The following is a 72,089-nucleotide window of genomic DNA, read 5'->3' as shown; positions in this document are numbered from 1 at the left end:
CACCACTCAGCCCAACGAAGTGTATGCCTACACTAAGGGCCAGCCATTCCCTCCTTGGGTGTCCCCTGGAAATTCCCACTACAGGCCCGTAAGGGACACATCCAAGGGTGTTGATGGCAGGTTTTCTGGTGACAGGCTGTGGAGGCAATCTGATATCCTTCACTGGGATGGACGGGTAAAGGGCGAGGGTGAACACCCACCGAGGACTAAGCCACAGAAGAAGCAACACATTCAATTTTCATACAGGAGTACGAGTAGATCTTAAAATGATAGCACTGAGTGAAAAAAGTAAGAAACGGAATGAGATTTATATAAATAATTGTATTTATATAAATTAAAGATATAGTAAAACTATAAATTCTTAGAGGAAAACTCTTCATGACATTACATTTGGCAATAATTTCTTCAATATGACATCAAAAACACAGGCAATGAAATAAAAACATAGATAAATTGGACTTCATCAAAATTTAAAACTTTTGTGTATCAAAGGCAACCCATGGGATGGGAGAAAATATTTGCAAATCATATATCCCATAAGGGATTAATACACAGAATATAGGAAAAACTCTGCCAACTCAACAACAACAAACAACCTGATTAAAAAATGGGCAAAGGACTTGAATAGGTAGATTCAAGTTGAATAGATTTCTCCAAAGAAGTCATGCAAATGCCGAATAAGCATATGAAAAAGTGTTCAACATCACTAATTAGTGAAATGCATACGATCCCAGTTCACCCCCATTAGAATGGCTGTTATTAAAAGAAAAACAAAAACAAACCAGAAAACAACAAGTTTTGGTGAAGATATGGAGAACTGGAGCCCTGGGTATTGCTGGTGGGAATGTAAAATGGTGGAACCACTGTGGAAAACAATATAGTGGATCCTCAAAAAATTAAACATAGAATTACCATATGATCTGGCAATTCAACTTCTAAGTATATACACCAAAGAAGTGAAATCAGGAAGCTGAGCAGGTATTTGTACATCCATGTTCATAGCAGCACTATTCACAACAGCCAATCGGTGGAAACAACTAAGTGCCCATCAGCAGATGAATGGATAAACAAAATATGGTATATACATACAATGGAATATTATTCAGCCTTAAAAAGGGAGGAATTCTGACATATGCTACAACGTGGACAAACCTCAGAGATATTATGCGAAGTGAAATGTTAGTCACATAAGAACCAGCATTGTATGATTCCACTAACATGAGGTACCTATAGTAGTCAAATTCATAAAGATAGAAAATAGAATGGTGGCTCCCAGGGTTTGGAGGGAGAGGGGGTGGGGAGTCATTGTTTAGTGGGTACAGAATTCGAGTTTGAGATGAAGAAAAAGTTCTGGAGATGGATAGTGGTCATAGCTGCACAACAATGTGAAAGAACTTAAGGCAACTGAACTGTACGCTTAAAAGTGGTTAAAATGGTAAATTTTATGTTATGCATATTTCAACACAATTAAAAAAATAAAGAATAAATTTAAAAAAACAAAAAAATGTGGTTCTGACAGTTTTAGAGCAAGAATGCAATACTTTTTTAAAAAAGGAGAAGGGAGATTGTACTTATGTCTTATGTGAAACAGTCAAAGCAACATGTAATAAAGTGGTTAATATTAAGCAAATTTTAAAATTAATTAATTATTTCAAAAATATTTCTTGAGAAAAAATATATATATGCACAAAACAATAAATACACATTTCCAGATAGTTGTAAAACACACTAGAATGTTCTATGGGAGGAGGGGAAATGGGTTGGGTACAAGGATGAAAGGGGATTAACAAGAAACTGGAGCAGGAGAGGGGAAAAATACTTGTGCTCTCTCAACAATTTAGTTTAATAAACATTTATTAAGGCTCTACTTTTTTCCAGACACTTTATTTGTATTTGCTATTTCTGATGGTATCTGAGACTAAATATGATTTATAAACATGAGATGATGAGTCTCTTTATTAACTTTAGTTAGAGAATTGCATGTGCCACAAGAACAGAGAGAAAAATAAAAATTTATTACTGGAGAAAAAGTATCTTCTAAGGTATTTTATCTTTCTTATATGGGGCAATAAACTGGCATATAATAAATGAGATTCTATCTTCAAAGTAGCTTTTATCTCAAGCGATGCCATGAAACTATTAAAAGCCAAGAATTATAATTAAAAATAAGCTATAACATAAAATAATGTGATATATTTGGAGAAGATTAAATGTTACTTAGATTATTTGTATTTTTCATCTTTTATGAAAACTCAAGCCTTAGAGGTATACTTAGATATTTCTAAGTCCCAGGTTACCACAATCTCAACAAGCCCTAATAAAACTAGTCCTTAGTAACTCCAATCATTTATTAATTCAACGAATGTTCATTAAACTCCTACCATGTGCCAGACACTGGGGCTCAATTACCATTTTACGCTGTAATTTTCACATTGACTTCTCTACCCCAGACCTCTCTGAATGCCAAACCCATAGCATAGTCTTCTTTATATTCCTATTTGACTGTCTGAAAGCTACTTCAAACCCAATATGTTCAAAACCTTGTAACTCATCCCGAAGAACTGTTGTTTTTCTTTTAGTTTTTTTCTCTCAGAGAATGGCTCCCCCGTCCACCTAATTGGCATGAGCCAGAGACACAAAGTGATATCCTTGAACTCTCTCTGTCGCTTGTCTTATCCCGTCACAGCACCAAGTTCTGTTGACTTTATGTTTTAAATATTTCTCAGATCCATTCACTTTTCTCCATCTTCAGTCACTGCACTAGCCTTAGGGCAGTGGCCATTTTCTACTCCCATTTTATTCAATCAATAACTATTTACTAGATCAAGGATCTTCTCTGCACCTGGCATAGGCCCTAAGCGCTGTGATAGGCCCTGAGGACACTGTGAGGAGGAAAAACAGACGTGTCCCTGCCCCAAAGGATCCTTACAGACTAATGAGTGAGTCAGACGTTATTCAGATAAACCCTCAGATAAATGCATAATTACAAGCTGCCATAAGTACTAGGAAGGAGGCTGGTCCAGTGCAGAAGGCAGATGATGGAACAAAGGACACATCAGAGGAACAAGGCCAACTCTGAAGTATACACAAAAGCTAGAGGGACACACACATCTCTCATTTTATTATGTGTTTTTTAAAATGGAAAGACAAAGCACATTTATATGCTGAAGGTTAACAGCCAGTGAAGAGAGAAGAAAGATGCAAGAAGGAAAGGCACTGATAAAGGGCAACTTCCCTGAGAGAGGAGGGACCGAGGTCCCCAGCTCTGTGGAGGAACAGAGGATGTGCTGGTGAGGGCGGGTGGCTCTCTGTCTGATGGTTTCGATTTCTTTGTGAATCGTAGGCTGGGTCTGCCCAATCCGGTACAGTAGCCACTGGCCACACGTGACCACTGAGGCCTTTGCATGGGGCCAGTCTGAAGAATATGTGCTATAAGTGCAAATACACGTCAAATTTGAAGACTTAGTGTAGAAAATAATGGACTATATCTCATTAATAATTTCTATATTAATTCCCTGTTGAAATGATAATATAGTCATGTCTTGTTATTCACAGTTATGTTGTACAATGTCGCTGTGAACTCTGAGTTAGTGAATCAGGGGCCATTGCTCCTAGGAAAATACAGGGTTAGGGACCTGAGAGCCTCTGGTCACATTTTCACCATGGATCAACACGTAACCTTGTGTTATGTGTGTTTCTGTTGAAACGCACCTCATATAATATATATTGTCCCGTTAACATTAAACTCTTGGCCAACAGCGCTGTAACCCACACCTGAACAAAGCTTGTCTAACAGCATCTTTTCTCCATAAGGCCCATCACTGCCTTCTCGCTCTTAGGAACACTAGACAGCACTTCAGCGCTGTGGTTGGGAGCTATTTTAAACATAAAATCACCAACAAAATAGCACAAATATACAAAAAATGTGGAACTAAATAGACCATGAAAGGGACACTTGTTTATAGTATGAGAGCTGAAACAGGAAGGCAGAACGTGGCTTTGCTCGACCTCAGCTGGGCGCATCAGCAGACTCAAATTTTTCGTCCCTCTGTGCACGTCCAAAAATGGCCACAAAGTGCTCCAATATTGATTTTTGGGTTACGAATAAATTTTAGCGAATAGGTGAATTTGCAAATTTAGAATCAGTGGATAATGAGGATCCACTGTATCTTGGATACATTGGGTTAAATAAAAGATACTAAAATTAATTTCACCTGTTTCTTTTTACTTTTTTATACTATGACTAGGAAACTTAAAGTTACATTTGCGGCTCACATGACATTTCTGTTGGATGTGCTGGGCTAGATCATCTGCTAAGAGGAAGCTTCAGAAATGGGTCAGGGGAATGGTGAGGGGCCAGCCCTGTGGCCAAGTGGCTGAGTTGGTGCGCTCCGCTTTGGGGGCCCAGGGTTTCGTGGGTTTGGATCCTGGGCATTGACCTAGCACCGCTCCTCAGGCCACGCTGAAGTAGTGTCCCACACAGCAGAACTAGGACCTACAACTAGAATATACAACTATGTACTGGGGGGCTTTGGGGAGAAGAAGAAGGGGAAAAAGAGATTGGCAACAGATGTTAGCTCAGGGCCAATCTTAGGGATAAAAAAAGAATGAAAACACTTTAAATCTAAAGTGCTTTCCATGTAGGAAACACTTGAATTAGTCACCTAATGCAAAGCTCACTCCTAATCAGGCTCATCTTGCCCCAGAAGAACGGAGACGTTGCTGTCCTCAGCTCAGCTCTGCCACCACCTCCAGCCTCGGCCCAGCCTCCTCAATTTTCCCCGACGGGACGTTGGGCAATGGCTTCTCAACTTGATTTTAGCTGCAGAGAATTCCTTTCTGTAAAAGGAGTCTTATATGTCAATCACTTCCCAAACAACTGTGAACACACCTGAGAGGTGTGGGAGGACACAGAGCCCTGTCCCCAGCCCCTCTCACTGCCAGAGGTGGATCCACAAAAGAACTGCCATGCCAGCCAGCCACCTGAGGCTGCTGCCCTCCGCAGCACCCCGGGATGACCCCATGGGCTGCAGGCCCAGAACTCGTTGGTCATCTGGTCAATCCCAAGTGTGAGGAGGGGGTTGAGCTTTGGAGGGTACCCCAAAGGGGAGAACCAGGAACCAGGGCTCACGGGGTCCTGATAGGGATCAAGGACACCGCCCAGACAGCAGAGGGGCCTTAGAAAATTTCAAGGAAGCTGCTCCCAACTCATTGGGATGTTGCAGGGGCCCGTGTGGTGGGTCTCAGGGTGATATGGCCCTTGCCATTCTCCTTTATTTAAAGGAGAGGCTGGGGACAGGGCTCTGTGTCCTCCCACACCTCTCGGGTGTGTTCACAGTTGTTTGGGAAGTGATTGACATATAAGACTCCTTTTACAGAAAGGAATTCTCTGCAGCTAAAATCAAGTTGAGAAGCCATTGCCCAACGTCCCGTCGGGGAAAATTGAGGAGGCTGGGCCGAGGCTGGAGGTGGTGGCAGAGCTGAGCTGAGGACAGCAACGTCTCCGTTCTTCTGGGGCAAGATGAGCCTGATTAGGAGTGAGCTTTGCATTAGGTGACTAATTCAAGTGTTTCCTACATGGAAAGCACTTTAGATTTAAAGTGTTCCCGAAAATACCGTTTCGTTACCAGCCATTAGATACTCTAGAACAGATTAATGCAAGTTCCAAGCTAGATTCTCACTCACATCTAATTCTTGATTTCCTCTCAGTGTTGCCAGAAGCGTATTCTACAGACGTGAGATTACTGCGTACAGAATACGGTATTTATTTTGGGATGGATGAGCAGAAAGGGAAATTAAAGAATGTTTTCTTTAGATGGCTACTTTAAAACACGGGTCAATACACTCTTCCAATCTCCCCCCAGGTTATTCTCTCTTTTGAACGTGTCTGTCCTGCCTTACTTAATTCGTTTTGCTTTGCAATATGATAGATTTAAGGAAACGTACTCGGGATCTAAGTTGCTGAAAATTTTGGGTATACAGAGTAATAATCATTAGGATTTTTATTCTTCCTTGTATATTTGCAGAAAACTACTCTTATTAAAATGTTTTAAATTTCTTTATATTTTTATTTCTGTAAGTGGTTATAAGAATAACCCAAATAGTGAGTTTAGCAAATTGTAGACTGTAAAAAATAATTCATTTCTTATCAGGTTTAAAGAAATATCCTTCTTGTCTCACTAGGTGCTATTGTGTTCTTTCTCATATTACAGGAAAATTCTTTCTTCATTGCACATAATTGTATGTACATGCATCTTTACAAACTGCCATTCTATAACTTTTCTTCTTTTGAGGAAGATTAGCCCCGAGCTAACATCTGCCATCAATCCTCCTCTTTTTGCTGAGGAAGATTGGCCCTGAGCTAACATCCCTGCCCATCTTTCTCTATTTTATATGTGGGACGCCTGCCGCAGCATGGCTTGATAAGTGGTGCGTAGGTCCATACTTGGGATCTAAACCGGGGACCCCCAGACCGCCAAAGCAGACGTGCGAACCTAACTGCTGGTTAGCCCACCGGGCTGGCCCCTGTCATTCTATAACTTTTAAAGCAAACTCACCATATCCTTGCTGAATTATTATTTAATATATGCATCACAATCTTGATTTCTTGGTGCTTATCATCTAGGGAGACACAAAGCAAATGTGATCCATACTCTCCTTATTTGAACACATATACAGATCATCTTTAATTTAAAAGTAACCTTAAAGTTCATTTTGCCACTTTTTTCATGAACTCTATTATTACATTAAAAACTAATTGCTTACTTATACATTTGATGCTTCAGTCAGTCCCTGCTCATTAGTGCACACAGCCCTGTTAATTTTTCTGTAGCAATACTCTAGACTCCCTTTGTAATGCGGTCTGATGTCTTATTAAGTTTCTGGCCACTTTCTCTATTTGGCAGATGTCTTCCTTAGGCTGCCTGTGACAACTCCTATGGCTTTCCCTATGATACATTGGTTAATTCCAAAGCTATAGGGACACATGAGTGGCTTACAATTTTTTTCCCTAAAATGAACTTCCTTGCCTTTGTGAATCTTGAGTCTCATCAGGCAAATACGCCAACCAGGAGTCGGTTTTGCTGCATGCTCTTCACTCTTAATAAACGAAAATAGTGGTGGGATCCCAGCAGATTCTGGCACCTTCCAGAACAGATCGAGACGTCTGGCAGGATTTTACGCCGATCAACCCTACAAGTGTAACACCACCACATTCACCCCATGGTTTTCTTCTGCTCTCTGACTTCTGCTGGGGCTGTTCACAAAAGCAGCTCCCTAGCTGACTGGCAAACTTGATGCACATGCTTATAAGCAACATTTTTTTTTTTTTCTGATTATAAAACTAATAATCTAGAAAATTTGGAAAACATAAAAAGGACAGTGAAAAAAATAAAATTACTTATAATCTCACACAGAGGGAACTAGTGTTAATATTTTCCTGCTGGGCATTATTAGGCCTTCTTGTGGCTTCACTAGCAGTGGACAGCATCCGGGGAGCAGGAGCGGGAGAACATGCTAGATGCCAGGTAGTGACTGCACCTGAGAGTCAGATACGAGCACATGGCAGGGTTGCTTTTGGAGGGACTTTTCAAGGGGAGTCCCAGGTTCTGCCTGTGCATGTGGGAGCAAGAACAGAAACTTTGGCATATAGATACTAGAGTGACAGCATTTGCATTTGTAGGCTGGCGACATCTGAGACATTCCAATTACATATTTCTTCTTCTCTCTCATTTCTCTATTAAAATTGGGATATATTCTGTGTACACTATTCTGTTTGCTGCTGCTCTTTTTCACTTAATAGTGTAATTTTCCCACGCCACTAAATATTTTTTTAAAAAGGCTTAAGCTTATAAAGCAAATACCAGGAAAAAGGAGACCAGCCCTGCCAGCAACCTTATTCAGACATAAATACTCTGCATCACCACTATTTACTATATAGGGAAGGTAAAATAGTAATTGGCATTCATAATCAATGCATCTATCGTTACTGAGTTCTGACTCCACAGGTACCACTGTAAGGGAAGCAAAAAAGGGAAGGGCAGAGTTTGTCTTAAGAAATTTCAAACCTAGTTTGGGATCCAAGATTTGAACTGATGGAAAATTAAATAACACAGGAATTAAATAATATTTAACAGTTGCATGAAATATTTCACAGGAAAGTTCATGTCAATAAATGGTGCAGATAATAGTCAGTCATGAGATAATCATTGCTGGAAAGAACCTTTGGAATCCTGTCACCCAAACTCCTCATTTGTACCACTAAGCTGGCGCACACTACATATTTGGTAGTTGTTTGTCTGTCTCCTCCCCAATCCCTGACCGCCACCACCTCCCCTCCCAGCCAACTGAGGATAAGGGCGTGGCCTGGGCTATGACCAAAGGTAAGGGCTTCTTCACAGGAAAAGCTCTTTTTTTTTAAATTAAGACACAAAGTCCACTGAAAGCTGTGGTAGGGTAGACTGTGGGACCAGAACAAGATGGCCCTAGGGTGTGATGAAGTCAATCTGAAAACTGGATTTAGTTCCAAGTTAGAAGTTCTCTACCCACAGAAATTTCGTTTTACTTGGTCTGGTATGGGACTCAGCATCTCAAATTTTTTTTTTCTTTAAAAGATTGGCACCTGAGCTAACAACTGTTGCCAATCTTCTTCTTCTTCTTCTCCCCAAATCCACCCTAGTACATTGTGGTATATTGTAGTTGTGAGTGCCTCTGGTTGTGCTACATGGGATGCTGCCTCAGCATGGCCTGATGAGCGGTGTCATGTCCATGCCCAGGATCCGAACCTGTGAAGCCCTGGGCTGCCCCAGTGGAGTGCATGAACTTCACCACTCGGCCATGGGGTGGTTCCAGGAAAAGCTCATTTTAAGCACTCAAAAAATTTTGTGGAAATCAAATTGGATTGAACATGTCACATACTTCTTTGTACCCCATAGTGCTTTAAATAATATGTGATCAATGATTGAGGATGAAACAAATAAATAAACAATGACAGGTGCTGTGGGAAAGGGAGAAATAGGAGTTTTCATGCACACACAATCCATTACGTATTGATCGCACTCTCTCAGGAAAATGAGTGAATGATTCTGAGTCTTTCTAGTGTGTAAATCCAGCTGGTATCTATTTCTAACCTTATTATACGGTCTTTTATATGTATACTAGCCTTATTCCTAGACCCATTTTAAAACACTACTTTTTCTTTTATCTTTAGGTTCAATTTTATGATTTAATTATCTATTCAATTTATATCATCAGTAGAGTTCTATCATATTGTGAAGATGTTTTGAACTTGGGTGCCTGTGTGAATAGAGGTCACAGTGATGGAAACAGGGTAACAGGATAAACTGGTTTTGGAGGAAGCTCCTGACTTGCACCTGCGTTAGTCTGCTAGGGCTGCCGTCACAAAGGACTGGTTCTAACCAGGAAAGTGTCCTGGACAAACCCACCCCATTCTTTCATTGCCCCCTCATTCTTCATGCCTCCTCTCTCACAGCACATGTTTATTGGTACACACTTGCTTATGTTTCCTACACGTCCTGTTAGGGCATATCTTGCTTCCTCAAGCATATGATAAACTATCTGTGCTTTTTCTCATTTTTGAACTTCTTTTCTAGTCCTCAGAGGACACACTGGAGTGCTGTAAGGGACCCCCTTATATGCTACACGGAGAAGGGAAGTTGCCCCCAACTTGGCCCTCCCAGCAGTAGGCAAATGGCGAGAAAGAAGCAGCCCATTATGGCTCATTGGCCAAGCTTTCTGAGAGGAACTTTTGTAGCTAAAGTGAGTGGTCAGCTGATGAAAGAGGTTCCACTCCCTTATCTTGGACAATATGAGGAAAGGCTGTCACTGACAATAGGACAAAAACAATATGACCTAGTGATTGCTGTAGCTAAAGGAGCAGGGAGAGTCTGTGCAATGCAATGCTTTACCCTTAATTCCCCCCAACACCAAATTCCATTCAGAAGGAGAATACTACATTAAGTTTTTTGAATAATTCCTCATTTTTAGGATGTTCTGGAAAATAAATTCAAGAAGCCATTGGATCTCTTTTTTCCTGTTTTATTCTCTTTGAACAGAACTTTCGGGAAAGAAAGAATTTAGAATACCCTACCCTCCAGGATCCTCTCAGGGCTTCGGGTTGACTTTGGCCTGGAGTAGACTACCTCAGGCAGACGTGGTGGGTCCTGAACTTGCTCTAAAGTTCTGGAGGCTATTGAGGGGTCCCCAGCTGCCTAACTGTCTACACACCAACCCTGGTCCCCAGCATGAACACTGCTGACACCACTGGCCTGAGCTAGGTGGATGCTCAGTGTTCCATGCAGTGTCTTCAAACTCCTCTCCAATCACTGCCTTGACTTCTTAGGAGAAAGCCCTGAAGTTCTAGAGAGATGCAAGCTGGGTACGGAAGGAAAGGCCACTGTTCTATCAGCAGTTTCTAGTACTGCATTTTTAGCCTATTATGTGCTATCCTCTTAATTCCAGCAGGACTTTCTTTTATCTAATAATTTCATACACTCAATGACAATTATCTTCGTGTTGTGTGTACTTTCTTAAAAATCAGTATCTCACAAGAAGTGACTGTCTACTTGCAGAAATATGGTGAGACTTTTGGAGATATGGACCAGGGGTCTTTGATTGTGCTGACACAGAGATTCATTCTGCTTTCCCACATCATTCATTCCACAGATATTTAGGTGCCACTATGGGCCAAGCACCAGTGAGGGTCAAGGCATCAGTAATGAGTAGTTCAAGCCCCTGCTGTCATTTTTTGTCTTCTTTTCACTAGAATGTAAATGATAAAAGCGTTTACTTTGCTCACTGCTCTATGCCAAATGCACAGTACAATACCTGGCCCTTGGTAGGTGTAGATGTTTCCTGTCACTGCTGTAACAAATTACCCCAACTTAGTGGCTTAAAACAACACAAAATTATTATCTTACAGTTCTAAAATCAAAGTGTTGGAAGGGTTGTGTTCCCTCTGGAGGCTCTAGGGAAAAATCTCTTTATGTGCTTTCTCCTCTTCTAAAGGCTGCTCACATTCCTTGGCTCATGGTCCCGTGTCACCATGAGCTCTGCTTCCATCATCACGTCTGCTTCTCTGACTCTGGCTCTCTCGCCTCCCTATTTTTCTCGTAAGGACCCTTGTGATTACATTGGGCCCACCTGGTACGTTAGTTTGGGCTGCCATAACCAAACACCACAGACCTGGTGGCTTAAACAACAGAAATGACAGAAAGGAATTTTCTCATAGTTGTCAAGGCTGAAAGTCTAAGATTAGGGTGTCAGCATGGTTGGGTTCAGTTGGCTTCTAGCTCTGTCTTCACTGGGAGAGACAGAGAGTGAGAGAGTGAGAGGGAGAGGGAGTTGGAGAGAGAGAGAACGGGGAATGGGGAAGCTCTCTTGTGTCTCTTATAAAAGGACCAATTCCATTATAAGAGCTCCACCCTCATGACCTCATCTTGACCTAATTATCTCTCAAAGGCCTCACCTCCAAATATTATCATGTTAGGAATTAGGGCTTTAATGTATAAATTTTGTGGGGACACAATTCAGTTCATAGCACTGGATAATCCAAAATAACCACTCTCTCAAGATCCTTAATCACATCTGCAAAGTCCCTTTCACCATTGTCAATAGGTTTCAGGGATTAGAATGTGGACATCTTTGTAGGTGCCACATAACTGCCTATCACAGTAGGTGATCAGTAAATATTTGTTACATGAGGAATAAAGCCATTGAAATACTAAATAAATTTCAGGTTTTGGTCTGGTTGCTGTACATTTAATTCTAGCTCAGGCCAGACCGTCTTCACAACTGGCGTTCTAGCGGTTAATTGTTCTCAGAGGATCTTGATTGTCCAAGTCATGTCCCAACCCCCGTTCCTACCATCAACTGGTGACACAGCCCCAGGTCAGCTCCCCCAAGCCGCTCCTTGTCAGCTCTCGCTCCATGGAGCTTCAGTCGGCTCATTGTGTAGGGTGAGCTGGTAATAGCTCCCACTTCACTCCTTATATCTGCTTTTCAGCCCTTTCAGTTCTCAAAATATCTTCCAGTCTGTGCCACAATTTTGCCCTCTCAGCACTTACCGTTAATTTCCTCTAAGACCATCCCCAGGCCATGCTTCCAGAAAGGGTGCTGGGCAGGCCTCTCCCTTCCTCCCACTGTGGGGAGCAGGGCTGAGTGTTGGTATTCAGTGACCATAAGTTGGAGGCGGGGAATTGGAGGAATGGATTTTATAAGAACGATTGATCATAAGCTCAATCATATTGTAGTCACTACGGCACCTTAGTGGAGTTGTAAACTGCCATTCATTTGTTCATTCATTCCACCAATGTTTACCAAGCATTCTGCAAGGCATGAGGGCACCATGTTTACCCTTGAGAATCTCACTGTGGATAAAATGTCACATGAGCACAGATCAGAGTGAGAGAGTTACACGCACTTCCTCCAAACCACAAGGAATGCTCCTGGCTCCTGGGGACAGAACTAATACCCTTTGGTAAAAAGTACAACAAGGCAGATTCTGTGGAAGGAATAATACTTGGCTTGTTGTAAATGTCTTTACCAGGTAGCGATTTCCCTATCACAGGAGATGTTTAGGCAGAGGACTGAGAGGGTTAGAGAAGACTCCTACATGGGTGAGAGTTTAGATCCTATGACCCCTGAGGTTTCTCCCAAGTCTAAGATTCCGTTTTTGATTGGGGGGAACCCCAGGCTGCCTTAAGCCATGATTAGTACATTGGTCACTGTCAGCAACAAATGACGGAACCCCCTTCTGGCTGGCTCAAGCTGAAAAGCGATTTGTTTATTAAAGGATATTGTCACTCATACAACAGTTGGGATGCTTTTCAAAACTTAATAGAGGCTGAGCATCCAGGAACAGGAAACCACTCCCACTCTGGTGGCCACCAACTGCTGGGTGTTGGCCTCACCAAGAGGGACCAGATGCCCACCGGAAATGATCACTGAGACCTGGCTTCTTTCTCCCTTCCTTCCTTCCTTCCTTCCTTGGCTGCTCCTTCTCTGTCATTTGCATCCACTTCTCAACCCTCTGTTCTTTCTTTTTTGATGTTGTCTTCATAAGAACATGAGTTCTCATATTATCCTGTATCTTTTCTTTGTGAGATAAATAGAACTGGAAAGAAAAGAGGGAGAAGAGTGAGGGAGAACAGTGATTGCTTTCGTTCGTACAGCATCAGTCTTCGTTGACCACTGCGCCTGCTGGTACTGCAAAACAGAGTTAAGCCTAATGTGATTCTTTAGCCTCTGTTTTTCCTTTTTTTAAATCTCTTTGTTTTCTTTTTTTCTCCTCAGAGGTAAGGGATGGGAACAAAGTAATTATAAAGTAAAAAAAAACGGAAAAAGTTCCCTCTTCCAATTCCATGCCTCAGAGGTAAGCATTTGACATATCTTCAAATAGGAGATGTTTTTAAAACATCTAAATTTGTAAAATAATTTATGTAATTTCCCCCATTGATGGGCATTGGGGATTTCCCTGTTGTCTGCTATAACAGCGTCACCCTGGGCATTTGGGCATATATATTTTTATGCATTTGTTGCTACAATTGCTGTGGGGTAGAGTCCTTGAAGTGGAATTTCTGGAACATGTGTTTTTTATAGATAATTACCAATTTTCCACCTCCAAAGTTGTCAGATTTACATTTTCATCAGAATATAAATGCACACTTTCTTGTACTCTAACACTCAATGTTAATTTTTTCCCATTTTTAGGTGAAAAATGGTGCCTCTTTTAAAAATTTTCTTTGTCTGTTCGGTAGTTCTTGTTTGCTTACGTGTATCGGACATTTTGATTTTTTTCCTGCGTGACTTGTCTGCTCATATCCTTCGATGATTTTTACAATGAGTGGGTTGTCTTTATTTGTTTATTTACAGGAACTCTTTATAGATTGTAGCTGTTAACTCTTTGCAAATATTTTCTCCTAGATCTGTCACTTGTCTCTATTAATAGTGTCTTTAATCACACAGTTAATGTTGTCAGTTTTTTTCTTTGTTATCTGGGTTTTGCTTCATGCTGGGAAAGGCTTTCGTCACCACAAGATGATAAAAATAGTCTATATTTTTCTAATACTTTTGATAAGTTTTTCCCTTTGCTATTTAATCCATTAGGACTATTTTGTTAGTACAGTGTAAATTTGGAATCTAACTTTTTTTTCCAAATGAATGGACATTTTCCCCAGTCTTAAAAAAAAAAATCATTCTTTCCCCACATTTTAGCTTACATTAAATTTCTCTCTCTCTCTCCAGAGCTGTTTTATACATTCTAGTATGTTTTACTATTTTTTCACTGTTCCTATTTCAATAATATATTGCTTTGATTGTATTCGTGTAAATTCTTCCCTTATTCCTCCTTTCACAATTTTCTTGACTATTTTGCACAATTTACATTTCTATCACAAATGATGTTGAATATTTTTCATGCCTGTATTGTATCTGATTTGCTCTCATGTTAATTCCTTGTTTGTGTGCTTTGCCAATTGAAACACATTGAATTTGAGATGGAGGCTTGAAATTTCCTGGTTGACATGCTGGGCAGGCATGGAAGGTGTGAAGTGGAAGGACAGGTATGAGGTCAGGCAGCAAGATTTAAATTTGTGAATCGCTCTCACAATTAAAATGAGGGAGTAGTTGATCTCTCAGAAGAAGGGTGTCAGGAGAGAGATGAACAGAGGGCCAAGGACTAGGAGATGGGGATAGTAAACAAGAGGAAGAAGAGCCAAGTTAGAATCATGGTATTTATGCTGTAGAAAGCAAGCTAGAAAGATCAAAACACCAGGGCCAACAGGAGGCCCTGTTGAAAAGATAAGACTTTCAGGATTCCTGTTTAGAAAGAGATGGCCAAGACAGTGTGGGTACAACATCAATACCCTTGGGATGAGGATTTGTAGGCAATCTGCTGTCACTTGGTCAAGGGCTCAGACCCTCTACCCAAGTTTTATTAGTCCCACTGACAGAGTGATGCATTTTGTGTCATTCTTCTATGCTGGTGAAACTAATGAATTCACTTTCTACTTCAACCAACGCCCCTGATGACTCAGGACACCAATTTCAAGCCTGTGCCGAGGAGGAAGGTGGCAATCTGTGAGAGTGAGTTGGACAGACCAGAATTGGGCCATCCAAACTCTGAACTGTTGACCTTGGTCCTAATCAACCAAAGAGACAGGCCATATTCAAAGAAACAGCATGCTTGGTTTTGTATTATATGAGAAGCATAGCTGTCTTGTTATCTCAGTGAGAAATAGGTCACAAAATTGTATATTTTAAAGATAGGCAGATAGACAACCTGAAATACTTCATCAAGGATTTGAGATAAATGTGGTATATAGATAGTTACTTTTAAAATGCATGCTGTGTAACTTCAATCCTGCTGTTCAGTGATATTTCAATCATCTTTTGTTGACTACTCAGGAAATTCACGATAATGTCTCTTTTACTCTTTTTCATACTCACCCAGCTTGCTCACTCACAGCAGTTGACCTAACCTTCTATTCTACTAGAAAATACAAACCACTAGTTTTAAGTTTCTTGTCATTCCCCTGACTGTCTCCCCTATCAGCCTCTCACCTCAAAATATAGTTGTCTACACCTTCATCTCTGCCTCAGAATCTCTCTATAGCTTTACCTGCCTCTCTTCTTTCTCCTCTCAAGAAGATATAATCCTTCTTCACTTTGGACCAAAATTTATTGACATTAATTTGCACACAAGTTAAAAAGTCAAATAATGTTGAAAGGTTTTCTTCAAATATCATCAATCCCCTGGTTTTGCCCCTTTCAATTTTTTTTAGCTGTTTCTTCTTGGTATTTCACCTCCACTTTTTAAAATAATATGCATGTACCACTTTCTCTTGAGTCATTCATATAATCACCCAATATAGTTATAATCACGATTCTCTATTACATTCATATTAAGTGCAAATATATAAAGTTCATTCACAGCTGAGCCAAGTAGTGTACTATGATAACATTTCTTTTATCATACAACATTTTTTCCCCTGGAGAAACAAATTCCTCATTTTTTTCTTTCGTTGAGTTTAATTCTGTTGCTTGCTTTGTCTCTTTCAATGGTGTTTTTTTTTCCTTTTAGTACGCCTTGTAATTTTTGTTGAAAGCTGGACATGATGTATTGGGTAAAAAAAACTGAGGTAAATAGGCCTTTATTGTGAAGTTTTCTGTCTCTCTGGGCTAGGAGGCAGGCTGTGTTTACGGCTTGTTGTTGCTGTGGTATCAGAGGCTAAAATTTCCTCTAATGTCCTTGTTTTTTGTCTCTCCTATTGTCTTTGGGTTTCCCTGGAGACCTCTTCTTAAATAGGGTCTCCGGCTTGCAGTTCTTTTAGCTGTAATTCCCCATTATTATACAGGAGACCTATTGATGTGGTGGTAGGGCCTGGGTGAAGGGGGATCATTCTGTAGTGCTGTGATTGGGTCTCAGTCTACCAGTGAACCTGATGATGCATTTCTCTTTGTCCACGTCAAAGTCTAGTGGGAGCTGGAGTTGGGTATTTCCTGCCCCCCAGGTTGGGTAGGCTTTGGTAAAACCCCAGTTTGTTAGACTCTGATAAAACAGGTTCCCTTGAGGGCAGGCCTTATTAAGAAGAACGGAGAGCTATAGGCATATTTCAGAATGGTTACATTTTGCCTTCTACTGCAGAGAACATGAGGGGATTTTTCTTCCGTCTTCATAATAAGAGTCTGGTAGGGCTCATGGACGTAAAATTCACAAAAGTGTAGGGGCTCCCTAAGGCTGGGCCGCCTCAGATTTTTTAACGTTCAGGCTTGTCCACACTGAATCTCCAGCAATCTGTCAATTACAGTTTAAAGTTTTCTTGCTGGTATTGGCTCCACATGGGCTTCTGCTCCTGGTAGGCTGTGATTCTCTGTATTGCTCTGTCTTTCCAGTTTTGGGGGCTGCAGTCTGCCCTATTACCTCACTTCTTGGATGGATCTAAGAAGAGTTGTTGATTTTTAGTCTGTTCAATTTGCTTTCTTGTTGTGAGGAGGGAAGTGAGGACTTCCAAGCTCTGTACGTCAGACCAGAAACATGAAATTTTTTACTTCAAATCTCTGGCTAAGTTTTCTTATTCACTCCCAAAACTTGTAAATCTCTCTTAACAAAGTTTATCAGCTATATACCTCTTCTGTTTGTTTGTTTCCTGGAGTAATACCTCTTGAAGCCCTCAATTCAGCTCCCATCTGGAATGCTTATGCTCTAAATTGGTTGCATCCTGAGGTTTCTTTTGCTACAATCCTATGACTTTCCTTTGTATTTCTCCTGCCTCCACCCTCTGTTTCATGCAACCCATGTTTTCTCTTTTTTTGATTTACTTCCTTATTTTAGTGGAGCACATATTTTTATAGTTTCGGAAAAAATGTGTATGGAAAGCAACTTTTTAAAGATCTTTAATGTCTGTTCTACTATTGCACTTGATTACTAGTTTGGAGGGTACAGAATTCTAATAATTCTAATAATTTTCCCTTAGAACATTGAAGGCATGGCTCCGTTGTTCTCTAACTTTCAATGTTACTTTTGAGAAACCCACTGCAACTTTGGTTCTTGTTTTTTTTCCTTCTGGAATCTTTAGAATCTTATCTTTATCTTTGGGATTCTGAAATTCCACAATGGTGTGCCTTACTTTAGGTCTTGTTTCTCGATTGTGCTGCTTGGACCCACTTAACTGAAAACTTATGTCCTTCAATTTGAGACATTTTATGTTTTCTTTGTTCTCTCCTTTGAACTTGTATAAGTTGGATGTTTGAGATCCTGAAATGTCCTTAACTATTCTCTCCTATTTTCTAGTGCTTTATTTTTTGTACTAGTTTCTGAGAAATTTTCTTATTTTGCAATATTAAAATTTTATTTTTATTTCTTATCATATTCTTAATTTCTTTTTTGGCTATTGTTCCTATTTCTATTCTTATCCTGTTCTTGTATCATAGATGCAATACCTTCTCTTGAAAATATTAATTACAATTTTTGTACTCTTTCATGAGGAGGTTTCCTTCACATATCTGGTGCTTCTTGGCTGTTCCTTTATATTTAAAAATGAGTCACTAAAAAGCTGTCTGGAAGCTTTATGTGCACAGGCAGGGCTGTGACAGATGGAGATTTACTGCCAGGTGCTCCAGTGGAATCCTGGAGCTAGCCTGGAGAAGACTTGAGGGTCCCACTGCTTACTATGCAGAATTTGATTCACTCTTCTAGTTTCAAGTCCATGCGTCACCCATGCTCTTCTCCATATATGCTCTCCCCAAGGCTGTAGCCTCTTTGAATCCATTTCTCCAGAAAGAATACATTCCCTGTGGAGCTAGGGAATGGGTAGTGCTAGATTGTACTTATGGTGGGAAATTGAGATCTAACTGCTTCTGTTTTCAGGCCTCCAGCTGACTCTCTCCGTCCTCATCTCTTAGATTTTGAGCCTTCTGGGAGTGATGCCAGGTAAGTCATCTTCCTTCTCACGCATCTCTGTCTCAGCTAACTCACCAGTTGTTCATCTTCATTTCCTTTCCATATACTAATCTTGCTCAATTTCCTTGAAAATAGATATGTCTCTTATTCTCCTTGTTGAATTGAGGTAGTTTTGAGAGAAAAAGAGAATAGAGGCATCTTGACTCTAGCAACTCAATGTCCTAAGCCCCTGACGTCATGCTCCCTGCTTCTGGACCTGAGCCTTGTGTCAGGACATGTTTAGTTGGTGTGCAAATCAGTTCCAGGCTATGGAGGCAGCAGTGTTACTTAGGAGGACATGGCGGGGGAGGGGTGGGTGCAGGAGCCAAGCCCTTGGACTCCCTGCTCCACTCAGAAGGGATGAAACCATCCAGGGCTGGTCACTTTCCATAGGCTGCAGAAGCCTCCAGAGCCCAATCTAGTGTCTCCACGGTCTACCTAAGGTCCAGTGAACTCTGCAGCACTGCAGCTTCCTGGGAACCCATTTGCCATTGTCTTGAAGACTTTATGGAGCTCCCTTTTGTCATCTTTTTAGTAACTTTTTGTCCATCTTGCTGATGCACTTGCTTATGCTCCCTTCTCCATCATTACAGACACATACTCTTGTTTTTCTGGTCTTCGTACTGTCTCTGTGGTTAATAGATTTCGCCCTTAAGGTCTACAATCAGCTACTTTAGATCACAGCTGGTGCTGTATGTTTGCTTCAGCTTTTCTCCAAAACTCCCAATTTCCCTTTTCCTTAACCCTTCCTACTCTGTGTACGAATACAGGCAGTGTTCCTCATCTTGAAACATTTTCTCTGAACTGTGTTAACCCCTCAAGTAACCATCCTTTCTCATTCTTCCCACTGGCTAACTTCTCAGAAGAGTATCTACCTGTGGCTTCTATTTTCTCACCTCCCACATACTGTCATTCACGCCTTACATTGTAATCTGGCTTAAGCCCCTATTACAACTTAAAAAAAAATCTGTCTCCACAGCCACCAAATGATCTAATTTCTAGATCAGTTGTCTTTCCTCAACAAGTTTGATCATCTGCCCTTTTTGAAATGCTCATCTTCTTAGCTTGAAAAACATGTTATCCTGGGATTTCTGGCACTCCCTGTGGGTCCTTTTTTTTTTCCTCTCTCCTTACTTCATCCTCCCCACCCCCTTAGATGGAGATACGGCTCAGCCCTTGTCTTTTAGTTGTTTCTTTTTGAATACCCTCATCTTGTCCACTATCTTGGCATCAAAATTTCTGGAAATCTCCAGTCTGTAACTGCCTTCTCAAGTTCCAAACGATATCTCCAATTATTTGCTTAAAATTCTCACTACATCTTTGACTCCCACTTCAAATTCAACATACTTAGTACTAAATTCATCTTTCATCAAAAACTAATTAGACTTCCTGACGTACTTAGGAATATCCATAGGGGTATATTTTTACTTTAAGCTCAAACGTTTAAATCATCGGTGTTCCCTCTCACTTACCTCCCATATACCATCAGTCTTCTCCTGCATTGCTTCACATCTTTCCCTTCTTTTTCTTTGCATTTCACCATGCTAAGCATAAGCCTTCCTTAACTCATCATCCAGGTTACTGTAGTTGCTTTCAAAGTGATCTTCCAGGTTCCAGTATCTTCCCCTTAGCTTGTGTTACTGCCAGACCAATCGATTGGTTGATTAAGATGGCCCCTCTCTTAAAATAAGTGGAGGCATCTTGCTGTTTGCCCTTGTAACTCTACTACTTAAAAATTTCCAGTGGCTCCTGAGTTGGGCTGGACCACAAAGGCCCTTACAGATTTGAAGTTCAGCTCTCGGATTATAAATCAGATTCACTTTTGTTTCGCTGACAAATGAGCACAACAAGGGTACCAGTGGGTGAGAATGCCTCCTTGTTGCCTTCCTAGTTCTTCATGAAGGCACACCTGATATTTAGTGGCTCTGAAAACCTCAGTGGAATGAGGAATTTGCTAGGTCAGGGAAACTGAGAACCCTAGTGTCACTGCCTTTTCAATCTCTTTTGGGCTTGTCAGAGGTGTACCAGGAGAAGTGGGATGTGTTGGCACTTAAACTATTCCGCAGTGACATGGTTTTCTGTTCTATTTCTTGTTGTATCATCAGACCTACCTGAGATTTTAGTAGAATAGGCTTGGGCCATAGTACAAATGCGGGATGTCAAATATGGTGCTGTTGTGACCACTTCTTCTTCCTGTGTTCAGGGCAGACATTACTGATCAATCACAGCCTCTTTTTGCAAGCCGGGATGTGGCTTCCCAATTCTTGACAATGTGCTTCAGCCATCTCTTAGCAAAGGGTTTGTTCTCATTCATTCATTCCACAAATATGTGTGTAGCACCTACAATGTGCAGGCATTATTCTAGGTGCTATAGATACTACAAAGAAAAAACCAGATGTCTTTTCTCAGGGAGCTTACATTCTAGCAGGGGATAAAGGAAATAAACAAGTAGACAAACAATTTGAGATGGTCATAATCTCTGTGAGGAAAATAACACAGGACAATGTCCTTGAGAGTGACTGGGGTAACTAATTTGGATGGAGAGGTCAAAGAAGGCTGCACTCAGGATGTGGCTTTTGCTCTGAGACCTGACCAAGGAGAAGCAGGTAGTCCTGTGAAGAGTATCTCAGAGACAGTGAACAGCCAGTCAGAGGCCCTGAGGTTCTGAGCCAGTTTGGGTTGTTCCAAGGACAACCAGAGGCGAGTGTGGCTGTATCAGAGTAGACAGTGTGGAGAGTGGTCTAAGAGGGGGACAGAAGTTGTTGGTCTATTTTGTTAACCACTGCATTCCCAGTGCCTAGACTAGCGCTCAGCACAGAGCAAATATTTGTGGAATGAGTAAATGAAGGTAGAGGCTCTGATGTGATGTGATGATAAAACTCATTGAAGATTCTTTCTGGTCTGACCCCTACCAACCTTTTCAGTCCACCACTTCCCTGCACAAATAGACATTTTTTTCTCTTTTTACCATAAATACACTGTGAACACATTTTTCTTCCATGTTTTACTTCCCTATTTTCCTCATCTCCAGGTCTCCTTGCATGTTTTACTCTTTAAACACCACTTATTGCCACATCTTCTCTGTGAAACTTTTCCAACCAACTCAAAATAGGGTAATTTCTCCTTCCTCTGAATTTCTCTGACAGGTATCATGTGTGTTATTTTAACACTCAACATAATAAACTAAACAACTTATTAACAACTTTCTTCATCCTGTGTCTCCAATACAGGACTGTCTTGAGGGCAGGAGCTGTTTATGTTTTGCGGTTGAGCACCTCCCAGTTGCCTTGCCCATGGTTGTTGCTCAGAGAAATTGTTGTTGATGATATGAATACTTCTCCACGGAGGCTGAAGGTCTGTGACTGGTGAGCTGAGCGTGCGTGACGTTGGTGCTTTTTTTGGGCCTGTGTGAGTCAGTGAGCCTCCTTCTGGTGCCCCCTCTGCAGCAGAGGGCTCTGGTGGTCCCAGGAGCACACAGGAGAAGAAAGGGTGAGAAGGGACTGGAGGAAGGAATGTGGGTGGTGGTCAGCTTGATGACCACCTTTAGGTTGTTGAACATCACCGCACCACAAAAGGCAGTAAGTAAATTAAAAAATTTCCTTTCCTAGCCAAATACTGCATGATTTCACTCATATGTGGAAGATAAAAACAACAACAACAAGCCAACACATAGATATAGAGATTAGATTGGTGGTTATCAGAGGGGAAGGGGAAGAGGGGAGAATGAAATGAGTAAAAGGGCACATGCATATGGTCATGGATGGCAATTAGGCTATGGGTGGTGAACACGATGTAATCTACACAGAAATTGACATATAAAGATGTACACCTGAAATTTATGTAATGTTATAAACCAATGTTACCTCAATAAAAAAATTAATTTAAAAAATTTCTATTCCTTTGGTGCATCAATAACTTCATCTTCATATTCAAAGCACAGCAACTAATAATCTCTTATTTGTGGCAGAAAAAAGCTTTGAATGAAACCCACATTTTAGCTGTTGGAGGTGGCTGTGAAAGATAAGCACCCAAAGAAACCGAACAAATGAAAAGCAGTAGTGGGTTATTCACACTTCAGGAATCCAGAACTTAATAACCAAGAACAGAACCTCGATAAACAGCAAGTTCTGGAAATAAAGTTTAATTATCATGTAGTCTTTATCATTGGGTTAAATTAACTATCACTGGGGAACATCTCTGCAAATGTTGAAAGCTTTGATGTCCAACTTAGGAGGTACATGTGCTTTACGGGGCCCTCAGAGAAATGAACTTCAAATGTGAAGCCATTAGTCAACTTGGCCCTTCTTTTTAATCACTGCTCTAAAAAAAAAAAAAAAAAATTCTCTTTTTCTCACAGTTGGTTAAATAAAAGTAGCAATAGATGCAATCTGCCCTGAGCCAAGAGACCATTCATCAATTCATGAATACTTAGCCTAAGCTATTTTCCATGAGACCCATGGAGCATTTCTAATTGAAACTTAACAAGCTACAATGCAGCAAACACTCTAATCTTCAGCTCTACCAGGGAAATATGATCCCGCTTGCAGACATAGAAGCTTTTTAATTTAGCTGGAAGACAGTGTGACTGTGCAGTTGTGTGGTGTAATTTTTTTAATTGCTGAAGTATCATTGTTTGTTATTCCACATTTATTGAAAAATGTAAATGCCACATGTAGCAAAATAGCAGTAAGTCTTGTTCCAGTCTGATGGCTTAATCTTACTAATCATGCTAATATATGCTAGCTGGAGTTGGCAATACTTAATAAAATATTGGGATAAATTTGTTGTGCTTACATTTTAAGGAAATTAATAAAGGTACCTTCATCTGCAACATTTAAAACTTTATTGATTTTAAAGTTGTATGAAACAGTGCAGAAATGATCACTGGAGGGAACCGGGTGTACCTCTGTGAGGATCTTAGTCATTCAAAACATGCCGGGACTGAAGCACACTGCACCGGGAAGGGAGGTCAACATGCTAGCAAGATCTCGCATTTATCTGCGCTTTCCAAGTTTGAAGTAGCTTTGTGCACATTTTTTGAGCTTCACAGCCCCTGAGGCGGCAGGGAGACACGGTGTAGATAAGGATCTTGTGGCTGGGAGAGCTTGTCTCCACAAAGGCGGAGCCCAGGCTTCCACTCCCCACCAATTGTACATCGGTTATTCACCAATCTTACACAATCACATTCAAATGGACGCTGTGCCTCCACAACTTCCAGCAAAAGGGCCCTTTGGCAACTGGAAAAACGTCATGACTCTATTTTGTCGTGGGGGGTGAGAGTGGTTGTTTGGATTAAGCCCCTCCCGGCTCAGGTGGCACGTGTGGGACCCAGGGTCCTCCAGTTGCAGCACAGCCGCGTGCAGAACTTTGCACAGATAAGTTACTTGCTGAAAGCTAAACTATGTGATTATTCATAAAACAGATGCAAAAGGATAATAAAGGTGAACGCCAGTTAAAGTGGAAACCTCGGTGTTTCTTTTTTTTTTTTTAGAAGTACAATCGACAACTCTCATTTGAAGTTCACCAAATGATTCTGCAAGATCTAATTACAGAACAAGCACTGCTTTGAACTGTTGAAAGATAACAGTAAGAGGGAGAGTAAAGCAGTCTCAACACATCCCATACATCTCCTTTGTCTTCCTCAAGTATTCCTAGACTGTGGGCTGGAGGACGAGCCATGCAGCCCTGCGCGAGCGGGGCGGCTCTCCACGCGAGCACCTTACCAGAGACCTAAAGGGAAAGTCCGCCACGAGTCCTTCTCTTGCAACATCGAGTTCCCACTTAGCTCTCCCCACCATGCCCTCCCAATACGCGTTCAGCCAATTCCTAATCGGCTGTAGCAATGCCAGTCTAAAGCTTTTCTCGGTCTCCGAGTGCGAGGAAACAGAAAGCAGGTGCTTCCGACCGTGGACTCCGCGAGGGCCGGCAAAGATCCGCCCCAACTCGGGGAAAGTTGGTCGGCCGCCTTCCCTCCTCGACGCGCACCGGCTCCGCGCTTCCTCCAGGAGGGCGCACGGAAGGGAAAGCGAAGGCGGCGCGGAGAGAACTTGTGTCGCCGAAACATTCTTAGCCGCTCCTGGGAGCCGCGAGGAACAGGTGCCTTTTCTCCGACGTCCGGGAGCCGCGCCTGCTTCACCTCGCCTGCGGTCGCGCCCCCTCCCGGGGCACCGGCTCGCCCTTGGCGCCCCCGCCCCCCATCGCAGGGCGGGGGAGGCGCGGGCTCGCAGGTAATGATTGTCAGCCGGGCCCGCCGGGGAAGCGGGGGTGGGCGCGCGGCGCGGGGCGGGCGGCGCGGCGGGGCGCGGGCATAAAGGGGCGCCGCGCAGCGACCCAGCGCCCAGCTCCGCGCAGCATGCCCGCCCGCGCCCCGCCACGCCGCCCGCGGCCGCCTCCTCTGCCGCTGCCGCTGCTGCTGCTGCTGGCCCTGGGCGGCCGCCGCCTGCGCGCCGAGCCCGGCGACGGTGCGCAGACCTGGGCCCGCTTCGCGCGCCCCCCGGCCCCCGAGGCCGCGGGCCTGCTCCACGGCACCTTCCCCGACGGCTTCCTCTGGGCCGTGGGCAGCGCCGCTTACCAGACGGAGGGCGGCTGGCGGCAGCACGGCAAGGGCGCGTCCATCTGGGACACGTTCACCCACCACCCCCCGGCGCCCCCAGGCGGTCCCCCGCTGTCCGGCCTGCCGTCGGGCGCCCCCTCGCCGTCCCCTCCTGCCACCGGGGACGTGGCCAGCGACGGCTACAACAACGTCTTCCGAGACACGGAGGGGCTGCGCGAGCTCGGGGTCACCCACTACCGCTTCTCCATCTCGTGGGCGCGGGTGCTCCCCAATGGCAGCGCGGGCGCCCCAAACCGCGAGGGGCTGCGCTACTACCGGCGCCTGCTGGAGCGGCTGCGGGAGCTGGGCGTGCAGCCCGTGGTCACCCTGTACCACTGGGACCTGCCCCAGCGCCTGCAGGACGCCTATGGCGGCTGGGCCAACCGTGCCCTGGCCGACCACTTCAGGGATTACGCCGAACTCTGCTTCCGCCACTTCGGAGGCCAGGTCAAGTACTGGATCACCATCGACAACCCCTATGTGGTGGCCTGGCACGGCTATGCCACAGGGCGCCTGGCCCCTGGCGTCCGGGGCAGCCCGCAGCTCGGGTATTTGGTGGCGCACAACCTCCTCCTGGTGAGTTCCAGAGGCCAGGCGGAGGGCCACGCGGGGGAGAGGGCCTTTGGAGACGCCAGGGGCAAGAGGGGCGCTGAGCCTCCAGCTCAGACAAGGCACCGTTTGACCCCGTTTCTGAGGTCACCTAGGATTCGCCCCTGGGGGGGAACTGAGCATCTTGGGCTCTCCTTGGAAGGCGTGGTGTTGGAAATGGGAGGGAAATTTCGCAGTGGGCGCGCCAGTGAGTGCCTTTGAAGCCTGTTTGTCAAAAAGAAATTGGAATCAGTTTCTCGGGTAGGAAAAGGGAGCTCCTTTCTCTGGGTGTAGAGGAATTCCTAGAGGTAGGGTGGGGAGAATTTACCAGTAGCAGCTATGGGGAAATGAGGAGGGTGGATGAAAGAAACAAGTTTGTTCAGAAGCCAAGCAAATAGCATTACTCTGCTAGAGTTTGTGGTGATGTCATGAGTTCAATGTAAATTCAATAAGATCTGTCTTGCCTGTGGCAGAAGTTCTCACTGCGGCAAATGCGAAGGTGTCAAACTCGCATCTTCTGGAGACCCCGGTTTAAACTCTCTGGGAGCTCCTTCTGCGGCAGGGTACTGGATTGTGTTCACCAACCTTCCTTAATCGTCAGGAGTCCGAAGACTCTAGAATCTTAGACAAAACTAGCCATAAGAAGACAGAAACAGCTACAGGGTGATACAGATTGTGTCCTGCAACACCTGTATTTCCACAGTGCCCTCTGCAAGTGAAAGGATTCCTCGGGATGAGATTATTAACTGCCAAAATTGATTTTAACACCCTTGTGCAACAGGCGTAATACATTTTGACAGCAGGAAGTACTGATAGTCTGTGATAAAGTTGTCTCTCAAATAGTCCTTCCTCCTTTTTCTCCTTTACTTTAGTGTTCAAGATTGGATCCCATTGATTTGAGGGTTCATTTATAAGGATGTCAGTTGTTGATACACTTTGTACAGAGTTTTGTATCATGAGAGAATATTTTATGTATATGTGCAAACATTTTCATGAAACTGTTTAAATGTATAACTTCTGGTGCTGTGTTCTGGTGATTTGTGGCCCTATGGGAAGACCTATTTTTAAATTTAGAATTAAACCACATATTTTGAACAAATTCAAGGCAAAAACTGCTTCTACACACTTATAATTGAACCCATAGATAATTGAGGCAGGACAGTACTGGGTTATTGAGATGAGTTAGTGCTCTGAGCTGCCGGCAAGGTTGTAATAATGGCTAAATTAGATTGTATGTTAGCGCCACAAAACTTGTTTGCTACAGATCATAAAAGAATGCTGGGTTTGTTTGACAAAAATATTGTGGTTTTAGTGATTTCATATTGATATATATCTTTTCATTAAGATACTTTAGAGCAAGGGTAATAAACTTTTTCAGTCTGTCAATCCTTTTAAGGGCTCGAAGGATGCTAAACGCCACCTGGTTATGGGTGATGACAGAAAAACTAGGGGAAGAATTGGCCCCTCTTTTGAAGAAAACACAAGCAAATTTTGGTTCATACCAGAAACAAGAGATTTGTGGATCAGCTGGAGGACCTAATAGACTATTCCTGCAAAATGACTACTTTAGGTTTAAATCATACGAGTTCTCTTTTTACAGTGCATGTAATAGACTCCGTGTGTATACAGAAGGCATCAGTTGTTATTATAGTGTAGACTTACATGATCATTTCCTTTATAAGATAAGGAATTGAGACTGCAGGACCTTTCTGGTACTCTGGTATTTCAAATAATCAACATGCTTTTGATTCTTGTGCCCACTCTTGGCCCTTTGATTAACTTTTCAGTTACATTTTTGTATCCTTACACAAAAGACTTGCCAAACACTAACTGTCCTTCTCAGAAATGCAGTGGACTTTGTATTCATAAGAAGTTAGTAGCAGGTGGATCCTTGGTTTTGCTGATGCTGCAAACAAAATGCTAGTTGCTGTAAAATATTAATTTTGCTTTCAAATTTCTTTCATTTGGTATTTAGTCAATCTTGTATCTTATGAAGAAATAAGTTGTCATTATCAAAGACGATATCTTACTTTTTCGTATGAGATATTTTCATTCTGTTTTCAGTGTTCTTTCTTGTTTATATGTGTTGGGGGTGGGAGATAGGGAAGTTTTGACCTTATTTGAAAAGATAAAACATAATCTATAGATTTTGGTAGTAGAACATTTTGGTAATAGAACATTTCAGTGGGGGCTTAGATATTACTGTTCAGGGGCCACTGAGCTGCTAGCAAATTCCTTCACATTTGGGGATCTGATGCTGGTGAAAGATAAAGCTGGCCGGCGCCCCCGGTCCCAGCCCTATTTTGCGCTCCCACTAATTTACAGGTGGGCTAAGGGGGGCTCCTGGAGAGACTGGAAATTTGACCCTCTCCAGAGACTCAAGAATCGTTGTCTGATGGCCTGGAGGATAGGAGGCAGGCCAAATAAACTGCAGGGTAAATAATGGGGTCTCTGCTCAGAATGGAGGTCTCCATGTTCTTTTGTGGGTTCCTGGTACTGAAGTAAACCTTGACAAAAATAGCGTGTGTGTATGTTTGTGTGTGTGTGTGTGTGTGTGAGAGACAGAGAGCATGCGAGAGAGATGGATAGAGACAGAGACAGAACTGGAAGAAGGATTTCTCTGTGTAGCTCTGGGAGCCCGGGCTGCTTGGCTCATGTGAGCATAGCCCAGAAGGAGGACATACTTCTCTCTCTGACTTGAAGAGGGACTGACTGCTGTGCCTTCATGCCTCTTGAAAGAAAGATGGTTCTTGATATCCCCTGACAAACTAGCATCGAGGCGTGTAGTTGGGAATTCCTCCCCAGGGGTACCTTTGAGTGTTCTGCTCATGGGTTTCTGAGAGGACCAGGACCAAGTTGAAGATACACATGGGCCTCCCAAGGGGTCTTGCAAATGTTTGTACAGGTAACCTGTGGAAAAAGACAGCTTCTTTCACTTAAAGAGGTGGGGCTAGGAGATATTACTTTGGGTGTTAATGTATAGTCCAGACATGCCTGGTATTGATCAGGCTACACGTTAGCATCAGCGCTCATGTCTTAGCTGATCTGTGTGCAGCCACCACTCTCTCTTGACCCACTTCCTCATCCTGTCTTCCAGAACCCCACTCTCTCTTGCTTCTTTTCTCAGCTCGCTAGTGATTCCTCCTTAGTCCCCTTTGCGTATTTCTCCCCACCTTGCCTCTAAATGTTGTGGTGCCCAGGGCTCTGTCCTGGGGCCCTTCTCTAGATTCACTCCAAGTGATCTCTTTGAATACTCCCTATATCCTGATGACTCCAAATTTTGAGTCTTTAGCCAGAAATTCTGCCCTGACTTCAGACTTGGATAGACAACTGTCTTCTCCACTTAGATGTCCAATGGGCATGTCACATTTAACACATCCAAAAGAAAATGCTTGTTTTTCCCATCTCCATCATGGCCACTTTCCTCTTTCAGAAGCTGAGTCCCAAACCTTAGCTCCTCTCTTTCTCTCACATCTTATTTTCCATCCATCAACAAATCCTACAGCTCTACCTACCTTCAAAATGTATCCAGAATCCAACTACTTTTCCCTTTATCTACAGTTACAGGCCCAAGCCCCCATCAGATTCTGCCTGGATAATTGGAATAGCTTCCTAGCTGATGTCCTTGTTCCTGCCCTTGCCCCCTGCAGTGTGCCATGATGGATATTCTCAAGGATATCATTGTGTGTGAACAAGACAAAGTCCCTACGTATTAAAATACCATCTTATCTTCAAGAAGCAGCTCACATGCTCCCTTTGGCCCCACACCTGAATGCCATCCCTTCCTTCCATGAACTCCCACAGTGCTTCACTCTGATGCCTCCTACCACACTCTTCCTTTTATTTAACCATTTGCCTCCTTTCATCATTTTAGTCAGGCAATTCCTTAAGTGAGGAAACCATGTTCACTTCATCTGTCCTAAAATGCCACCTTGCCCTTGGTAGGTGCTTAGTAAGTAGCTTCTGGCTATTTAATGGCCTGACTTTGCCTTTATAAACTGATGCTCCTAGGATTTGCTCTCTTTGTCCACCTTTCTAGCCACTTTCCAATGGGACAGGGAGTACCAAATCCTAAGCAGATAGGAAGATCGGTAAATATAATGGAGCAGAATCTGACATTTTCAGTAAAAATTTAAGGTTCCTCGTCAAATTTATGACTCCACTGTAAAAATTTCCCAACGATTAGAAACTATCTATAGTCACTATGCCACAATATGAAGAAGTTTTCAGAATGAGTGGTGAGGGGAGTGTCCTGGCTGGTTTTAGGAGCAGGTATTGGAAGTGGCTTTGTTATCTGGGTGAATTTTTATTCCCCAAGTAATAGTGGAGGCAATTTGTCTACTAGATACATGCTCAAATTATGTATGCTGTGTACTTTTTGGAAGCACTTTACCAATTTTCCTCTCATTAAAATGTATTTGGTACATGAATGGAATAATCAACTTGGTTGAAATTTAATGTATTTTGTAGAATACTGTTGAGTTCAATAGTGTGTTTAATCAGAAATAGTTAAAATATCTCCCAAAGAGCTTGACTCACTCTTTTTTGAACACAGTGGTTTTTGAAGGTTACAGTCAAGTCCAAGAAAATATTTAAGAATAGAAGTAATAACATAATTTTAAAATCATAGCAGTGTTTAACAATGTCAGTTATTTGGAGTTGGAGAAACAAGGGAAAATACAGACTACTAAGCATTCAAATAATGTCAGTGTGCATTTCTTGAGTGTGAAATGAATGGACTCACAACTGTGTTACATGAATATGTAGTTAGTTGTGGCTTTTGCACGTAGAAGTCTTCTGAGATATCTTAACTTTTCAAACAATATTATTGTTCTAAGCCAAAATTTTGTTGCAACTAATTTGTACAAAAGGTGCCTTTCTTTCAATGAATGTTATCTTTTTAAGGCATCAAGGAAATTTTAGGTGTAGGTGGAGAATAGAATACGTGCCTATTGGGAGGATAAAAAATAAAGAGTGGGTGAGTAAAAATACGTACTATTACTGAATCCTCTGAGATCCTCATCTTCTCAGGAAACTACAAAGTTATAGTTGTAGTCTATACTTAAACAGATGAGCATAATCTGCTTTCGTATGCTCTATCTTGATCTATTCTGGGTACAAACTTCATCTGAAGGATCACTGTGCCTCTTCTCCCTTTTCTCATGGGATAAACTCTTATTTATCCCTCAAGGACTTGACTCAAATACTCCCATTTTGTGATAACAACAGGCAGAGTGAATCATTTACTCATTTGTGACTCGAGGTCCCATAATATATATCATATTTATTTTTAAAGTTTTAGCGCTTATGTTAGTCCTTGTCACAGAAGAAATATTCGATACAATTTTTAATGAATGAATAAATGTAGATGTGAAATAATCTCTACTTATTTGAATATATCCTTTTTCCTTTCTTGTAAGTTCAATACTTACAATCTGCTTTCTCACACAGTGTCTAGAAAGGAATTTTAAAGAGTGAGGAAGAACAGGGAAAAAATTCCTGTCCAGATAGATCCATGACCTTCCCAGATTTTCATCCAGTGGACAGGGAACGAGGGCAAGAGGGAGGATGTGGTCTCCTTAGCGCCTGACCTGGAGGTTGCACCCATCCCTCCCACTCACATCCCATTGGCAGAACTCAGTCATGTGGTGGGAGGAGTCTGGGAATTATTGTCCTCTGCAGAGCTGTGTGCTCAGTGCATCATTCTATTATGTTGAAATCAGGCGGGAACAGATCATTCAGGACAACCAGCACTCTCTGCCCCACTGCCTACCTCCTAGATATATTACAAGCACTAAAACAAAATCATATCTGTCAGCATATTTTGAAAAATGTAAAGAGTTCTACAAAGGTGAGATATGAATATTTGTCAATAATAATAATAAAAGCAAAAGTACTTGAGAAATGGTCCTCTTGAGCTGTTTAGAAGAAAGGACTTAGATAAACGCTTTAGAAATTGTTGCCTCCCTGTCTTCATTTGCAACCTGTAGCATTCAGTGGGATGAAGTCTTTGCGATGACTTCAAAGATTTTCATATCATTTGTGAAATAACCTATTTTACATAAAACATATTACCAAGTACTTTTTCTGGACCCAGCTTGATGTTTAAAAGAAATATACTGGGGGCTGGCCTGGTGGTGCAGTGGTTAAGTTAGCACATTCTGCTTTGGTGGCCTGGGGTTCGCTGGTCCGGACCCTGGGGGTGGACATGGCACCGCTTGGCAAGCCATGCTGTGGTAGGCATCCCACGTATAAAGTAAAGGAAGATGGGCACGAATGTTAGCTCAGGGCCAGTCTTCCTCAGCAAAAAGAGGAGGATTGGCGGCAGATGTTAGCTAATCTTCCTCAAAAAAAAAAATAAATAAATAAAAGAAATATGCTAAAGTTTATGACTGAGCTAATTTGATATATTGACTAAACTGAAGATAGATATTTAGTGGACTTTCCTGGCCCCAGTCTGAATAGATTTTTTATTTATAACATTATTGTTTGAAGTATGGAACATCGTCCATGAACCAGTATCATTATAGTATGATCAAATACTCAAACTGAAAGCAGTGATATACACTAAGTTTAAAAAGAATGGTTAAGCAAATATTATTTCCATGTCTATAAGTGCACTTTTATTTGATAATTAGAAAGTTAGAATTAGAAGGGACTGGGACGCCCCAGGTTAAATTTCTTCTCAGGACAGACTCCTTGTGGTGACCCTCCTGGGGGCCTCCAGCTCCTGCTTGACTATTTGCAGCAAGAGGAGCTCAGTTACTCTCACACTGCCCACTTCATTTTATCTTTTTTTTTTTTGAAGTTTTTTTTAATGACATTTTATCTTTTATATTGAACGGAAACCTGCCTCTGTACAGGTTTTACCCTGGTTGTCTCTGCCTTCCTAAATCTCAAAGAATAAAACGAGTTGCTTTTTGATGAGACAGCTTTTCAGATATCTGCAAAGGTCACTAAGTTCTTCCTATGTATTTTCTCCCTCATGCTAAAGTCTGCTCCAAGGAGAATTAGAGGGAGCTGGACATTTGGCCAAGGCACCTGTCTTGGGAGCCTGCTGTGTGGCAGGCGGGTACATTGCTGAATTCTGGGAATGCAAGTGTAGCCCTTGAGAGGCCTCTTTATCTTCTGACACTTGAGGATAAGGTGGAGAGGGAGATGGGAAAGTTGACTTTTCTATCTCCCCTGTGGGTCATGGGAGTCAGCAGAGTTGTCTGTGGCACCTGCCTCTGTCCCATCGTCCTTACAAGGGGCTGTGGATGGGCGTAGATGACTGAGGACACGGGGCCCACGGTCTCTAGGCTCTGTACCGTGAAGAGAATAGGGACCCTTGACTCCCAAGGTGTATTTACAGGCACTTTTGGTAAGGGTCCACGGGATGGCTCCAAAGCCGCAGTGGAGGCGGAGGTGGTGGTGGTGGTAGAGAATACACGTCGCCTTCAGGCCCCTGCCTAGGCCTTTTAGGGCTGTTCCTCCTCCTTCCTCCATGACTCCCCCTTCTCTTTGGATTCCCCATCACATGATCCTCTCCCTCCAACCCCTTCCCTGTCAGTGACGGAGTTCTCCCACAGTGTCCTGCGTCCTTTCCTCCACGCCAGGCCTTTCTGCCGGCTCTGCAGAGGTGGGGCATTGGTGGTCTGGGCTTTCCCTCTGGCTCAGGCTCCTTCTCCCTGAAATTACCTGAAGTCAAACACGAGTCATGGCGTAGATATTTTCTTACCAAAGCACACTGTTTGGGCTGCATGAGAGATCCAGCTTCCTGCTATTTACCCAAGGCAGCTGTGTTTAGTGTGAACCTGTTGCCTAGTTCTTTTCACCCCTTCTTGGCTGGGTGACATTTTAAAGGCTGCCTGCACCAACAGGGGACAAAAGGCGTCTTTCTGCATCTGCGGGTTTGCCCCAGCTATAGAAGGGGTGGGGAGGGGTAGGGGGTTTCTGGGCGTTTAGGGTATGGATCTCACTTACGTTGCCACAGAAAGAGGGACAAGGTGAGACCCCTGCCCTCATATCACTTACAGATTAGTAGAAGAGAGACACTTGTCAAATAATTACAGTAAAATGTATAAGTGCCTTAAAAGAAGTAAGTACTAGGTAGAGTGGGGCACCAAGAAACAGAGATGGGCTACAGGTTTGGGGGATTGTAGGGGTGGGGCAGCAGTCAAGACAACCCATGCTGATTAGATCGGGGCTGGCGAACTTTGTCTGTAGAGGGCTAGGTTTTAGGATTAGCCAGTCATACAGTGGCTGTTGGCAACTACTCAGTTCTGTCTGTGCAGCAAGAAAGCAGCCTTGGGCAACCCATAAATGAACGGGCATGGCTGTGTTCCAGTAAAACTTCATTTACAGACCTCAGCGGTAGGCTGTACTGCTTGGGCTGGTGTGCAGGCACCCAAAGTAGGAAGGGCATTATGGCGTCCTAGGACACAGCTTGTGCAGAGTCAGGGCAGGTGACACAGGGCGGCAGGTCCCACCACAGAGTCAGTCCTTCGGAGGGCCTGAAGCCTCAGGTGAGAAAGGAGGAAAAGACAAGCAGCTGCAGAAATAAGCCTGGAATTTTTCAAGGCCTCTCTTAAAATTTGATGTGCAGAACAAATTTTAGCTGTCCCAGATGTTGAGTGCACATTTCTTGTTCTGGACACAGAATTATGTTAATGCCGTCCAAGACTGCATGAATGGTTTTGGCTGGCACCTCCCTGCAGAGCCAACTTAGTTCATAGTCAGCTAAAACACTCAGGGTTTTTAATTTTCCCCATGTGAATAGCTGTCATCTCCTTTTGTCACTTATTTTTGAGCTTTTAATTAATCTTATTAAATTTCATCTTCAATGTGCAAAGGTAAGAGGAGGGTTACCACAGATGATGGGTAATTCTTAAAAATTGAAAATAACCTAAATATATTGGATGACCAGTTAAAGGAAAATGGATATACTCATTCAGTAGAATAGTGTTTGGCTATTAAAAAGTTGATGTATGGTGATTAAAAAGTTGCACATGGTCTGTTAAGAGAAAAATGCCAGTTATATTACGCTTCTTACATGTCTCTGCTGTGTAAATAAGTGGGAACAAGTAGTGAACACTTGACGGTTCTTTGGCTGTGCTGAGCTCTCTCTAGCCGCCATCCTTTCTCTGACATGCCCAAGCTTAGCTTGGATATTCCTGCTTTCTTTTCCCATAAAATCCTGTATGACCCCTCTAACGATAATTAACACATTTTATTGAAATGACTTGTTTGTTTGTCTTCCCCCAAACCGACTTCAGCTATGAGATGCCAGGAGCCATGTTTATCTTGCTTTCCATTTTTTTTTTTTTAAGATTTTATTTTTCCTTTTCATCCCAAAGCCCTCCGGTACATAGTTGTGTATTTTTAGTTGTGGGTCCTTCCAGTTGTGGCATGTGGGACGCTGCCTCAGCGTGGCCTGATGAGCGGTGCCATGTCCGCGCCCAGGATTTGAAACTGGCAGAACCCCAGGCCGCCGAAGCAGAGCGTGCAAACTTAGCCACTCGGCCACAGGGCGGGCCCCTTGCTTTCCATTTTATACCCAGAGACTTACAGGGCCTGGAGAGAGGCAGCATGCAGATATTTGTTGCATGAATGAAAGAATGTACCATTCCCCCAGGACACTCACACTCACGAATGTGAAAGGACAAAAGGCAAATGTTAACAGCGGGTTTATTTCTGGATGGTAGGATTACAGGTGATTTTTTTCTTTCTTTCTGGTTATCTGGATTTTCTAATTTTTCTATAAGCAAAATGTATTATTTTTGTGATGGAGAAATAGTAAATAATGTTTCTGGGAAAAGATGGCAGATTGAATTTACCTAATTTTTTTCTCTCTTGAAACCCCTTTAAATTTTAGTAAAGAAATTGTTAAAACAAAGAAAGGAAGAAAGGAGGGGAGAAAGGGAGGAAAAGAGATAAATGAGGAAAGGAGAAGGGAGAAAGACCCACAATGATGGAGAGAGCAGAGTAGCAGCAAAACTTTGGAAGCTGAAAAGCAGATAGACAAGTGTGATGGACTTAGCAGACCTGAGAGAGCTGCCTGCTAAGTTGGCAGAGGGAGAAGCGAAGAACCAACCCTGTGACTGCAGAATCTTCAAAAGGCTCAGAGAGTAGCAAGACCCGATACTCTGGAACTGGAGGTGAAGGGAGTGAGTGCTAAAATGAGGAGAGCTGGTTGAAAGCTGTTTGAGAAACAGCTAGATTTCTAGATCCCTTACCCTAGTGCTCACTGCTGGGCATCTGCCGCTTCACCATTCAGGGAGAAAACTATGAGTTAATTTTTTGGAGAGTGTAAAATGGAAGGTGTCTGGACTGAGGACATCAGGCACATCTGAGGACATGAGCACCATACTGAAAATAAGGATTAAGTAACAACTGCAACTGGAAGCTGAGACCCACCCCCCACTGCCTTCCCCAGCCTCTTCTCCAGCCCAGCTCTCAGAATGCTGGCAGTGTGACTTTTACTTTCTAGGTAGGGACTGGAAGAGTCTTCTTCAGGGAATCTGATGAGCTCATGTGGAAAGACTGAAGATGCTGATCCTAGAGGTTCCGCAACAAATGGCCAAGGCGGTTCCCTCTACAATGAGGCTCCAAGTTAACAAACCCGCCCACGTGCTCAGACCTTCCACTCAGGGTTTTGTTTCTCATTTTTAACTGAGAAGAAAATCAAGATCAGCAGACATCTGAGGAAAGCCTCTAACATGAAAGATTGAGACCCACAGAAATAAACAGAAAAAAAAGACAGCAACTTTTTTTTGGAGAAAACGGAGTTCATGCAGGGAGGAAAAAAGCTTAAAAAAATCAGTCAAAAGGTACAAACTCTCACTTATAAAATAAATAAGTCATGGGATGTGACTTAATGAGCATGCTGACTATAGTTAATAATTATTGTATATTTGAAAATTGCTAAGAGTAAATCTTAAAAGTTTTCATCACAAGAACAATTATAGCGGTGTGGTGATGGATGTTAACTCGACTTATTGTGATGATCATTTCACAATATATACAAGTATTGAGTCATTATGTTGTATGCCTGAAACTAATATAATGTTATATGTCAATTATATCTAAATAAAGAAAAATAAAATTTAAAAAACCTCAGTAAATTCTTAAAGAGATTAGAGAAGGTATTGCATCTAGAAAATGAGAATGGTGTAACAAAACAGGTGGAAAAAGAACACTTGGAAATTCAATACATTACAGTAGAAGTGAAAAAGTTAATAGAAGGGTTGAAAAATAAAGGGGATGAAATCTCTCTAAGAACAGAGCAAGAAGGGAAAGAGATGGAAAATAAGAAAAAAAGTAAGAAAATAGTGGACCAGCCAGAGGTCCAACATTCAAATAATAGGAGTTCTAGAAAGAGAGAAATGGGGATGCAGTAGAGTGTTCTGCCAGTGCTGCCCCCTGAACCATGCTGGGCAGTATTCATGCCCTGTGCCCTTCCTCCTGCACAGACTGTGGGCTTGACCATGTGACTTATTTTGTTCAATGGGACAGTAGCAAGTATGATGTAAGGAAAAGCTTGATAAGTATGTTCACATTGGAACTTTTCTTCCTGGATCACTCCCTCTTAAAAGCCAGCTTCAGTACTTGGGCTAGATTACTGACAGATGAGAGGCCATGTGGAGAGAGAGTCTGAGAGATCAAAGACCATCTTGGACATTCTTGCCCCAGCTGAGACCCCAGCTGAATGCAGCTGTTTGAGTGACCTCTGCTACGTTACATGGAGTAGAAGAACTGCCTAGTTAAGGCTAGTTAAGCCTAGTTAACCTACAGAGTCAAAAGAAATAATAAATCCTTGTTATTTTAATCCCCTAATCAATGTAGTTTGTTACACAGTAATAGATAACTGAAATAAAGAGAAAGGAAATGATGAAGTAATTTAAAAAATGTCCTAAAACTGGAGGGTGTGACTTTTTATATTGAACATGAGCTACTGGGGGAATCATTACAGAACATACCAGCTGTGGTGTTGAGGGTCCTTCCCCTAGGGACTCAGCCATCCCTTTAGTCAGTGGGTTATAGATCTGAAAATTGGCTGTCTGGGATCTGAGCCACGGATCATGACCTTTTATTTGGCCATGCTCTATTAACCATCTTCACAACTCCCTGGAGTGTTGCAGCCCCTCTGACCATGCTGTTGTTAATGGTATTTGTGGCCTCCTGGCTTCTGACTTTAAGTGCCACCCACCACCTGATCTCTAGTACTTCAGGGTCTCATCGTCGCCATGGATGGTAACGAGGCTGGCTCTGTGATCACCTCTCCTACCATCAGCCCTGGCCTGAAGAGCAGCAGCACTGCTGAATTTCTTAGTGCTGCTGGTACCCACTTACTAGCATGTTCCTAATGGCCTTGGTGAATGGTGTGTCTCCCTACCTGGCACTCCTGTGAAAGATCAACCTCTGGGGGGTTGTTTGGCCTCACGTAATATACTAATTCCAGGATTCCTTCTTCTTTCAGCTCCTTTTATTCCTTCCTCTATCAGCTGTCAGGGCAACTCGAGCATTTCTGCCCACTCAACATTGGGCATCACTTTTTCTAGGCTTCTCAGAGCCATCCTAGCAGCAAGTTTGCCCCATCCCCTGGGGTCCTTGCCAGGGCATTAAAACACTTTTCTGGAGAAAGTGTCCCCTAGTCAATGAATTCTGTTTTGTCCTGTCTTATATTTCAGTCCCTTGGTCAAGGACCCTCAAAATTCAATCTCAATGATACTCCTCAGCTTCTTGCCAGTGCACGCTAAATCTTGAAGCTACTTTGGTGGATTATATCTTTCCTCCTCTGTCAGGCCCAGCTGTCTCCAGTTGGGTTGTGCTGGAGTTTAACTCTAGTTAGTAGCCTGTCATCTCCTAAAACGTGCACCTGTTGCCTTTTAGGGGCGAGGCCTCTTTAGCATAGGGAAGAGCTGTCTCTTATTAGGGAAAGGTGGCCACCTCTGTAAGCTTCCAGGGTTCCCAGGGGTCTGATGAGCCTGGCTCCTCAGGGACAACTACTTCCTATGTTTCAGAGTCTCAGGTTTTCCCAACCAGGGCTCTGGCCTTGGCCTAGCAGACCTACCATGGCTGAGCATTCGAACATCTCTGTTGCTCTGCAGCCACATCAGATCCTAGGTCTGATGCTAAGTTGTGTCTGTGCTTCCACTGCAGAGGATAAGGGCCTCTCTATAAGCTACCAGTGAGACACTCTTGCTCTCATATTGAGTCTGTAACTGCTTGTTAAAGGCCCTTGGTTTCTCATTATCTCTGTAAGGTCTCAAGACAATATGGCAGGAACCAGTCACTTCCCCTTCCTTGTAGGCCTTGAAACGCCCGAATCATTGTGCCTGCAATAGCACTTCCCTCCACCAGGACATTTCCCCAGGTTACCACTGGTGAAATATTTAGCAATCAGGCCACCCACTTGTGCCAGGGGACTATCCGCCCCCTAAATATCATTCAGAAAGGCATTCTCTTTGCCTTCTAGGAAGTGAAACCTTACTTGTGTTTGTTTGGGCCTTCTGAGAAGCAAACGTCAAGACAGGTTAGATATGCAAGACATTTCTTGAGGGAAACAACTGTGAAGGATAAAGGGGAAGGAGTCAGAGAAGGCAGGTAAGCCTTTAGACCATGATGCATGTCTGACACCTGGGAAAGAGAGTGGGAAGGAAGGAGGATTAGGTGGGAAGAGACTTAGATGGCAGTACAGATCTAAGAAAGATCCAGGCAGGCCAATGAGGGGTCCTTGAGCCAACATTGCCCATTGAAGGGGTCACTGCTTGCGGGAATGGGTCTGCGCTAGTGCCCCAGCCGTGTTCAATCATAAGAGAGTAGCCTATGAGAAGCATGGCCTCAGGGCCAAGGCAGTGGAGAGTCCAAAGGGGTAGCAACTGGTGCCATCAGTCAATTATGCACCTCATAGCAGAACGGAGTGGCACATTTTTATGTCCACCACGAAGACCAACGAGGAATGCCACTCAGAAGAAGGGAATGAAAATTATTTCCAACCAGAATTTGATATTTATCTAAACTATCAATCATTCATGAGGGTAGAATAATGAGATTTTAAGACATTCAACGTCTTAAAAAGTAAATCTTCCATGAACCCTTTCTCAGGAAGTTGTTGGAGGATAAACTCTACTTAACGTGATGGAGCTGAAAAGGAAGAAGACATATGATATACAAAACAGTAGGTCTAAGCCAGGAATATGATGATGAAGTGTAGACCCAGAAAGTCAGCTGTGCAGCAGACCTAAGAGCAATCAGTCCAGAAGGGGAGAAGATTCTAGAAGTGTGTCTCCAAGAAAAATATTGGAGGCTGATGTGACTTTGCAGAAGTTCATGCTGAGAGGCTATTAGAAAATGTGGGAAGAATTAGTCACAGGCATAAAGACAATAGATGAAATGAAAAAGCAGGGCAATTATTGACTTCAAGGAAAAGAAATGAGAAAACATAGTCTTAATTACTACAGTATAATGCCCATTTGTGAGTAATAGTCATGTTGGCAGAATAATGTCAGTGTGGAATATTAGTTAAACCCAAACCTACTGTATAACTAAATTGGCTGTGTAAGTGAGCTAACTCCTCCTCTACCATCACAGGAAGTCAATGGATAGTGTCTAAGGTATGGAAGGGTGAAAATGTGTAAAAGAAAAAGTCGTAAGTGTCGAAGGCGGTTACCTCTGGGGAGGGGAAGTGGGAGAGTTAGGACAGGGAACTGTGATTTGTGTTATAAGTTGCATAAAAATAAAACAAAATTTACTATCACTTTAAACATTAATTTTGCTAGTTATAGTACATATTTGTAGCATTTCAGCCTGTCGAGCTCTTTTTGAATCAAACTTTGGGGCATTTCCAAATTTTCAGATGAATGCCTTGTGAGTTTTCATCCTTTTGATGATAAAATGTTACAGAGAAATAGGGCTATGAGTAAACCCTGTGGGATGTTGTTAGTCATCTTCTCTAAAGAGGATGTGTCCCATTAATCCATGTTTCAAACATCTATCGGTGTTTGACGCTTAAGCAACCAGCAAATTTTTGTTTAATCAATGAATACTCTTAAAATAGTCCTTCAACCATAAATCAAATCAAATCAAGCAGCAACAGTACTACCTTATACATACCCTGCTTTTCTTCTTCTTGATCCCAAGTAGGTCACAAGAAGGTTTGGTGATTGTCAAAATTATTGCATGCGGAGACATGTTTATTGTGTTCCCAGATAAGCTGTACAATACTATAAACAATTATTTGAGGCTAGTTTGGCAAACTTATTTTATGAACCCATGTTGCCTCCTAGTTATCTTCTCTTCCTTAGTACTGATATATTTTTATGAAGCCATTATGTGATTTCACTCATAGATCTATTGTTTCTGAAATTCACATTTTCTTCCCTTTTAAAATTAAGAAAGTTTGCATTCTTCAAGCACCTTATTTTCTATGAAAGTAATTGATGACTGTTCCGTGATCATAACTGCAAATTCTTTTGCTAGGCCCCTCTTGGATATGATGAATTTGGAATGGCATGCAGACGACTCCTGCAATAATTAGGAATCTAAGTTCAAGGTTGTCTGAGGATAGATACAATCGAAAGGCAGGAGGTAACAGAATCAAAAGTGCTGGTGCCGGTAGTTAAAATGATGCCTCAAGATAGATAAGGACAATCTGAGAAACATCTGGAGGACATGAACAGGACTGACGTTCTTCAGGAGATGCAATAGGTGTAGTGGATTAAGGAAGTGAGGGAATCGAAACAATCAGAGGCTATGCCCTCAGAAGGCAATGTTGACTTTCAAATCAACTTTATTATGTTGGGGTAATAAACTGATTACACTGATTGAACTGATTACAAGTTTTATAAGTTCAATAATCAAATCTTATTGAGTGCCTATACCTGTTATACCACAACAATAGTGTATAGTTTATAATCCTGGATCTTATTTCACAGAGCTGCAATTCAGCTGACGAAGCTCAGAGGAATGTGGGGATTGATAACTTGATAAATTCATGATCTGCTGGGTGACCAGCTGCAAAGTGTAATGCCTAACGGGGCAGACAGGCTGTTTAATTGAGCAAAGCGGGCTGGGGTAATAAAAGCTGTGGTCTTTGGTGAGCATTTGCGCCAGTTAAATCCCTGTCAGGAGGGATGAGGTGTGGTCCTGCCAGATTCCCTGTGATTTCAAAAGAAGCTAAAGATTCAGAATTTTGTGTGGCATTTCCTGATTTTTTTTTTTTCTTTTTGGCTGAGGAACATTAGCTGTGAGCTAACATCTGCTGCCAATCTTCCTCTTTTTCTACTTGAAGAAGATTAGCCCTGAGCTAACATCTGCGCCAGTCTTGCTCCACTTTGTATGTGGGTCGCCAGCACAGCATGGCTGATGAGTGATGTAGGTCCACACCCAGGATCCAACCCACAGACTTGGGCCGCCGAAGTGGAGCGCAATGAAATTAACCACTACGCCCAGGGCTGGCCCCGACACTTCCTGATTTTTAAAGGTTATCTCAAAAAAGAATTTAAGCATGACAAAAGCCAAACAGATCCCTATGGATTTAGAATTTATAACACCAACCTACAGCATTCGGCTCATCTGAAAGTGCTAACAGGGGGGCATGGCTCCAGTGTGCCTCACTCATTGTTATGTGCCTGAGGTTCTAGACCAGGGCTGTGGCTTTCTCCAGGTTTCACCTCCCACTTGAGTGGTGCTCATAGACATTCCCCAAATTGATTGGTTACATATGTTGGAGAATGTGGATTTTTGGGCAGTTAGCTCCTTAATGTATGGGTTGGGTAGTTCTAGGTCCTGCAATATTAAATTCATAATAAATATTCACTTGAACTTACTTTATTTGGTGAGATAAATAGGTCTTTGTCAAATCATTAGACCATCTACTTAATCACTGAGAATGCTTACACTCTGCCCCCGCTCCCAGGCCTGAGACTAGAGGTTTACTCTCAGGAGGAATTGAAAGAGAAGGAAGTGGAGCTTTGGGGTGCTGGGTAGAACAGAAGGTGTGAGGCACAGGGATGAACACAGGGGCTCAACTGGAATTGTACCTACAGACTTCCTATCACCTCCTTGCAGCCTCATCACTCTGTAAGCAGATAGCATCTGCTCCTTGGTAGGAAAAGGGAAGTTTTTTCCCCCCTGCGAAGACCCTGAATGGCTCCAAAGTAAGGATCTTACCCACTGACATTGGGGTGGGTCCCCTAATTAAACGACTGGCTTCCTGGCAAATCAACATAGGGTATAGCTTGCTCTCTATAAGGTGTTCCTATGCCTGTGATTTTTGACCAGTTTTTAAGTACTTTTCTCTTAACTAGGACTAGACAGCCAAACATCAAAAGATATTTGAGGAAAGCACTCAACATGAAACAGAATGAAATAAATAAACAGAAAAGCAAACTAGGAAAAATAGATTATGCAGGAAGTTAAATGCACACCCACAAACTGAAAAAGGAACAATCAGAGAACATTAAAAAATTCTTGAACATCAATAATATATGATTGTTGAAATAAACTGTTTAGTAAAAAGGTTGAAAAGGAAAATAAAGGCAATGTACCGAAAGTAGTACAAAATGACAAAGACATGGAAAATATTAAAGAACGGGGGAACAGAGTTAAAGGATTGAGCACAAAGGTCCAACATTAGACTAACAGGAGTTTCATAAAGAGAATAGGAAATGGAGAGAATTATTATTATCATTATTAAGGAAATATAATAATATATTAATATATAATTTATAACATGATATATATTACCTATAATAATATATATTATAATATGTATATATATAAGTAATATAAGATACCTCAGAACTGAAGAACATGGGCCTTCAGCTTTGAAGATCCTACTGAGTTCCTAGCACAATGATTGCAGTTATGTAAGGATTTAGAAAGCTTACCTTCGATGTAATCTTTCCTAAGAAGCTAGTGGAAGGTAGGCACCAGCAAAATTACAGAGTAAATAAATAAGAAGAAATGAGATCTAGAAAAGCATGGTTCCAATTCATAGGAAATAAAGAAAAATCCCTGGATGAGAGCAGCTCTAGACAGCATCTAGTCCAGATGGGACCAGGGGGGTGGAAGGTTCTAGCAGAGAAGGGAGAGCCCTAAGTGAAAAAGTAGACTCAACTGAATAGGTGGTGTGGTAGTGGATATGATGGAGAACCATGAAAGCATTAAGAAAGATGTGGAATATTATGCAAGTTTAATAATGAGGTGATTATTTCTTCAAGGGAAAATAAAAAGCTGTTCAAAAAAAGGGAAATGTTGTAGTGTCTTATTTGACTTTGCAATGAACAATATTTGCATAAGAACCTTGATGTAAATACTGATTAATGATTTAAATAAGAGCAGGCATTTGGGAGAAGAGGGAAGAAAACTGGAGGATGTGAAAGAGCTAACGCCTCCTAATCATGATGAATTATTAAGTTTTAGAATTAGCATATTATTTAGGAATCGGATGGTAATTACTAGGAGAAACAGCTAAAAGCTAAATATGCTGTCTGTAGGGAGCAGAAGTGGGGTTTGAGAGGGATTTGGAAAGATGCTCCCTGTTTTTCAAGGTAAACCTTTGGTGCTATTTGATTTTAAACTACGTGAATGAATTTATTTAATTAAGAATAATTTTAGAAACCCCGTACCACTGAATAATACTTTACAGATTCTGAACTGCTTTTGTGCATTTTGGGGGGCAGGTAAATTCGTTGCGAGGTTCAGAGAATTTAGCTGACTTTCCCGTGGCTGCCAAGGGGTAGGCCTGAGGCTGGAACTCAGGTCTTCTGTAGCCCTGCTCCCAGAGCTCCTTCCCTGACCCGGTGCTGCCTCCAACCCAGCACAGGCTTCACTGGGGGTGCTAGTGAGTGTCTAGACCCGGAGTCGGTTCCTCCTTGTCCACAGATTAGCCCTCTGAAATGGAGGAGGATGTGAGTCCTAACTTGTCACCGACATCTTTAACCTTCATTGACATCTAGAGACTCATCATTACTAATTTAAAAAAACCACTAACCCACGCACCTCTGTTCCACTTAGAATTGCTATGTAATATCCCCAAACCTCGTGCTTCTAAATAACCGTTTTATTTTGCTTACCTATTGTGGGTCTGCATTAGGGAAGGGCCCCTCTGGGTAGTCTTCCTGGGGGCTGCAGTCATGTGCTTTCACTGGGCTGGATGTCCAAGACGGCTCATGCAGGATTGGCTGTTGGTGCTGGTTGTTGACCAGACCGTCTATGAGCCTCATCGACACAGTCGTCTCAGGTTAGTCAGACTTCTGACACAGAAGCTTTCCCCCAGCAAGCATCCCAAGAGAACTAGGGGGAAGTGGTGCAGACTTCTGGCTTAGCCTCCGTGTCATGTAGCTTCACTTCTGCCAGAGCAGTTGCAAGCCCCAGACTCAAGGCTGAGGGAACACAGACCTCCCAGTGGGAGGAGTTGCAAAGTCACCTTGTAGAGGACCATGGGGGATGTCCTCTCTTTGAAAAATACATTTTCCCACACCATCTCAGGCTTTCCAGCTCACAGTGACCTGCCTGAAATGCCTTTTTCCATCTCCCCAGGGCCTACACATCTTTCCATACATGGTTTAGAAACTGCCTCCTACATGAAGATTTCCCTCAACAAGGAGGAATCTTTCTTTTCTCTGAATCCCCATTGTATTTTTACAAAAATCCTTCTTATGACACTTTCTCATTCAATCTTGTGTCATAATCATCTTGTGTACCTGTGCTTTGATCTCTCATTACGCCTGGCAGAAGAACTTGCCCATTGAGTAAATATTTGCTTAGTGAAATAAGGATTACCTGATAACTCAAATAGTTACGGAAAAGTGCATTTCAATTCAGAGCTCTTATTTTTTTCTTTGCAATTCTCATTTCTGAAAAATGAAAGAAACCAAACAATCTCTTATGAGGAGTTGCAGTAGTCCATATGTGGCTTTTTTCTTGTGTTTATTGCTCCTCTGAGAAATAAGGGAGATGGAGGAGTGAAAACCATGTCATTTTCAATTTGATTAAAAAGGTTTTTCTTTTCCTTTCATGTTTAAGCCCTGCAGTTTTAAATTTTCCCTTTTGTCCTAGGGGAAGACAGATGAAGCACCTGTTATTGCTGCAGCTCCCCATTCTGGAAACACGCTCAGAGGTGTTTGATGCATTTGGCCTCAACTCTGATTCCTGCCTCCTCCCTCGCTGCCTTCCAGCCACACGGAAGGCCTTGCTCTTGTGCCTTGGGGCCTTTTTTCGGACACTTCTCTCTGCCTGGAATGTCCTCCCCACCGCACCCTTCTCCCATACCCTCAGAACCAGCTCCCTCCCCTCTTTTAGGTGGTCAGAAGCCACTTTCTCAAGTGAGGCACACCTGAGCACTCCATATAAAACTGCTTCTCCCAGAGACCAGGCCTTAGGGGGAGCGGAGAGGACTACTTCCGGGGGCAAGAAGCACTTCCTGGGGTCCTCGAGGAGAGAGGAGTTCACCAAATTTATAGGTACTGCAGATGATATGTGCAAAGATGAATTTCTTGACTTTGGTTTTTAGCTTTAGAAGCACCAGTAAGAGCACTTAAAAAACAAAACAAAGAAAAAAACAAAACCCCTCTGGCATGATAGTGGCTATTGAAAATGCAGTCTGGGATTCCTTATGCAATCCCCGGACAGAAGCTCATTCTTTGGATTTAGTAGTTGCTCAACACTGTAGGGCCAAGAGGCTTATATGTGTTAATTAACATCCCCTGATGAACATTTGTAAATGAATCCGACTAAAGTCCGAGGAGACTAGCATTTTTTTTGATAAAGAATAATCTCTGGGGATTATTTATGATCACAAAGGGAGACTGTGAGGAAAAATTTTCCTAAACTTGGAAATGGGGCAGAAGGATTACTGGTGACCTGAGTTGAGGCCTGGAACTGGCCCGCCTGGGTTAATGCCAGTCTCTGGTTCTGATTTTCTGGAGGTGCAGAAGGACGTGTGACTTTGTTTGATCGGCTATTTCCTACAGATGAGTGTAATTTAAGTTCTGTAAGGGCAGATGATAATGGAAATGATTTCTGCCTAATGAGAACACTATGGATTTTGTCCTATAGAGATGTAAAATGAAAAGATTAAAACTACAACATATTTAATGAAAGGAAAATAAAGATTCTTGTGAGCACCACCCCCCAAAATTGCATCTCCTCTCCTTGGCACCCAGGCCTCCCTTATGTGGTTCTATATTTTCCATACCACTCGTCACCTTCTAACATTCTTTGTAGTTAACATTTATTATGTTTGCTGTTTATTGCCTCTCCTCCTGCTAAAATGGAAGCTCCACGAGGGCAGAGGTTTTGTCTGATTTGTTCGTGGTTGTGTCCTGAAGTGCTAGAACTGCGCCGGGCATGCAAGGGTGCTCAATAAATACTTGTGGAATGAAAATATCCCTTACCTTAGATTAGTGACTTCCAAACTTTTTTGACTTGATCTGCAGTAAGGAAGGCATTTTGTGTGTTGACGCATACACAGCTGAAACAGAAGTTTCATGAAGCAGTGCTCACTTACCCTTACTACATGCAATTCACTTGGATATTTTCTAATTGGTTCTATTCTATCTGAATGTTCAAAATTGCTGCGGCTACTCACAACTTGATTTCATGACTGGAATCTGTCGTATGAAAAGCTTTGACTGAAGACCATGTAGGAACTGCCACCACAAAAACGCAAATGTTGGGAAAGAGAGGGAATAAAGAAAGGGCAAGCCAGTTGCTTTCTGCTATCCTCTCCTCCATGAAACTTATTTTATATTCCTGTAATCTTTCCTGTCTGACAAGGTAGAATCCCTCACACACTCACATGTCACTTTTTCTTTAGGTGAAAAGTGTTTTCTACTGCAAGGGGGGTTGAGTTATCTCGAAAGCAAAGAGCTATAAATGAGCCTGTGAACTGATAAATGATCTTAAAGTCCCAGAGAGAGTCAGTCAGCTGGCATCTGCTGTTGATAATTCAAAGCAGGAGAATTAGGTAAGGAGGCAGAGGTAAAACATTTAGAAAGTAGAGGTGACTATTATGGAGGGCAAACACTTTGCTCAATTTTGTTGAAATGGAAGAGGAGCTGTTTCATGAGGGTATGACAGAATTACTTTGGCGATTATAGTAGTAGATGTTTACTGAAAAGATCCTGTTGACTGATAAACCATGGGATGCTTTGCTGACCTGTGAATACATTCCTTATCTGAGTTCTTTATCTTCTTGTCTCTTTTTCTCATCTTGCCTGCTGTCTCCCTACCTTTTCCTTCACGGTTCTCATTTGTTGTTATTAGAAGAAGAGAGATAAAAACCAAGAATTGGAACTCCTCTGTGTCTCTGATAACGTTGTGATTAATAGACTAGATGGATTCTGGTCACAAGCCGGATATTTTGTTAACTACTTAGCATTAGTGATTTGGAAGGATTTTCATAGCAGCGTGATTTAGTATTAAATAGAATGATTTAACTGATGTTGATTAGTTCTGTACAGATAAATTAATGAGGCAAGAAACTTAATCTCTGATTTATTGATGTATTTACCCAAAGTGAGTTATAAAATCATTTTTACTTCATGTGAAGGAATTTTTTATTTAAAAACAGATGAATAAGACCTTTTAAGTAACTTGCTTTGGAAAATTCCAGACAAAATGATCATAAGTAACAAAACTCCAAGGTTACACCATGATTTTAAAAATCTATGTTGCCTTTGTCTTGCTTAGTTGTAAAAGTATGCCTTTAACTGAGTGAGTTCTTACAGAATCTCAAATTTGGTTATATACGTATTAAGGAATTCTATATTTGCAAATGACCAACCTCTAAAACTAGATTAAGGAAGAAAAGAGACTTATTAGGATTCTGGGATAATTCACAGAATTGGGGAAGAGCTCCAGAGACTTTAGAAATTGGACTTGCAAGTAATCATTACCGTCAAGGAGGGCAATCTTTCTTTCCCGCACAGGCACACACATGGACACACACACGTGCGCTCACACACATATACGTGCACACTTGCTTGGGTCAGCAATTCCAGTTTTACTTTCTTCCACTCCAAATGTGGGAAAGACCCTTGCCTCTACTACAGTAGAAAAGTCTCAGGGAAGAAATCTCATTGGCCTGGCTTGGGTCATTCAACTTAAGAGTTGAAACTGAATCCTGGCCTATAAATATTTATTTTATATATATACTTGAGTCCATAAATTAGGTAATACCACATGTGCTTTATCTGTAGCTAATTATAATTTATTAAAGTGACTGATGATCATTTGTAGCTAACAAATATTTGTTCCATTTAATCCCTTATTCTTGGGTTATTTCAACTAGTCCTTATTGTTGCCCCTTTAGATTGTCTTAACTAATCTAAGAACTATGACTGGCACATTGTAGCTACTTGAAACATATTTGATTAAAAGAATAAATAAATGAATAATCTCATGTTGTTAGATGTTCAGGTCTTTTCAATTCAACTCTTGTTGATGAAGAGTGTACAGTCTTGGTGAAGAGCCACCAATTTATGAAGAACTATGAAGAAGCATGATATCTATTCCAATTCAGTGTATGGTGTGGAAAGAATGACTAAATGCATCTGGGAAGCATGTCTTCTCCAACTTTAGGTTCATCTACCCAGCTGCCAACCGGGCGTCTTCACTGACATATCAAACCCAGGACCTAAACAGAACTTGATCACTTCTCTTCCCCAATCCCTTACGTTTTGCTTTCTCTGTTGTCCTTGATTCTTTTTTCCCCGTCACAAGTCATATGTAACATCCAATTCATCATCAACTTCTACTGATTTCCCCTTCATGATAACCTAAACCTGGCCACTTCTCACTATCTCCTTTGGTCCAAACCAACGTCATCTTTTGCCTGGACCATTGCAATAGCTGCCTAACTGATCTCCTTGCTCCCATCTTGCCCTTCTAGGATCTATTTGCCACATAGCAGCCAGTGATCTTTTAAAGTTCATGAATCAAATTACATGACTACCACAGTTGAATAACAGACTTACCAGTCACAATTCTAAGTGCTTTCTGTATACTGACTTATTTAATCCTCATAAGGATGTGAACATAAAGTGCTATTGTTATCCCTGTTTTGCAGATGAGAGAACAGAGGCATAGAGAGTTAGATTATGTGACCAAGGTCACACCGCTAATAAGTGCACAGAATTGGAACAGTCTGATTGAGTCCACACTCTTAACCACTATGCTTGATCATTAGTGGCTTTCATCTCCTTTAGATATGAAACTCTAAAAATCGAAAACTCTAAATCCAAACTCTTCATTGGGCTCTACAAAGCTTCTCCAATCTGGTCCCAGCCTGTCATAGGTCTTTATGACCAGAAGTAGGCCTTTAGCCGAGAAGTGTTGGCAGGAGCAATCAGTAAGGGCGTGAGAGCAGAACCAGGGAAGGTGACAAGGCAAGGGAGGCTGCCATTGAAAGGAGGCTGCTTGATCCCATGCCACCCCCCCACCCCGACCCCCCGGAGCTCTGGCTTGTAAATTAGGTCCACACTTTTCTGCCTCCCAGCTGGACTTTTTAACTTCCACACCTGTCAGTCATTGGCAACTGCTGGTTTTGTTTGGAGGTGGGGATGGGAGCTAAATACCTGTGTCTAATCTTCTCATACGAGGTGGCCCCTTTGCATTGCATATGGCTTTTCTTCTAAGCTGCCAAGTTCCCTCTGGGCCCACAGAGTACTCTTTACACTTGCTCCATCCTCTGCCTCCAATGCTTTTCCCCCTCCAGATCTTATCTGGTCCTTCATTTATCCTGTTATTGCTAGATCTCTCCTCAAACGTGCCTCCCCAGAGAAGCCGTTCCTATCTAAACTGTACTCCCCCATCCCAATCCTTGTTGCATTTAACCCTCCTGCTCAGCTTTATTTCATTTGTTATCTCTCTTCCTCCCTAGAATGTAAGCTCCATGAGATCAGAACCTTGTTTTGAATTCCACTGATTTCTAGGAACTTAAAAAAGTACTTAGGACAACATTTGTTGAATGAATGAATGAGTGAATAAGTGAGTATCGATCCCTTTAGTTAAAAGCTAAATAACTGAATTTTTTTTTTAAGTAACAAATTACTACTGTAGTTTCAGAAATGAAGTTGTGTTTCAGAGAAAATCAGTTTTCTCTTGCCACGTAAATCCTAGGTAATTATATTTCTGTCCCAAAATAGTTTTACCTGTGACTAAGGAATTCATCCACTATTTATTTGTTTATTTATTTGGATGTTTATGTATAGATCTTCAAGGTTGATGCACATATTTTAACGTGCAATTTGACAGGTTTTGACAACAGCGTATACCTGTGTAACCGACATTCCAGTAAAGATATAGAACATTTCCATCACCCCGAAGTTTCTTTCTGCCTCCTTCCTGTCAATTCTCACCCACCATAAGTGACCACTGTTATGATCTCTATCACCATAGATTAATTTTTGAACTTTATGTAAATGAAATCATGCAACTATGTGCGTGAACTCTTTGTGTCTTGGTTCTTTTTCTCTACATTTATTTTAGAGATTAATCCACATTGTTTGTGCAACAGTAGTTCATTCTTTTTATTGCTGACTAGTATCGCATTGTATAAACAGACCCAGTGTTTATACATACTCCTGTTGATGGACATTTGTGTTATTTTCAGTTTTTTGCTATTGTATGCTACTGTAAACATCCTTGAACAAGTCGTTTTTGCAGATTTTTATCTTGATATTGTACAAGTCTTTTTGTGGACTTATTTTGTCATTTTTCTTGGGTAAATACCTAGGTGTGGAATTTCTGAGTTATAGAGAAGGCCTGTGTTTAACTTCACAGGAAACTGCCAAATAATTTTCCTAAGTGGTGGTGCTCTTTGCACTCCCACCAGCAATATATGTAACTTCTAGTTGCTTTTCATCCTTCTCAGAATTTGCTCTGGGTCTTTTTAATCATAGACACTGCAGTGGGTGTAACTTGCATTTCTCTGGTGACGTTGATGCTGAGCACCTCTCCATGTGCTTGTTGGGCATTGGTGTACATGTTCTTGTGAAATGTCTGTTCAAATTTTTTGTTCATAGTGAGGAGGGGGATTGTTTCTTTTTTATTATTGATTGGTAGGATTATCGTATTTATTTTAGATATAATTCTTTTGTCAGATATACATATTTTTAATACAGTCATGTCACTTATCAACGAGGCTATGTTCTGAGAAATGCATCGTTAGTGATTTTGTTGCGTGAACATCACAGAGGGTACTAACAGAGACCTAGATGGTACAGCCTATTACACACCTAGGCTATATGGTACTAATCTTATGGGACTACCTTCGTATATGCGGTCCATTGGTGATGGAAACGTCATTATGCAGCGCATGACTGTATTTCCTCTCAGTGTTTTGTCTTTCTATTTTGTAAACTTTTGATGAGCAGATTTTAATTTTGATGAAGTCCAATTTATCATTTTTTTATGATTAGTGCTTTCTGTGTTCTGAGAAATCTTTTCCTGCTGTAAGATCAAGAGACTATGTTTTGTTCTACAAGCTTTATGGTTTTAGCTTTTACGTTTGGATCTATGATCTGTCTCAAATGAATTTTTACGCAAGGTGTAAGGTTGGGTTCATTTTTTCCCATATATTTTTTCAATTGTTGCAGGAGAATTTGTTGAAAAGTCTTTCCTTTTGCCATATAAGTTCCTTGGTGCATTTGTTGTGTGAAAAGTTGACATCAGTGGAGCCATTTTAAAATAGAGCTGGGGCAGCCGTTTCAGAGGAACTTTCTCCAGGTCTTACTCCTTGAACCTTTGCACGATTAGATCTGGGCCAGACTTTTGGACTGGACCAAACCAACATTGTCTTCCAAACAACTGTTTGTAAAGCTAACAGGAAAGCAGACATCCTGACCACTCTCTCTCTGAAGATAGAATCGTAACCAGCCATGTATAGCTAAAGAATAATCTAGCTTGTTAACACCTATAGAACATTTTTTTCTTTTCTTCTTCTTTCCATCTAATTACCCCTCTCCTTTCCCCATAAAAACCCTCTTTCATCTTGTAATTGGGACACTATTTGGATTTCTCCCTGAATCTGTGCTCCCTGAATTGCAATTCTTTGATTCCAAATAAACGCCTTGCCTCCTAACCTGGTTTCTGTTTTTGTAGGTTGACAGTTGGAAATAAATTGGCCATAGGTTAACTTTTGAATTTTCTATTCTTCTCCTTTGACTTATTTATCTATCCTTATGCCGATATCACTCTATATCAATTATTGTAGCTTTATGGTAAGTCTTGAAATCAGGTAGAGTGAATGCTTCAGCTTTGTTCCTCCTTTTGCAAGTTATTTTAGCTGTCCTATGTCCTTTGAATTATCATATGCATTTTAGAATCAACTTGTCAATTTCTACAAAAGACATATTGGAATTTTGGATGGGACTTGAATCTAGAGATCAATTTGGGGAGAATAATGTAACAATATTGAGTCTTCCAATCCATAAACATGGTATGTCTCTCCATTTACTTGAGTCTTCTTTAATTTCTCTTGGTAATGTTCTGCAGATATCATTGTAGCAGTCATCCACATCTTTTGTTAAGTTATCCTAAGTATTTTATGGTTTTGGTGCTATTGTAAGTGGTATTATATTTAAATTTTATTTTCCAAATGTTTGTTGCTCATATATAAAAATAAAATTGTTTTCTTATGTTGACAGTGTGTTCTGATAACTTGCTAAATTCACTCATTAGTTCTAATAGTTTATGTTTCTTTTTAAAGATCCCTTAAGATTTCCATGTAGACAATTGTCTTCTATGAATAATAGCATTATTTATTTTTCTTCCCAATCAACATGCCTTTCATTTCTTTGATTTGCTTTACTACACTGGCTAGAACCTCCACTACAGTGTAAATAAAAGTTGTAAGAGTGGTTAAATTTATTCCTAAGTATTTTATTCTTTTTGAGTCTATTATAAATGGAATTGTTTTCTTAATTTCTTTTTTGAATTATTCATTGCTAAGGTATAGAAATACAACTGATTTTTGAGTGTTCATATTGTACCCTGAAATTTTGCTGAATTCATTTATTAGCTCTAATATTTTTGCATATGTGGATTCTTTAGCATTTTCCTCGTGTAGAATCATGTCATCTGTGAATAGCGATAGTTTTACTTCTTTTCCAACTTGGATGTCCTTTTTTTTTTTTTTTTTTTCTTGCGTAATTGCTCTGGTTAGAACTTGCAATGCATTGTTTAAGAGCAACAGTGAAACATCCCTGTCTTGATCCTGATCTTAGGGGGGAAGCTTTCAGTCTTTCACCATTGAGTAGGATGCTAGCTGTGGGTTTTTCAAAAATGCCCTTTAACATGTTAAGAAAGTTCCTTTTTATTCCTAGTATTTTTAGTGGTTTTTTTTTGAAAGATATTTTGATTTTGTCAAATACTTTTTCTGCATTAGTTGAGGTGATTTTGTGGGGTTTCCCTCCCTTCATTCCATTAATGTGATATATTACATTGATTGATTTTCACATGTTGACCATCCTTGCATTCCTGGGATAAATCCTACTTGTTTGTAGTGTGTAATCCTTTTGATATGCTGCTGGATTTGTTTTGTTAGTATTTTGTTGAGGTTTTTTTGTACCTATGTTCATAAGGGATATTGGTCTGCAGCTTTTTTTTCTTATGATGTCCTTATCTGGCTTTGGCATCAGGGTAATGCAATGCTGGCCTCATAGAATGAGTTAGGATGTATTCCTTCCTCTTCTGTCTTTTGAAGAATGTGAGAAGGATTGCTGTTAGTTTTTCTTTAAATGTTCAGTACAATTTACCATTAAAGCCACTGGGCCTGGGCTTTTCTTAGTTGGGAGGTTTTTGATTACTGATTCAGTCTCTTTACTTGTTTATATATCTGTTCATATTTTCTATTTCTTCTCGAGCCATTTTTCACAATTTGTGTATTTCTAGGAATTTGTCCATCTCATCTAGGTTTATCTAATTTGTTGGCATGTAATTGTTCATTTTATTTGCTCATAATCCTTTTATTATAGAAATAGATATACAGAAAAGATCAGTAGTTATGTCCCCACTTTCATTTCTGATTTTAGTAATTTGAGTCTTCTCTTTTCTTTTTTAGTCAGTCTAGCTAAAGATTTGTCAATTTTGTTGATTTTTTCAAAGAACCAACTGTAGATTTTGTTGATCCTATTATTTTTGTATTCTCTATTTTGTTTATATCTACTCTCATCTTTATTAGTTTCTTTATTCTGCTTGTTGCTCTTCTTTTTCTTATTCCTTAAGGTGGAAGGTTAGATTGTTGATTTGAATATTTCTTTTTTAATATAGTCATTATCAGCTATAAAATTTACTGTGAGTATTGCTTTTGCTGCATCCCATAAGTTTTGGTATGTTGTGTTTTTGTTTTTATTCATCTTTAAGTATTTTCTAACATTCTTCGTGATTTCTTCTTTGACCCAATGGTTGTTTAAGAGTGTGTTGTTTAATTTCCACATATTTGAACATATTGATTTCTAGTTTCACTTCACTGTGGTCAGAGAAAATACTTTGTATGTTCTCAGTCTTTTAAAAATTATTAAGACTTATTTTGTGTCCTATCGTATGGTTAATCCTGAGGAAGGTCTCATGTGCACTTGAGAAAAACAAGTGCTCTTGTTGGATGGAGTGGAGTGTTCTATGTCTGTTAGTTCTAATTGCTTTATAGTGATGTTCAAGGCCTCTATTTCCTTGTTGATGTTCTGCCTAGATTTTCTATCCATTATTGAAAGTGGAGTAGTGAAGTCCCCAACAATTATTATTGAGTTATGTATTTTTCCCTTCAATTCTGTCAATTTTTGCTTCATTAGTTTTGGGACTCTCTCTTTGAGTGCACATATGTTTATAATTGTTATATATTCTTGAAGGATTGACCCTTTTACCAATATGTAATCTCCTTCTTTGTCTCTTGCAACAATTTTTGACTTAAAGTACATTTTGTCTTATATTGGTATAGCCACCCCATCTCTCCTTTGGTGCATTTTAAAAATATTGTCTTGTTGGATTTCCAATTATTTTAAGGATTTTTTACATATATATTTCAGGGGTATTTGGTCTCTGATTTTCTTCTCTTGTAATGTTTTTTGGCAGATTTTTGTATCAGGGTTATACCAACCACGTAAACTGAGTCATGAATGTTCAGAATCTACATCAAAGCTGGGGAAGAAGTGAGAAGGATATCACATACCATAGTGTCTTATTTCCCAAACTGGATCATTAGTACATTTTGACACAATATGGTATTATTCTCAGGGGGCTACTGTGCCAAATTCCTTCTAATTAATTTTTTTAATGGTATGTGGATGAAAGTTCTCTGTCTTTCAAGGTCTCAGAAATAAAATACAACCAGGTATCTTATGAGTGAGTTTTTCTGCTCTGGCTCAGAAAAACATTTACTTCTGTCCCAGAATCTTTGCTTTGGTTCTTCCTGCCAGCCTCCTTTCCTCCATATCTGTTTATTGAATATTTACTCTGCCCCCAAACATTTTGCTAGAAGCTGAGAATAGAGAGATAGAAGACCTAGTCAATGACTTTGAAACACAATCTAGACACTTAAATAATGTAACATAATGTGGTTAAAGTCTTTGATAGAGGCCAACTGTGGAGACACATGGAATGGACATTTAAGGGTGGGGAGAGGGAAGATGTCAGGGATGGAGGTGGTGATGTCTGTGCTGAGTTTTGAAGGAGGGTGAAGCTGGAAGGACTGGGAGTAGGTAGAACATGAAAGAGCTGCCCCTATTAAAGCACAGAAGCCGAGGGGATTTCAGAACTTCACGTAGGGTTCAGTGTGCCTAGGACTGGGGATTTGAGGGCAGGTTAGAGACCCTTTAGGCAGGGTTTAATTAGATCCTGGCTTTCAAATAACCATTATGGACAGTTCAAGCAGGGCCTACCATCTAGCTCCTATGAGTTATTTTCCTTTTTTGAATTTGTTTTATTCTTACCTCTAAAGCAGTACGTATGTATGGTAGGAAATGAAAAAAATATAGAAAAGCAAAATGAAAAGAATTACACCACCCACAATCCTGCCGCAAAACCTCTTTTAGCAAGTTGTAAATCCTCCCAGATCTTTATGTACATATTTTTCTTTCATAAAAATGCTATTAAATTCTACTTATGGCTTTGTACCCTTTTTTGTTCAGTTAGTATTTTAGAAACATTTTTTATATGTCAATAGACATTCTTCTGTATTATTTTTGTTTGAATAGTAGTATATTTTTAGTCATACCATAATTTATTAAATCATGCGTATATGAGTGTAAATGTATTTGAATATTGGATATTTCAATTGTTTTCAATATTTTACTTTTAGAAATAGTGTTTAGATGAACATTCTTGCTCATACTCTTATTTCCCCGAGTCCTTGCCACCAGCTTTATGAAATCTCAATCTTAACATAGCAATCTTATAAGATTAATATACCTGGAATAATTATAAAGCAATGCAAAATCATACATAACCATCTCCTTATTAATCATCCTCAGTTGCAACATCCTAGATGGTGGTGTTCCAACATCTTGCCTCACAGCAGTTGATTACTCAAGTCTACCATGTGAAAATGGAATGGACTGCCTCATGAGGAGGTGATGAAGCAGAGTTGAGTTCAGTTTAACAGACAATTGGGCCTCCATGTGCCAGGAAGGGGATGAGGGAACTGCTCAGGGAGCTCAGTCTGGGGAGGGACGTTATTACCTTCAGTAACTGATGTAAGAGAAGTGTGCCTAAGACTTGGAGGGTACCCAGAGGAGGGACAAGCAGCTCAGTGTGGCAGGGTGAGGGATGGGAGGCCTTCCTGGAGAAGATGCCATGCATGGGATGATCACCAAGTTAGGTTGCTGTAGAGAGCAGTCAGATAGCAGATCAAGTGGCGGGGGGGAGGGTTTTGAGTGAGGTGAGTGGTTAAGCCAAGTTATATCTAAGATGCTTTCTGTATTAGGGTTCTCCAGAGAAGCAGAACGAATAGGATATACATATATAGATATATAGAAAGGGATTTATTATGAAATAAGGAAGTACACAATCTGCTGTCTGCAAACTGGAGGTCCAGGAAAGCCAGAGGTTGTAGTTTCTATACAAACCTGAGGGCCTGAGGACCAGGGGAGCCAATGGTATAAGTCCGAGTTCAAGTCCAAGGGCCCGAGACCATGAGTGCCAGTGTCCAAAGGCAGGAGAAGATGGGTGTCTCAGCTTAGTCAGAGGGCAAATTCACCCTTCTTTCCTCTTTTTGTTCTATCCAAGCCCTCAATGGATTGGATGTTGCCCACTGACATTGGTGAGGGTCATCTTCTTTACTCAGTCTACCAATTCAAATGCTAATCTCTTCCCAAAACACCCGCAAGACGCACTAAGAAATAATATTTTGTTAAATTAACATTTGTTAAGTGGAGCACAGGGTGCCACATGGGGGTCCTTTGTTCAACAACAGACCATAAGAGAAATTGAAAAAGATAAGTTTGTCACTCATAAGTGCTGGAGGAAGTGCATACATGGCATGCCTTGAGGGGTCACATGGGGAGTTTAAGGCAGAGTGCAGACAGAAAGACAGGACCTGGGACACATGCCTTTTTAGAGTCTGTAGATGGAGTGCTTTGAAATTCCCAGGCTAGGGCCAGATTGGCCAATTCAAACCAAAAGAGGGATTTTGGTAAGCCTCATGGGAGTCTTACGTAAAGGGCCCTGGGAGGCAGGGAGACTGTTGATCGCAAGGCTGTTGAGGAAGTCATATCAGGAATTTACCTTTACTTGTGACTCTGCTGGCTGCTGTGCAGGACACACACTTGCATGAGGGGCTAGTGTCAGTTTAGGGTTCCTGCAGGCTGTGTAGCCAAATAAAATGGATGCTGCGGCAGCAATAGCATGGAGTAGCTTAGCTAAACTCTTGACAACTGTTTTACTAGCTATCTGGGTGTCCCTTCACCCAGTCGAGTTGACACATAAAATTAACCTTCATAGTTCCCAATGCTGCAAATTTATATTCTCTAAAATAAACAACTGCTTAGTAGACACTTTCACTTGCATCATATCATTTAATCCTTACAATGTCCCTGTAGGGGAATAGATGCCATTTACATTTGTGCAGAGAAGTAACTGAGGCCCACACTGGTAATAGATAGAGGATTTGGGATCCAAACCTAAGTCTCTTCTAATCCAAACCCCAGGTTGTGTCACTATGTCTTGGTTATGGGCTGAATTCCTCAGCAGGTGGTGTTTCCCTTAGTTGCAATGCTCTTTCTGGTCTGCTCATCCTTTAGAGAGGGAAGGAATAAGCATTCATGAAGACCCTACTATATACAAACTCTGTGTTAGATGTTTTATGTAAATTATCTCATTTAATCCTCCTGACAGCTCTGTGAGAGACAGAGGAAAGTTAGTCTTACCTTCCCGGGGTAACTAATGTGGTCTAAGGCACACAGCTAGATGTGGTAGAGTAGGAATTTTATCTGACATCAAAGACCACGTGTGCACTTCCATATGGTCCAGGTCATTTGTTTCCTCGCCAAACCCCTTCTGAACCATGTCATAAAGTACTCAAGGTTAGAAGAGTGGTCCATGATTGTAGACAATTCTACTCCATGACTCTTACTTCAGCTACCTGCAAAACTGACCCAGTTTAGGAAGTTCTTGGGTTGCTCTCACTCCTACCTGATCCCCGCACTCTCAGCACCCACCCCATCACAGCACTTGTTCTGTAAAGGTAGGTCGGTTAGGTTGAGGACATGACTGTCTGTAGGACGCATTTGGACAAAATTAGGAAAGTCCCTTTTGCCAACGTCCTGAGGACTAGCCTGGACTGCTCCCTTTGTTTTCTGTTTAACTCTTATAGGACATATGAGATTTCTTGTCAATGGGGAAGGGAGAAAGAGAGGGGTGGAGGTGAGGAAGACAGAGAAGGGTGGGAGATATCACAAAGCCAGCAGCATGATTAAGCCCCAGTTTCTTGAATCACTTGGGCAAATGCCATTATTCTTCTGATCAACATTTTATTCTTCATTTCCTTCTTAGCATATAGATAGGTGCTTCAGGTCATAAAAAAATACATTCAGTGAAATGAAACTAAGATGTTTACTAAGAAACTCAAAATGAAAGTTAGAGATAAACTATTTTATTCCATTGAAATGTTTGGCTGAACTCATAAGAATGGGGATGAGGCCATTCTTGGACGCCTGCACTGAAATGAACAATGAGAAGAATGTTTAGGAAAAATGAAGAGGACATTTGGCATACTGAGTGACAGAACTTCTTCAGGCTCAGGGAGTGGAATGAAAATTGGCACGATCATTTTGGAGAACACGAGTGAAACAGAGAATTAGAATTATATCAAAGGGGATATATTAAGGGAGTAAAAGGTTGATAAATAGCACTTGCGTTTGTAGAAAAACAAGGAGAGTAAATCAAGGAGTTCAAAAGTAAAGAGAAACAATTAAAGTAAGGGAGGAAAAAGCCTGTAATTCTCACTATTCTTCGTAAACAAAAAGGAAACAAATGAAAATATTAGAAGTCGGGAAGATTTTATGAGAGTATAAAGTTGGTTTTATGGAAGCGCAGCCCATTTCATTGCTGTAGGAAGCTCCTGACTGAGTGCTGACTACCTATCGCGAGCTCATTTCCTCCAAGCTGTATTTACGTGTTCTTTGCTCTTGGTTTGTACCTTGCACGCGGGATCCTGCGGGAAGCCAGCACTGTCCGAGAGGTCTAGAAGGTGGGCCAAGGTTAGATATTGGAGTCAATCCTTTAATTTATTGCTCTTATTCTTCTTAGGGAAGAGCAAAGATTGTGAGCACATGTATTATAATTTTAGCTATGAGAGATGAATACAAAATGTTAGATTGACTCCAACACTTGAGTCAATTTGGAAACTCCCAGTCTCTTAGGATAAAAAAAAATATAATCCTATTTAGAAATTCCTGGTGTGATCACAGATGCGAGATTGGTTCTTTTCACAAAGCCTATTAATTAAAAAGTACATAATCCAAAGTCAATTAAGTAGTAAGATATTATAACAAATTCTTATTTCATTAACTTTACAAAGTATGAATAATAACTACACATTCAACACAAGAATTCCACATTTTTCCACTGGCTGCTGAAAAACAATGGAAATAATTCCAGTCTTGGTAGCAGCTCACTTTGGGCTGACCTACCTCAGAAATAATTTATTGGTTCCAGGTGATTTTTACATTGTGGGGTTAGTCATTAGATTAGGCTTGATGAGAAACAGATACAGCTAGATTTGGGGATTCAAATATGTGTTATATTTCTCCTCACAATCAGAGATAAATTCACCATGGTTTTTCTGTTTGCAGGCTCATGCCAAAATCTGGCATCTCTACAATACTTCTTTCCGTCCGACTCAGAGAGGCCAGGTGTCCATTGCCCTAAGCTCCCACTGGATCAATCCTCGAAGAATGACCAACCATAGCATCAAAGAATGTCAAAAATCTCTTGACTTTGTACTAGGCTGGTTTGCCAAACCCATATTTATTGATGGTGACTATCCCGAGACCATGAAGAATAATCTTTCCTCTCTTCTGCCTGATTTTACCGAATCTGAGAAAAAGTTCATCAAGGGAACAGCTGACTTTTTTGCTCTTTCCTTTGGGCCAACCCTGAGTTTTCAACTCTTGGACCCTCACATGAAGTTCCGCCAATTAGAATCTCCCAGCCTGAGGCAACTCCTTTCCTGGATTGACCTTGAATATAACCATCCTCAAATATTTATTGTGGAAAATGGCTGGTTTGTCTCAGGGACCACCAAGAGAGATGACGCCAAATATATGTATTACCTCAAAAAATTCATAATGGAAACTTTAAAAGGTAGGATGCCTGACAAAATTCTAATTTCCTGCCAAAATCCACTGGAAAAACAATCTTTAAGATGATCTGTAATAAACTATGTAAATTTATAGTTTTTAATCATAATGTAGAAACTCATTTTGGCATAGCAGGAATGCATTTATGCAACACCTTTCTCGTTTGGGGATTTTAGGAACTTAAATTAATTTTTCAACTCATTTTGTAAATGAGAAACTGGGTTACAAGCTGCGAAACCACTTGACTTTCAGAGTTACTGTTCTAGATTTTTAGCTTATATTAAGGATTAAGTAAATTCCAGGATATATCTCTACATATTTTGGGGTTCTTATTCCTTGTACTGAATAAACACTTTTTTTAAAAAAAGGAATATCAACATTTTCTGGAGAAAATAGTAAGTAGTTCATGCTTTTAAAGACTATTCATTTGTTGCATCAGGCACAATGCTGGGTGCTTAGGATAGAAAGTGGAACCAGACATCTTCCCAGGCTCCAAGAGTACCCACTGGAAATAAGGGGAACCCAAATAAAAACATATTGGAGATAAGCTTATGGTGAAGACATTTATTTGCAGAATTATCTAGGTTTGATGAGAGCCTTTTGTCAGTAAGAAAGATTACTGGTTTACCAAACCATAAGCATGCTACGTAATTTATTTCCTTAAGTAGTAAAACCCTCAAATGCTCTTGAATCAGGAGGCGAGTGCCCAGTGAAGGGTCACATTGCTCTTGTCCTCTCTTCCCTTTGCAGCCATCAGGCTGGATGGGGTGGACGTCATCGGGTACACGGCGTGGTCCCTCATGGACGGCTTCGAGTGGCACAGAGGCTACAGCATCCGACGTGGACTCTTCTATGTCGACTTCCTGAGCCAGGATAAGAAATTGTTGCCGAAGTCTTCAGCCTTGTTCTACCAAAAGCTGATAGAGAAAAACGGCTTCCCTCCTTTACCTGAAAATCAGCCCCTAGAAGGGACATTTCCCTGTGACTTTGCTTGGGGAGTTGTTGACAACTACATTCAAGTAAGTCAGCTGACAAAACCCATCAGCAGTGTCACCAAGCCCTGTCACTAGTAAGTAGTGCTTCCTTACTAGGTTGTCATGGCACATTGTCCGTTCCTTGGGCCAAACACGGTTCCTTCATGAGCACATTAGGGCACAATTTGGAACACTGCACCCTTCTCTCCACAATCTTCCTACCTCCCTCTTGCACTTTAAATCAGCCCCAAGGGGAACAAATTAAAAATATGTGAATATTTAAGACCAGATAAGATAGTAAAAAGATAAAATTCTCTCTTTTAATGGTTTTTAATCCTTTTTAAAGCAGTTGAGTTCTTCCATAGACAAGATATAACACAGAGCCCTAGATTATCTGAGATCTCAGTGGAGCTACTGACACTGAGGCGGGAACATCAGGCAAAGCCCTCCTGAGGCTAAACTCTGCACCCCCCAAGCTTGCGGAAGGACTTGGAGAGTGAAAACTCTTGCTCCAGTGGTTCACTCATCAGTGTTATTTCTGGCAATAGTCACTGACATGGTAAAGAAGTTCTTCATAATGGTCAACCAGTATTTACTGAGCACCCACTATGTAGTTAGTCCTCAATATTATTTTTAATGTCACCAATTGTAAAGGAATTTGTTTTCTAGAGTTATATTGAATACTTTAGTAAGCACTTATTGGAAGCTTCGAGTGTTCAAAGCCCTGGTTAGTTGCTGGGGGTGCTCGGCCCCGGGGAGTCCACACGGAGATGAGTAAGATACGACCCCTGCTTTTGAAGTTGTCTGTGGAGAGAAATGATGATACAACTAAAATGACAGAATGAACAGAGCATGGCGGTGAGTGAGCAGAGTGGCGGTGGGTGTTGCTGAACAGAGTCTGAGGGTGAAAACAGAGATCAAGACAGGGGCTGAGTTCAGGATCCCAGACAAGCAATGGGAGTTAGCCTGCCGGCTGCTTCGAGCCAGTCCGTTGGTTCTGGAGAGGAGGAAAAAGAACTTTCCCTCGACCCTTCTGAGTTCTTAGCTGAGACCCTTGTAATAAATGACAGATTACCAAGAGAAAAACAGACAGAAATTTGTTAACCTGTATACCTCCTGTATGCATGGGAGACAGAGAGAAATGAGTAACTCCCCAAGGCGGCTTAGAATTCAGGCTTAAATCTCATCTTAATAGGGAAAAGGGAGCGGAGGATATAGGCCTCTTAAGGGAGAGTACATGATTTAGGAAAGATGAATGGGCCCTTGGAAGAACAGATGGGAGCTAAGATAGTATGTGACAAGTTGACCTCTAGTCTCCTCTCCTGTGACAAGAGTCAGTCTTCCCTAGTTGACAAAACTCCTTGAAACTCCCAGGAGGGGATTGATGACACCTGGGTTCCTAGTGGAGGCTCTGTCTTGAGGCAGGTAAAGGGACTTCAGAGAAAGCCTTTCTTTGCATTTGCTGTTTTTCAAGTGCCTGCAGCGCAATCAGGCTGTAGCCACTTGAATAATCAATATACCAAAGGGGCATATTTTGGGGTGGCATGCACTGAACTCCTACAGGCACATTTTGTTAGTCTTCATTTCAAAAGGAGCGTTCGGAGGAATGCTCGGATCTGAGGAAGGGCCTTCCAGTTGAAATGAGTTGCTGTTTTCTTGTAAATATCAAATTGAAATCTTTTATTTATAAGGAAATAAATCACCACTATCCTTAACACATTTTTTTTTTTTTGCTGGTTTGTATTATTATTATGTCTTTTTCAGACCATCTGGTTAGTTTTAGGGGGCAGCCTTGGACTTAAATCCCGTCCTTATATTTGAAAGGCGACTGAGGAACGCTGTTGTGTTTGCAAGGATATCTGAGCGCAGCAAGTCTTCTCAGCTCCTCTCTGCTCAGTTTGGGATTTTCCTCCCTCCTCCATCTCATTTTCCCTCAGCCCTCTGCTATTTGGAACCTCCCTACCCTAATTTCTCTCCTGCAAGTGGGATCCACGGTGGGGGTCCAGAAGGATCTGAAGGGGCGGAAGTGGTGCTGGTGAGGGAGCAGGAGAAGGGGAGAGAGGGACGAAGGGAGAAGATGGCCTCCGCAGTCCCTCCTTCCTCTCCCCTTTATTGGGTTCGGGACAGATGATCCCTGGTCCTTGTTCTTCTCTTGACCTTCTGCCATGGCCTGTTCCCTGCTGGGCCCTGGGCCCCTTGTCACTGAGGGCTCACGCTCTGCCCTGATCCCTGATAGCAGCCTGAGCCAGTTCAGTCCTTTGTGAAGAGGTCTCCACCAGCATCTCTGTGCAGAGGTGTGAGCTCAGGGAAGCCTGGGGACCTTGGAGGGAGCCCTTTTCCTCCTGCTCTGTTCCCCATCCAAGGACTGTGTTTGCCTTGGGAACTGGTGATCAGTGAGAAAGTTTTTCCTCGAGAGAGAAGAGAAACTCTGGCCTGAAGCAACCAGCATGGCAGTGAAGAGGAAGGAAGTTGGGGAGAGAATTCCTTTTTCTGCTCCTCAGAAGCAGTTGTTTTAGAATTTGATCTGTCAGCCACTCATTGACCCGGACCTTTGCTCTCAGGTGGCGCTGCCCTTTTGGCTCAATAGCTCAGGGTCCCTACTCCTCCACCAGCACAGCTTCCCAGTCCTCTCCAGGCAGAACCAGCCAAACACAAAATTGTCACTCTCAAACTCACGGCGGACTCGAACTTCTCCGGAAGCTCTCTAGTGGAAAAAGGCTGCAATTGCTATTTTCTTTTTTCTGCTTTTCACCTTGAGCTTTGTATTATTTTGGCACTGCCTTTCCCAAGCTAACTTCCTACTGATACAGTAAAACCTAGTTTTTTCTTGGGTCAGTTCTGAGGAGTGTGTGTGTTTGTGTGTTTTAATTTACAAGCGGTACTCTATACTTTGAATATATTATATTAAAGTCCTGAGATGTGATTTTTAAACCATTGAAATTTTTCTTTTCCCTCCTGGCTAGTATTTCAAACTCTTCATATTAACAAAGGCATGCGTTTTGCCTGAAAAACTTTAAAAATAACACTCCATTAAGCACACCACCTGTCTGAAGACTGATCTTAGGCTTATTCACATGCATTGTCACTGTACTAGGACCTAATTTCCCAGCTGACAGGTTCGTTTTCCCATGGCCGCTAATGCCCACGGTAAACACAGGTTCAGCACCTGCTCCAGAGGACAGAGACGGAGAGCGTCTTTAACATTGGTCCCTGTTAGGAGAAGTTTCTTCTATAGCATACTAAATACGTTCTTTATACCCATTCCTCCTGAAAGGGTCAACTTTGTTATTTCATTTTTTATTAAGAAACGGCAACAAATTAATGGAGATTAGATAGAATTTTGCTTCAATATTCATACCTCAATATCCTGTATTTTTACAAAATAGATTTTTCCCTTACTCTTTCATATTCGTTTTAAGCTGGACTGAATAAAAGCTGTTGTTCTGGAACAGTTATGGTAGAAAAGTCATGAATTTAGTCCCCTCAGAGCTCTATAAAATTAATCCAAAAAAGTCCTTCCAGCTATGAACACTTTCATTTCAAAAGAGCATGCAACTATTTTCTCTTGAAAAGCTGAGGAAATGTGATTTGTGGGTGCATCACAGTGGAAAAATACTTCTGACAGCATTCCCGCAGCATTAGGGGAAATGCACGCGTGGGTGACCTACAATTCTCCAGAAAAGCAGTTTCCCTGCCGCCACGCTGCGCTTTATTGCTTTCCTTTATACACGCAGCACTGACCCCTCCAGAGAAGCACCAGTTCATTTGCAAAGGCCTGTCAAATGCCACAAAACCTCTTCTGCAGATTCAAAACTGGAGTTGGTCTGACCCCTGCTTTTATACCGAGGGTCAAACCAAGGAACCTGTTCTAACAGGATTATTTCCGAGCAGAAAACTGGCTGAGGCATCGGATCTCTCGGCGAGACTTTCCCTTTGCATTCCCTCCATGGACGATTTTGCGGTTTCGATTTTACAATTTGTCTACTTTTCCTACATACCTTTTTTCATTTTGGAGGCTTGTATATCAGGTCACTGAGAACCATTATTGTCATGATTGGCACAGAAAAATAACTTAGAAAAAATTTAAAACTATGTTAAAATATCCCGGTATGAATGAATGACAATATTGTTCCACATTCTTTCCACCTTATTTCCACATTCTCTCACTTTCTACCATCGGTCAGATTGAATTTGTTAAATTCTGTCATTGACACTAGAGCCAATAAAAGGGGACATTACACTTATTTAGCATGTCCTCTATCTAGAGCAGACTTCAATTTAGAGCGTGATTTTGAGAAGCACAATTTAATTTTAAATATTTCATTTTCTGACTCTTAACTCACTCAGGTTTAAGCTTTATTTTTTTTCTGTCTAGTTTTTTTTCTAATTGAAAATCTTATGTCATTAATGATTTCTTAAATTAAAAGAAAAAAATTGGGGGTGGCCATGGCTGAGTGATTAATGTCTGTGGCTCTGCTTCCAATGGCCTGATTATGGCTTTGGATCCCAGAAGAGGACCTACTCCACTCATCAGCCACACTGTGGAGGCGTCCCGCATAGAGAACAGAGGAAGATTGGCACAGATGTTAGCTCAGGGCTAATCTTCCTCACCAAAAAAAAAAAAAAAAAAAAGGAAGAAAGAAAGAAAGATAAAAGCATCCAGAAGTACTCTGCTTGCTTAACACAGGCCAGAGGTGTGTGAGAATCATTAATGTTTGTCAACTGAAGTGACCAAAAACATTCAGATTTCTTTTTTAATATTAAAGTAATAGTTTAAGAGTTAGAACTGTGGTTAAAACAAATGTGCATAAGACAAAGTAGAATGTTTTCTTCCCCAGGAACTTAGTAGTGATGAAAAATAGTTTAACTTTTCAGCTACAAAGTTTTCTATGTTTGCTCATCTTGCTTGCTAGTTTTGTTGAAAGAAATGCATTGACTTGCTTTCCCAGGACTGTCTGGGTGAAGTAATACTGTAACGCTTACCCTCGTCCTGTAGGTCGACACCACTCTCTCTCAGTTTACCGACCCAAACGTTTACCTATGGGATGTCCACCACAGTAAGAGGCTCATTAAGGTGGACGGGCTTGTGGCCAAGAAGAGGACATCCTATTGTGTTGACTTTGCTGCCATCCGGCCCCAGATTGCCTTACTCCAGGAGATGCACGTTTCGCATTTTCACTTCGCCCTGGACTGGCCGCTCATCCTCCCGCTGGGGAACCAGTCCCAGGTGAACCGCACCGGCCTGCACTACTATCGCTGCGTGGTCAGCGAGCTCGTGCGCGCCAACATCACCCCCGTGGTGGCGCTGTGGCGGCCTTCCCCCCAGCACCAAGGACTGCCGCGCCTCCTGGCCAAGCACGGTGCCTGGGAGAACCCCCACACCGCCCTGGCCTTTGCAGAGTACGCCAGACTGTGCTTCCAAGAGCTCGGCCACCATGTCAAGTTCTGGATCACGATGAGCGAGCCGTACACGCGGAACATGACGTACAGCGCGGGGCACAATCTCCTGAAGGCCCACGCCTTAGCTTGGCGCGTGTATGATGACAAGTTTAGGCACGCTCAGAAAGGCAAAATATCTATAGCCTTGCAGGCTGATTGGATAGAACCGGCCTGCCCTTTCTCCCAACAGGACAAAGAAGGGGCGGAGAGAGTTCTGGAATTTGACATTGGCTGGCTGGCCGAGCCCATTTTCGGCTCTGGAGATTATCCGCCTGTGATGAGGGACTGGCTGAACCAAAGAAACAACTTCCTTCTACCTTATTTCAGTGAAGAGGAAAAAAAGCTGATCCGGGGTTCCTTTGACTTTTTGGCTTTGAGCCATTACACCACCATCCTTGTGGACTGGGAAAAAGAAGATCCAATGAAATATAATGATTACCTGGAAGTGCAGGAAATGACCGACATCACCTGGCTCAACTCTCCCAGTCAGGTGGCAGTAGTGCCCTGGGGGTTGCGCAAGGTACTGAACTGGCTAAAGTCGAAGTATGGAGACCTCCCCATGTATATAATAGCCAACGGCATCGATGATGACCCCCAGGAAGCCCAAGACAGGCTGAGAGTGTATTATATGCAGAATTATGTAAATGAAGCTCTGAAAGGTAAGGAGCCTCTGAAAAGCAGACTCGAAGGTTATGTCACCCGAGGGCCTGATGCCCGTAGAAACTCTCAAACATATACAGCCACTGTCACCCTCAGAGGGAGGTGCTGTCCATTCCTCACCGCACGGAAAAAGTCCAAGAGAGCTAGTATTTTCCCCAGGGAGAAAGGAGTTTAGCTAAAAGTGGGAGCCAGAAAATCCCTAGCACCTACTCTGGGCCTGTAAAAGCATGGACCATCTTGCCCTCCATCTCAGAGGCTTCACAGCAGCCTCACCTGCTCTGTGTACACAAGGATTTGACCCAAGTACATCGTTTATCTTTGCATGAAAGAAGCCTTTTCTGATTAAATCTAATTTAGTCTGAAGTTTTATTAAATGGCATTGAAATTTACCCCGGTGCACCAAGCCTCTGTAAAGTGGTGTGTGCAAAATATTGTAATAATTATTTTCCTGTCCTTTTGTTTTTCTAGCCTACGTGTTGGATGGTATCAATCTTTGCGGATACTTTGCTTATTCATTTAACGATCGCACGGCTCCGAAGTTTGGCCTTTATCGTTATGCCGCAAATCAGTTTGAGCCCAAACCTTCCATGAAACATTACAGGAAAATTATCGACAACAATGGCTTTCCAGGTCCCAAAACTCTGGGAAGATTTTGTCCGGAAGAGTTCACCCTGTGCACCGAGTGCAGCTTTTTTCACACCCGAAAGTCCTTACTGGCTTTCATAGCTTTTCTATTGTTTGCTTTTATTATTTCTCTCTCTCTTATTTTTTACTACTCTAAGAAAGGCAGAAGAAATTACAAATAGTCCTGAACATTTTCCTCTTCATTTTGAATAATTATGCACACATATCAGCTGTTAACCATTTGCACTCCTCATGTTGTGAAACTGTAGATTTCATATATCTGACTCCTAGAAAACCTTTTTGTGGTATGTGACAGAGGCTGTGAAATGTGAATGAGTAGTTGTAAAATACTGAATAATGTGATTAGTGCCTGGATTTGCTTTTTTTGGGGGGGAGGGTGATCAAAAAACTGACAGGGGCCAGCATTTCTCCAACACATTCTATAACAAACGCGTGAGAAATGGGAACCATTCTGTAACATTTTTACAGAAATTGAATGATGAGATTAGGAATATTTCTATCCGTGCCCATTCCTAAATGTAATGTTCATCTTAAAGTAATAATTGCAGTGTTGGAATAAAAAGTTAAGTCCGAAGTAACCATCTCTCAACTGCCATGATATGCCTGATGCATTGTCTCTGTTGAACCAAGTTTCCCTTGCAAAGGAAGATGGCAGAATAGAGGAGAGATGATAAAGGGCCCTTGGACGGAATGTTCCTTTTAAAAGCCGTGTTTCTATCAAATGCTGCTAATAGTAATTTACCTATGTGGTTAATGATATACTTAGCAGAGCAAATTATAGAACTTTATTTTAAATGTGACTTTCAAGCCTCTCTCTAAACCCCTGGTCCTTGAGGGCTTTGTGTCACTCGGGCCTGGTCGAGGGCCTGCATATAGGGGACCTTAACTAAACATTTGCAGAGAAATAAACGTGAATCATGAGATGCTGGGCTCTTCAGGAAGGATAAACCAATTGTGAAATGCATTACACTGCTGTGGCTCTAGAAGGAGGAAGGGAGGAAAAAGCGCTTATTATGAGCAACGTTATGATGAATTTGATTATAAAGCCTTTTATTTTAGAGCACACCCTGGAATGAATGACGTGCTCTTTCCTGAGAGAATAAGAATGAAATAATAACTCATCCCATGAAGGGTGACTCCACTTTCTGTTTCTAGAAGGGCCATAATTTCTTTGAATTGAGTTTTAAAAATTCATAATAGGTTCAAAAGCCTTTGGTCTGATCACTCTGGAAGACTGGTTTCTGTGATTGCTGAGGTCCGTTTTCTGTTTTTGCTGCTGCTTCTGTGGAACTAGCTTTGAACTAGTTTTGCTTTGAACTTTTACACTGAAATGTGCTACTGATTTCCAGAAAAGGTCTCATTAGATCTTATCCTTTAATGCCCCTCAAATAAGTCTTGCTGATTTTCAGACAGGGACGTCTATTACACTGGAGCTGCAGGTGATCCTAATGTTTGTGTTATAGATAAGCCAATATCGTATCAGACATGACCAATCTTGCTGACAAAGGGTTATAGTGTATAAAAAATACTGTCCTATATTTTGTATCACCTTTAGAGGTGGAATGACTTTTTTCCATGAAAGAGAAGCTTTTGATGGTACTCTTTTAAATGTTAGACTTATTATTAAATTTGGAAATTAGAGAACAATTGTTTATTTTATGTGTATATTTTCTGATTATAAGAATAATACATGTTCATTGTAAAAAATTTAAAAACACAGAAACTCTATGTAAAGAAAAAAAATTACCTACAATCTCACCACCCTGAGGTAGCCACTATGTATCTTATGTACACGTAGCCTATGTATCTTATTTGATATGATTAGAGTCAGATCATATTGTAAATAGTTATGTATCTTTATTAATTTTTATTGTGTGCGGTTCCTTTGTCATTAGTTTTCAAAAGCATGATTTTTAATACTTGTAGAGTAATTCCACTGTATGAATTTATTACAACTTATTTAACCATTCCTACTTGTTGGACTAGTTTCTTATTGTTAATTACTGTTAAATAATGAAGGTTGTTTAAAAATGATTTTCTTGCTACAATATTTATCTTAATTCCTTTGAGTGTAGAGAGAAGTAATTCTGTCCCTTGATAAAGTATTGTAATAAATCTGCCTACAGCTTTGCCTTCTTTCATAATCATTTGGTTGCTAGATAAATTTCTTTAAAAAAAGTTTTTTTGAGTTGACCAAACCATGTAGAATATGTTTGGATGGGTGAAGAAATGGATCTGACAGCAAGAGGAATGATCTTGGAGGCTAGAAGATGAGAGGGGCAGGCAGGGTGCCCCAGGCTAGTACCTATGGGTGAGCGAGAGAATTTCAGACACTTGAGAGAGCAAGATAGAGGAAGAGCTGAAAGGAACAAAAAAGAGACACCGAAATGCGGAAGAGAAATGACACCTCAAAACCCTTCAACTAAGCTAGAATGAGAGCATCAGGCTAACTTTGAGTCCCCCTGGACCTTCGGAGGAGGTCAGAGGCTCACCATCAGCGTGAAAGAGAGACAGCACCTCTCTGATAACTTCCGGAACTGGAACTCCAGAGGCAGGTGGGGAGGGGCCACAAAGGAGGGACTTTCTGGTCCAACGAGGGGAAGCCTTCTCATTTCTTAACCCGCTTCTCAGGGCGAGTTACATTCCTTCCACTGAAGCTTTCATCTCATGAATTCTGGGTTTTTTGCCACTTCACATTTTTAAAAAAATATAGCGAGCACTCCCCCGGAACTCCTACACCTCTTATCACGTTGTGGGGCCAACGCTACAGAGGCATTAAGTGGTGAGCCGCGGTTCTCTGAGGCCTCATGGCTGTTTTCTGCCCTATTTGCATTCGCCCTGCATTCCTGTTTTTTCCTTTGAAATGGGCGTGCCCCTTGCACTTACGCTGATTTTGTATAAGTTCATTTTGCCTTGGTTGGGGAGGAAGGTTTTTCAGATTCACTAGAACG

The 72,089-nt window shown here is 41.6% G+C and overlaps 1 protein-coding gene across 1 annotated transcript; it reads left to right on the top strand.

Moving 5' to 3' along the window:
* Positions 1-24,750: 24,750 nt before the first annotated feature.
* KL (klotho) lies at positions 24,751-71,269 on the top strand. The gene is made up of 5 exons (XM_046665149.1): positions 24,751-25,625; positions 60,914-61,424; positions 62,171-62,439; positions 67,391-68,492; positions 68,962-71,269. Exons 1-5 carry the CDS (start codon positions 24,810-24,812, stop codon positions 69,297-69,299), a joined length of 3,036 nt encoding a protein of 1,011 aa, XP_046521105.1. The 5' UTR covers positions 24,751-24,809; the 3' UTR covers positions 69,300-71,269.
* Positions 71,270-72,089: the final 820 nt, after the last annotated feature.

This window comes from Equus quagga, chromosome 6 (genome assembly GCF_021613505.1).
Source record: "Equus quagga isolate Etosha38 chromosome 6, UCLA_HA_Equagga_1.0, whole genome shotgun sequence".
NCBI classification, from domain to species: Eukaryota; Metazoa; Chordata; class Mammalia; order Perissodactyla; family Equidae; genus Equus; species Equus quagga.
This window is presented reverse-complemented; position numbering and strand designations above follow the sequence as displayed.

Excerpts from the sequence above, each read along its gene's own strand:
- KL (XM_046665149.1), top strand. The coding sequence starts at position 24,810 with ATGCCCGCCCGCGCCCCGCCACGCCGCCCGCGGCCGCCTCCTCTGCCG. Across the intron at positions 25,626-60,913 it reads TGGCGCACAACCTCCTCCTG|GCTCATGCCAAAATCTGGCA; the intron begins GTGAGTTCCAGA and ends TTCTGTTTGCAG. Across the intron at positions 61,425-62,170 it reads CATAATGGAAACTTTAAAAG|CCATCAGGCTGGATGGGGTG; the intron begins GTAGGATGCCTG and ends TTCCCTTTGCAG.